Source organism: Sceloporus occidentalis, unplaced genomic scaffold (assembly GCF_023333645.1).
Source record: "Sceloporus occidentalis isolate IW3139 unplaced genomic scaffold, rSceOcc1.0.p SCAF_29, whole genome shotgun sequence".
Taxonomy (NCBI): domain Eukaryota; kingdom Metazoa; phylum Chordata; class Lepidosauria; order Squamata; family Phrynosomatidae; genus Sceloporus; species Sceloporus occidentalis.
Window position 1 is genome coordinate 177,009 of NW_028317009.1, and position 71,968 is coordinate 248,976.

Consider the following 71,968-nt stretch of genomic DNA (forward strand, 5'->3'; position numbering starts at 1 on the left):
GCAACCAATATTGTGGACCAATCAGCAAGACCATCCCACTGGTTGTTAAGATGATAAGTGAACTTTTAAGGTTTTTGCCCCAAATCCCTTTTTATGTATAAATTTGAATGTTCTGTGTGCGCAGCCCGTGCAGCAGCTGCTTTTGCATGTGTGAATGTATATTTCCGTAGCATCCTCTATACTGCCCGCACAGTGTGTAGATGGAGTGTGTTGTTGTTATCCGGCTGTGTTTGTTGTGTATTACAGGTAATCACTATTCACTTGTTGCTATTTTTTGTTGTTGTTTTGAAATATGAAAAGAAATGATCAAATCTGATTATAAACAAGCGTACTAACTCCTAATTGGACGGCACGCGTGTCAATCAACTAGTGGAGGCGGAACTCTTCGCATTCCCGTAGGTTCTCTGGGCCTCTCCCCTCTTTGGATTGCATCAGACAGACTCCGCGATCTGTCACAGCTCTGCGTGCCGATTGGAACACGTTGGAGCACGAGACCCTGCGCCAGCCAATCGGAGCGAGACACACGGTGTTTAGCAACACGAAGCCCTGGTATAAGAGCCGAAGCGTTCCAGTCGTGCGTGCATTTAGGCGAGGTTGCCGGAAGTGACTGATTTAGCTGCCGAGTGGCCGGAAGTGGCGTGTTTTGGTCCTGGAGTCATGGCGGACGGGGAAGTTACACTTTTAATACGAAGTCCCAGTCTGAAGCAGGAGGACAAAGAGATTCGGGTACTGAGGAGTTATACTGTGAGGGAGCTAAAGACTCGGCTGCGGCGGGAATTTCCCGGTGAACCGGTGAGTAACATATGTACCGCTAGGGGGCGCATTGGGGGTATCACTGGGATAAGTCCCATAATACTGACTCGCAATCCTATTTATTAAGGATTATATAAGAAATCACACTGCGTGTCATATAAATATATGCATATATAATATATATCTATATGAGGCTCTACCGCAGCTTGGGCCACATTGGGATTAGGGCTGCAATATCAGCTGTTTTTCCAGGACACATCTAGTTTTTACATGTTCCTGTCCAACACCCTCTATATGGGCCTTATGGTATGACCTTCAATATATATAAATAGTCTGCAACCTGTAAAAATGAGTTGTTCTTGGCATTTTGGCATGTAAGGCAAACATAATATATATATGTATGAAGAACACAGGTTACAGTGTATTCTGGAGACCCCCAGACGCGTTATATATATATATATATATATACATAAAATATACACATACAGAACCAAATCTAGGTATTTCGGGTCTGTATGGGAACGCCGTCACATGTCCAGGATCCAGCGGGTTAGGGCCTGCGACGTGCTGCTGCTGCTGTGTTCGGTGCTGAGCCCAGGTAGTATCTGTACGCGCAGACCATCAGGGCAGGTACATGAGTGGCATGTCTGCTTCAGTGTCGCAGACCGCTCTTTATACGCTAACCCCGTGTGTTTTGCCCCGGGAAGCAGAGTTTGGGTAACAGTGTAGTGTGGCGATGACTCCTGTGTGTTATTTTGCCCTCTGGCTCTCCTGTTTACGAGGGCGCTTCATGTGCTTAGAGCTGGGGATGTTATTCTGCGGACTGATGCTGTATCTTTCGGCCCCCTTTGGGTTTTACTTATGATGAGAATTAGCGCTCTCTGTGCTGGCCCACAAGTCCCAGCGGCATGTTTGTACAGTTAGGACATTTGGACTAGTTAATGAGAAAGTCAACACAGATTGTTCTCGTGCCAGGAAAGTTGTGCGGTTATAAATTAGCGTTACGTGTCACATTGTTGGCCCAGCTGTGGAAAGCCTCCCGTGATGCTCTGAGAACATTTGCATCGGGGCCGTAACTTGCTGCGGTAGACGGCTGTGATGTGCCTTTTTTTTGTAGATTCAAACTATAATACGAGATCGGAAATACTACATATATTGTGTGATGTACACACTGACACTTTACACACATACAATGTGTTCTTAGCAGGCAAGCAGTGCCTGCAGTGTGTTTGTTTCACACAATCATTCCTCTTATCTAGCACAGCGTGTTTACTTTATCCAAGGTCACTTACCTGAAATCGTATTCTTTTTCGTTCTTTAGAAGGAGGAAGAGCAGCGGCTGATCTATTCTGGAAAGCTTCTTCCCGACCACCTGAAGCTCGCCGGGTTTCTGTCCGCGGTACGTGTTTACAAACCGCTTTTCTTTCGCCCGATAACGAGTAGTGGGAAAACGTTTGATGTTTATGTAAATCATCTCTGCTTTCCAGGACGACAGACATGTGCTGCACCTTGTTTGTGCCACGCGGAGTCCACCCCAGACTCAGGTACGTCTATTCCTCCTCTTCTCTCTGCACCATATTCCCTGCTTCACATCTTTTTTGCACCCCCTTAAGCTCTTCCTCCTCGCCCAGAGGGGGTATTCATCCCACAATAGCGAGTAGTGAGAATCGCTACTTTTAGGTAATGTTTTACAATAATTAAATGTACCATAATTAACTTAATTTAGGCCATTATTGGGTCAGTCTCCTGCAGACATATCATGTGGTCTAAAATGTTGCGTCTTGGAAGAATACTTGTAAAACTCCTTGTCTCGTACAGTGTTTTGTTGCCTGACGCGTTTGGCTGTACCAGCGGATGTGTTGTGTTAAAGTATTTGGCAGTTTCTATTAAAAAACATTTACTTAAATATTTTTACTTAGGCTCAAGATAAGAAGCCGCAGCCAGGAAGCCCAGCTGGTACCAGTCAGATGTCCAGTCCCCCCACTGAAGGCCTAAGACAGAGGAACGTCCCCCAAAGTGTGTCGGCAGCAGCCCCCAGTGCCAGGTATGAGACCTACTCTGACGTACACAGGAGCATTAAGGTGCACAGCATATGAGACAGCATTGTGATGGAGGTGACTACTAACCAACAATGACTAAGTAGCCCATTTTGAACCAATGGCTCCGTTTTCACTATATTTATGTGGCATCATCCAGGGCCTTGTCCAGCTGTGAATGCCTCATTGAGTTAGAAACATAGACGGCAGATCAGACCCATTCGGTGGCATCTAGTCGGCTCATCTTTCCCGATGTAAAGCTCTGACGTTAATTAGTCCTTGATCTTGGCGAAGACCCAGAATATCTTTAGGCCTCTCCCATCACTATAGGGACAGCATAAATCGTCACATTGCTACTTTTTCGTCTATAGTATGTACTTTGCAGCGTAGGGTTTATTTGTAGAAGAGTTCATTTGACTCTTTGCTGTTGCAGCGCTGGGTGACCGAAGCCAAGTCTTTTTTCTCTTGTTCATAGTTCGTATGTCGCTTTGTTGTGACTTTGGATGTCTGTCTCTGTTCTTTTGAAGGCCACACACTGTGAATGCTGCGTTTTCTCCGTATGCCGTATACAGTCCCCAGCAGATGCTCTGGCTGCAGCAGATGTACGCACGCCAGTACTACATGCAATAGTGAGTTAACCCCTACACAATCCTATCATTCCTGTAAGCACAGTGTAAACATTTCTGAATGTAAACTAGAATTATTTTTATACGCTATACATTTATGTAAGCCAGAGTCCCGAATTTAGTGAAACGGCCAGGAATGGAAAAGAGAAACAGAGGCCACAAAGAACAGCGATTGCTCTGTGCTGTCTGGGGACACTTTCTCGGTCTCTCTTCTTCGTGGGCTGTTAAGACCCTTCAGCCTTCAATCACAGAAAGTAACCCCGGACCACACGGAAAAACTGTACAGTGTGTCCTGGAAGGAGCAGAAAAAAAGACTCCTACATCTCCTTACAGAAAACATTACATCGCCATCCTGAAACATTGCGCCTGATCACAGGGACTAGGTTTGGGGGGGGGGATCCATTCCTGAAGCATAAAAGTTCCTTTGGTGATTCTTGTTATACAGAATTCAGCGTTACATCACAAACTTTGCAGCCTTTGTTTACTTGTGGCTGCGTGAATTAAAATTCTGTACGTTTTTTTTTTTTCCCACCAGCTATGCCGCTGCAGCCGCCACGAACACATCTTCCCACTCCCATCACAGGCAGGAGATAGCGGTTGTGCCGGCCGCTGCCCCTGACCCTTTACCGCATCACTTCCCTGCGGACAACCAGCCACAAAATCCACAGGTCCAGCCACCGGTGAACCCAGCCGCCAATCCGAACATGCGTATGAATGCCCAGGGAGGACTGGTGGAGGAAGAGGACGACATAAACCGGGACTGGCTGGACTGGGTGTACACAGCGGCGCGATTCTCCATCTTTCTCAGCATTCTCTACTTCTATTCCAGTCTCAGCCGGTTCATGATGGTTCTGGGCGCCATGATTGTCATGTACCTGTAAGTTCTGGTCCTAAAATCTTTCTATAAATTCCTGTCTATTCAATTTTCTCTATTTAAAGACGCAGAAAGAACTAGGTCTGGATGTAAAGTTTTGGAATCTGAAATCTGTGGTCAAATTCTGAATCGAATCGGCTTCCATCACTGCAAAACTCACAACAAATATGGATGAAACCTCAGTGTTTTAAATCTATAGCTAGTTTGGCATAAATATAGTGGGACTTAAAATGTAGCATTAAGGAAAGCGACGGGCGAACGACACTAATCCACGCCATTGAAAAAGTTTATTCACTAAAGCAGGAGAGTTACCATTCCTACTCTATGACTTCACTACACGTTATTAAGGGCAAATACCATGGATCCTCTCCTGTAAGAAGAGTTTACTGGCCCGTGTAATGCAGAGGTAAATCTGTAACATGTCTGGAGTATCCTCCAGGAGATACAAAGTGAAGTCATTGAATTTAAACCTTAGCCTCCCGCAAACCCTCCGCTTAGCGAGTAAGCCCCTGGTCAGGCTAGCTGTTGAGAAAACTTTCCGTTTAATTTGCATGTTTACCTTCCAGCTGTCCTCTAAACCGGTTAGGCGGGTATTTCGTCAGCCAGCATTGCCATTTGATTACTTCCCCAGAGCCAAAGGACACCTAGCTAGAAAATAATTAAAAGCAAAAGAGCTTGTAGCAAATTAAACTATTCTGTTCTTTTACACATAAAGACGCCATTGTAAAGGCATGGTATGTAATCATATTGTGACAGTTTATTATGGTATTCTCTATTCAGGACAATAATTCAGTTATTTATTTTTTCAGGCACCACGCTGGTTGGTTTCCATTCAGGCAGAGACCCCCTCAGGACGTAAACCCCCTTCCACAAGCAGCGCCAAACCAACAAGATCAAAACAACAACCTGCAGGTAGGACCCGGGATCCTCCGGTGGGCCCATGGGCCGAGGCAGTTAAGATTCTGTGCCATTTCGTGTTGCAACTGGGAACTTGCGGCTCTCCTGCTACTCTAGTATTCCCATAATAAACAGCTTACCGAGTATCGTAGGGGTGATAGTCAAATAGGGGTTAGGGGTTAAGCTATGAAGGGGCTGTTTAATGGGCTTGTTCACGATCTTTCTTTCTTTCTTTCTTACAGGAAAATGATGATGCAGACGATGATTTTGTCGACAGGGCGCAAGCTGCCACTCTACAGACGCAGTCCTTTGTGACTACAGCGTGGATCTTTTTTAAAACCTTCTTTGCCTCTTTGATTCCAGAAGGCCCCCCAGCGGTGGTTCAGTGAGAGCCCCCAGATACAGATTGCAAGCCACATGCATATAGTCTTCCATGCTTACAAAGCCAAGACTCGGACTGTTTTCGGACCTGATGCTTTGTACGGCCGCAGGAAGCGCGTACCTTTTGTACCTGTCCAGAGCTGCGCGTGGAACGTACCGGTCGGAGCAGGCCAGCTCTGCTCGTGCCTTTTGATTCCTTGTGGAATGTCGGGGTAATTTTACACTAATTGTAGTGTTAATGTTTACAGGTGGTAAACATCTCTTATTGCATTTCAAACGGTTTTGCTTGGACTGCTAGTTGCTGAGAGCAGATATACTGCTGTAAATCTCCGTCGTAAATATTTTCCTATTTTATGCACAGATGCCCGCACTTTAGTCAATATTTTCAATAAACTGAAATGCATTTGATATCAGCGGCTTTTGTTTTGTGTTTGCTCTGTACAATAAAGCGCAGTTACCAGTTAAGATTGGCAGGCTGTCTCCATTAGGCTGTAGATGGATTAAAACTCCCACAATGCCAGGAAAAGCCTTGAGAGGATTCTTTTCCAGCAGCTTGATGGCGGCGGCCGGCAATGTGACGAACTTGGGGTTTGCGTTCTTGCTGCTTGATCGCAGTTGAATCCGAGGATGAACTTCCTCCGTGCCTCGGCAATGATTTTGTTTCGGCCAACAGTGCATGTAAACCACAAAAGCAGCCTTTATGTATTACCTGCGGTCTACTGATCAAGAATTCTCCATCAGCCTCGACACTCGAGCCATGCTTTCGAAGAATCTGAAATAATATTTCCTAGAAATAATCTTCGTAGGAAGGAACGCGTTCTGGTTTTGAACGGTTTTAATAAAATGCACCGCGCTTTGTGGATATCTGCAGAGATCGGCCTTGTTCCTTAATCCTAAAGCATTCGTTCAGCTTTCTGGAGCAGACTTCATGTATTTGGCTACCGAGACACATCTGCTTCTTGCCACGTGGGTAGAATGTCTTCATTCTCTGTGACAGACAGATGAGCCCAGCGTCTTAAAATGTTCACAAATTCTTTCCTTTGCCCCCGTATAAATCAAAAGGATCCTGCTACTGATAGGCCAAAACCCCCCATAACCGTAGGAACCCATTACACGTTTGATTCCCCGTAGAGATATAAAGCACGTGTAATGGAGTCCCTTTCGCAGTTTATACAGTTACACACCAAACGAAGGATCGCGTGTAAAAGTTCTTGAGTACATATCACGACTAGAGCAATAATACAGGCAAGCGATAGACTTCAGTCTTTAGTTTGTTTTTACTTTATCTCTTGGGCCTAATCAGATATGTCTGTTATTACAGAGCGTGACGGGGTTAAATATGCTGGTAGACATCGTGCGACGGGTATTTGCTTTGTAGCATTTATTCTGTTTGGTTTTTTTTGTAGTCACGCGGTGCAACAACCCAGAGCACATGCCGTGTTTTGGCAGCCAGGTGCTGACCTTATAATTATTTCAAAGAGATCAAAGTCTAAAACTAGAGTTCGGGGGCTCATCAGAGTACAAAACGAACATTACACTGAAAGGGGAGACGGAAAGATGCTCATACATCTACAGATATAAGAACTAAACGTGCTGCAGTTGCCATGGAAACAATGACAACTGCATTGCTTTTACCACTAGATTTTTTTTGTTGTTTTCCTATATATATAAAATGTAATGTATAACAAGTATGAATTATCTATATATAGCACTGTTTAAGAATATTACCAAGTAAATACCCCAAATAAAAATCAGCGCCTCATGGCACAGTATATGTTACCAAAATCTCATCATACTAAAAAGTTATGGTCGAGAGAGCAGGGTACACTCTTTCTTGGCAATGCACTGGCTTCCCCATCTAGTATGAAAAGGGTTAAAAAAAAAAAATGTCAAGGCTACTAGATACTGACCCTTAGAAACAAAGAAAAAGAAGAAAATCTGCAGAGTCGTCATCTTTTGTCTAGCGTAGAGTATAACAATGTTTATCTCAACTTACAATTCCTGGAAGGCAGCCACACACACAAAGATAAGCTGTACAAGTGACGGAAATCGGGCATTCTAATGGGAAAAAAAGAACATTTTGGGGAAGGGAAATCTGTGGTTTCCTGCACTAAGGTCGCCCTTAGCTGCGAGCGGTTACTAGAAATCAAGCATTTCTCTGCCAGCCGCCAGCAAGATGCGGATCGCGGTTATCTTCTGTGCTGCTCTGCTGAGGATTTCATCAGCCTGCGAGTTTAGTCCGTCATCCCCTCTGGAGACTGCGATAGTCTGCAGGGTGACGAAGCCGGCTGCCTTGGTGTGTAAGTGTCAGCTCTATTTCTCAGAATGTTAACACGTTGCAGCAGACTGTACGAGGCTGGAAACTTCCATGACGATGTCGCCGGTAAATGAGTAACCACCTGCTAACAAATTAATCAGATTCTGTAGTTGAATGAATGTGAGTGAATGAACCCTTTTGAAAACTTCACGTAAGTTTTTGTTTTATGGCATTCAATGCAAGTGGCACGGAAAACAAAATGCCAGAACTATCTGAGTGTCCTCCAAGGTACCTCAGCCGGCACCAATGCTGCGGGGTGTCTAGACAAGCTTAAACCCTGACTAGACCCTGTATCTTCATATGTAAATACCCCAGTCATTCAGATATACATTAAAGGGACAGTATAATGTCCCAAGCAGCCCCCACATATTAAAGTGTTATAGCACGTGCATGTGGGGGAGTCTTGTTAGACCCCCTGGAAATCTCGCACAGGCCAGTGCTGGTGGAGAGTGTGCGTCGCATGCACGCTAGCGTTCGTCCTAACATCTTCTGCGAGCCGAGGAGCTGAGGCCGGTAACACAGAGGATTATGAGAAATCCCTTCATGAATTTGCTCTGGAAAACTCAATGCTCGTTGTAAGATGATACAGAGATCAACGGATGGCTTACAAACTTGTAATGGTGTTTACAGATTATATATATATATATATATATATATATAAAGAGATCCAACCATTGCAACATCGTGTTCTTGGGGTCTGTGTGATTATTCTGAATGTAACTGCTTTTCACTGAACATCCCTCAATGTCCCTAAAGCGAGGTTAAGAGTGCTTTGCTGAGCATTGACCCGCATTCACTCGCTCCGATAACGCGCACTTCCTATTTCAGTGAACGAGCAAACGGCGCAGGTGATCCAGGCAGCTTTCCGGCACGCAACATATCCAGACATCAATGGAGAGAAAGCGGTCAGATTCCTGGGCAAAGTAACCTACGGTTTAACCAAGTAAGAACCTCCCTCGTCATCATAGCCATAATGGCGGCTTGGTGCGAGGTGTGATGTGAGATTTATTTGTGGGGAGAAACGATGATTTATCATTTTGGTGGATAAATAATATATATGTGAACAGTGTAATTACATCACAGGGTGAAGGGGACAGGTTGATTCGACTCTCACATCACTGTAATGTATAAGTACAATTAAATATATAAATACAATGGGGGGGGGTGAAGGGGAACATCCCTCACTCTCATCACACCGGAAATACCGGTGCCAAACCCCTGGAGATGCACTCTGGCCAGGTACTTTTTGTTTTGTACAATCTGTCTGTAAATCTGTCTGTAAAGAAGAACACTCACGATACCCAAGATGTAACTTACAAATTCTCCCCCTGAGCCGCAGTAACCGTACATTCTCACCGGCCACTTGTCTAAAATGCAGATTGTGGGCCAGGAGTCTGCCTCATGGAGGTTTTTATTTTAGGATATGCAGGAATCATACACATCATACAATGGGGGATGTCAGGAGGAGGGAGACACTCGGTGGATATAGTATTTGCACCTAAAGATGAACGGCGTATAATATCTGCCCTCCTCTTATTAGCATCCAGATCAGTAATCTATCGATCGAGAGCAGCCATGTGGAGCTGAGGGAAGATGACGCCGTTAACATCATGATCCGTAACGTGAGTGCGTCATTCAAAGGAACCCTGAGCTATGGATACGGAGCCTGGTTGTGAGTATACACCCCACAGTTCGAGGGAGTTTATAAATGACACATACAGCAGGGTGCCACTTATGCAAAGTCACAAAACATAGTTGATGTGATCAACAACTGAACCCAACAAGTAACTATGCTTCTCATAGGACAGAAGCGCTTGTCATCTGATTTCTGCATTAATTATAAAAAATGACTGCTAGCTAAACGTGTTCATATGTTGATTAAGCGTGTTAGTATGTTTCAGGCCAATCAGTCAAAAATCCTGCTTTCCATGTTTTTCAGTGTGAATGTCGGACAAACGATTGACTTTGAACTTTTTTCCTCGACTGATTTAGAAGTGAACACTAAACTGAGTAAGTACGGGAATGTTGTGACAGAAGGTCGTCTTCCGAGTCCTCGAAGCTCCAGAAATCTTCATCACTTTACATTGTTTCTTTAATGCTGGTCCAACAACCTGTATCAACTTTGACTAACGGCTTCTCTCTTAAGCTATTATGGCTTTATCCATACTTCTCTTTTTTATGGTGGCCACCACTGTGTCCCAAATCAGGTAATGGCTCAATGAAGCAGTTGGTCCACTACAGGCAATCACTTGCGGTTCTATATCGGTCCAAAATGTTCCTGATGTGACCGGAGAGATTTTAAGCCGGAACAATGCTATACGATTAGTTAGAAATGTTCCAGACTCTTGGGATGACTAACTCAAGAACTGACTATTCCACAGCTTGCGGAGGGAAGCGAGTGGCCGCCGACACGTCAGACTGTTACCTGACCTTCCATCAACTTCTACTGCACCTCCACGGAAACAAACAGTAAGAAGCCACATACATAAAATTGTCACTTATACGATTGTCTTACATCATTATGCTGAATCCTTCCTTCCCCGTCGGTGGCTGCCTTGGGGTATCTGGATGCACTGTGCGTTTCTACTATTCTGTTTTTTATTGAAAAACTGTTTCAGTGAATTAAAACGTCTATTTTTCCGTCCGCAGGCCCGGCTGGATAAAGCAGCTGTTCACAGATTTTATTTCATTTACTTTAAAACTTGTTCTTAAAAGCCAGGTAAGAATCATTGTACTTCTCGTTACCTATATATTTCAGGTATGGAACTCACGATTAAACCCCTTTTTAGCAGCAGTTTAGAGGGCAACACGTTGCCAATGACAATATCCAGAGATACTTTATCCAATGCGGCCCTGAGGCCACGACTAAAGCCCTCACATCCTTGGTCGCTGAATTCTTGCTTTTTTTACTGTTTTATTGTAGTGGAATATTAGGGGAAACATTTTGTTTTTAACAAAGCCTTTATGGAATGAAACAATGTATATAAAGGTTATTGGGGCACTTTATAAACCTCTGGAAAGGAGTAGAGATTAAGAAAACCAGGAGGTCTGGAGAACATCTCATACGGGACAATTATCTCTAATCACCTCTCCAATGTCATCTAAACTCTATGATCAACATGTATTTGGACAAATTATATTAGCCGATGTCATTTTCTTAATGTTTGTCTCTTCCCTTTGTAAATTGCAGATTTGTAAGGAAATTAATCATGTGGCCAATCTCCTTGCAGACTTTATCCAGGACAGAGCAGGTAAATTATTTTTTGCCGTGAGGTCTGGGCTTCCGTAGACGAATTCCCAACTATCCAAGAGGGCATCGTTTGGTTCCTTCGATCCAGTCCTCCTTTCTGCCTTACGATCAATTACCTGTTGGATATCTGTTGGCTTTTCATACACAGGAATAAGCTCTGATTTTTTTCTTGTAAAAGGGTCAAACCAACCAACTAAGTCATAGTTTAGTCTGCAGAAAATGATGCTCACAGATTGTCTATAACTTTGCTATTTCCAGAAAACTTCCTGAATGATGGTGATATCGGGGTGAACATCGACATCACATCTTTTCCTGTGATAAAATCTAATTATATGGAATCCCATCATAAGGTTAGTGCATGAATCGGGATGGAACCTCTACAGCTGCTGTAAAGCCAACCACCATCCTCTGAAATACCCTGCCTAAAGTAGGGGGGCGAACAGCTGCCCCCTTGCCTACCTGTACCATCATGCCACACAAAAAGCTGCATGTATAGAGAGGTTAGGGGCCAAAACTGGACAGAAGAGGAATTGGTTAACAAAAAAACCTCCACACACAAGCCGATTCAGCTGGAACTGGTCACAAGCCTTTGTGTTAAGCCTCAGTTGTAGATTATGTTGTAACAACGTATTCCAGACATTACTTCTGCTGTAGCTGTTTAGGGAGGGAAAGGTGTGGCGGGGGAACGTTGCACTATTCTACTTTTATCCCTAATGTAGTTACGTTCCTAAAACATTTATGGTTAGGTATGGAAAGTGATCACTTGATAGGTGTGACCTTGATGCTCATGGCACCCACTGGGTATAATGGAAGCTGTGGTCCTGTAACAGCTAAATGTTCAGATGTTACTCAGTACCGCTCTACTTGAACTATGAATTTCGGGATTAAACGTGTAGACCTTTCTCTGTCCCCCAGGGCCTTCTTCTCTATAAAAACGTCACAGTACCATATAATGGCTCTACGTTTTCCCCTTCACTGCTAACGGATCACAAGATGCTCTACTTCTGGTTTTCCGAGGATGTCCTGAACGCGCTGGCATTGGCCTCGTTTTTGGACCATCGCTTGGAGCTTTTACTCCCAGGAGCTGAACTTCAGGTAACGACATTTATTTCTGAGACACTGAAGCCAACTAATGTTTACAGCGAACACATTTCACCAGGAAAGTGTAACATGATGTGACCATCATCATCATCATCATCTGTTATCCTTTTAACTTAATGGGGAATATCAAGTTGGGCAGAGAAATATAATTACTAAACTTACAGTGTGTTTCTTTTAGGAGATCCTGAAGGTTGATGACACCGAATCCCATCAGGAAATCGTACAAGAGGTAACCTCAAAAAGCCACAGCAAATTCCCTGCAATGGCGAGAGCGTCTTCATCATGCCTTACAGCAGGTTTGAGGCGTAGATGCTATTTCTTACCCGACTTTTGCTTGTGTTGTAAGATCTTGGAAGAATTGTCAACCAATGACTGCCGCACAAAAATTAGGAGCCTCACACCTCCTGAGATCAGAATCAATCCAACGGGAACAATTGTTAAATCATCCGTAGCTGTCCAACTTCAGTCATCGTCGGATGGGAAGCCTCCCACCGACAAGTTATATTTTGAAACAGTAAGTGGCAGCGATAGTGAAGAAAAAAAGATTAAAACTGTACGCAAATAATAAATACACATCTTTTAAAGGGCATTCATAGCCTTTTTAGTAAAGTATTACTGCATTAACATGTTTTTTGGTGAGAAATGCTTTTTTTGTCCATTAAACTACATGGCCAGTCAGGAATAATGGAAGTATGAATGGGAGCCGCAGAAAGGCTGGGGCAACTTCAACTGTTTAATAATAATGAAATAAAATAAAGCATTATACATGTATAATTCAAATAATCCTTTGATTCTAGGATGTTACAGTCACAGTCCAGGCGTCCTACGCAGACAAGAAACTGATGCTGCACCTTTCCGATTCTGTGTGAGTTGTTTTTGTTGATCATAAAACCCCATTCAGTTCTACGTGTGATGTGACAAGAAAGGGGCATTCTGTGTGCTCACAAGCCTGTCTTTCTCACCCAGAGTTCACATCAAGAATACCACTAGCTCCTTACAGACATCTTCGGTAGGTAATCGCAGAGCGGACGGCACTGTGAGTGGGTTGAAATAATCCAATTGTGTAAATGACTATTTTTTTCTGTTCTCAGATTAAGGAAACAATGAGGCATTTTCTCCATAAAACAGTGTCTTCGTTTGGAATCCCGATGATTATGAAACGTAAGTTGCGATGTATAATGTCTATAATGTCTGTTAAAAACTAGAAGGTGATTTATCAAAACTACTGATAATATCCCTTTGAAATAAAATGGAATAAATAGGGAACAATCGCCCTATGAGAAACACCCGGTGCAGAGTACAGTTACCTGTACAGAGAACTCACAAATAAATGTATCCGTAAATCTCACATAATCGGTACTAATAAAAAGATAACATCACAGGCTTTATCAGCAGCATTTCAAGATTTACTCACAGCCTACAAACATACAAAGTGCTACGTTGTGTCTCTAAACAATTATATTGTTACTATACGGTATTGTAAGTAAATATTTACTATTTGCTCAAATCTGCTTTATCCTCCCTCTGTGTAATAAAGGCAGATAAAATATCGCATACCTGCTCGCTCATTGATTCTGATCCGGTGAGAAATGCATGGATTCTGCACAATGCTGGGGCCAGCTTAGCTAAATAGTGAAAAACGAAACATTAGTGTTAGTGGTTTCAAGTAGGATTGTTCTGTGTCGAAAATGGTAAGAGTGTTTCATCCGCTGGTTTTTAGTTGCCTGGGAGGTTCCAGGGTTTCTTGTTCTTCCCTTGTTTAATGAACATAAAGTCTGGGTTCTTCTCTCTTTAGGTCTAGAACCTACTTTGACATCGCTGATGAACAGTAAAGGACTTGCTTTGTTTGATATTATAGAGCCTGAGATAATTCCAAATGAGGTAAAAGGGCCAAATTCATTCTGTTACACATTGAACGGCAGACTCGGTTACGTGGAGCGGGGTGGGGGGTGTCTAATTTTATTCTAAAAGCTTGTCTGGGTATTGGTACTGAGGAGAATGTGTGTACGGCTGTGGTCTTATCACCCATAGCAATCAGCAGGGGTGTCCTCAGGATAGCTATGCTGATAAGAGCACTTTTACTATGTTATGCCAAATCGCTCATTATAAATCGTGCGAATATCCTATGTTTGTAACAATGCTTTTTTTAGTAGAATCATAATCATTTTTAATGTACGGTGGCCATACTTGGGAACCCTGGATGATTTTTGGTACATGTGGGACCATGGAAATACGACCCAGTACTTACAATGCAAACGGATACAAGAGTAGTGAAGACTTTAGAAAGAAATGATATGGGGAATCTAATGGTTTCTTGTTATATATACATATAGGGTTACTTGACAGTCCAGCTGGATTTTGGATTTCCTCATCATCTGCTTGTGGACTTTCTTAAGAAATCTCTCTAGCAATCTTTGGAATTAACCGATCCCGAGAACCAGAATCACATCGATTGTCAGTTTAAAGACAGCATGTTTTTACCTGTCCATCTTAAATTGTTTCCGTTAAAATGTGTTTAATCAGCTGAACAGTAAAACATTTGTCTGCTGTGTCTATTTGCTTTCGATGCTTCATAACTGTTCGGTGCTATCCTTTTAGGTCACAAAACAACAATTTCCACATAAAAAACACACGCAAAACAACAATTTCATTGGAGAATCCTCCACTAACATAAAATGTATTGCTAGTATATACAAATGCACAGCGCTAACGCCATCAGGGTGTCCATTAAATCCTTATTGTTTCAAAATATGGCCTGCAGATCAGTTTAACCTATAAGCCCATTGGCGCTATATAAAAGATAATAATAATAATAATAATAATGTCCAAGAACAGGACCCTGGCACACATCATTACCCGGCCCAATCTGAATAACACAATAACAATAACACATTACAAGTTGAACACAAATTGGGAAACAAATGATGAGAAATAATAGACTAACAGATAATTGGGAGAGGATTACCGTTACCACGTTCTCGATGCTTGCTGTGAATCAGAACTGGATGATTCTTATTCACCATGTGTCTTCTCCAGCGGCAAAATCAAGACACCTACAAGTACAGAGACCATTAAAAGCCTCATCACCTTACCATGCAACCACAGTTCAATAAATACAGAGCAGAAATTGAATAAATACATATTACCAGGGACAGAATGGGTTGCATATTGTATAATATTATATATACATGTTACTGCTATTAATACATTCTAAAGACCTTGCCTCGTTTTGTTTTTTAATGTTACAATGTATTCTTCACCACTGAACCGACTTTTACAAAATAAATATAATGACGAGCAACAATACATCTCTTTTCTACCTACTTTCATTAAGGAGCAGTCATATAATATCCATGATCGGTGACACAACTAGTGCCTTGTAGTTTCTTGAAGCTGTAATGGGTTCCTTTAGCCACGAGATGGAGACGAAGCTTATGTTGGGAGATCCTGAAAGAAATCTGTAGGAAGAGAACGCAGTCGGTGGTCGGATAATGATACACAGTAACAATGAAAACGTGTGAAGAATCGCAAAGCTCAATCAATGATATTATGGGGGTTTCATAACAGAGACAATAGGATCCCTCTCAAATGTAAAAGCGGTCCCGGTAACCCCAGCTACACAGGATCTAAATGTAGTTTTACACCCAAATGTGAAATGCTGCTTCCGCCCAAGCCCATTAATCAAAGAGGAGAACATTAAACCTTATTAGACACACAACAGAGCTAAAGCAAACTTGGGAAGATGCAAGGTTTCAGTGAGCAAAGGCAACTCATACCCCCTAGAATGTCGTCTCCGTGATACACATAACCGTATAGCACATCCGTACACTGGATACATGATAACTCAGGGGTAGACTGGTTGTGGTGGCCAGATGACAAAATATGGCATGGTGCCTTGGAACTTGCTCCATCGGTTGATAAAACATGCTTCTTTTCACACGCATGCTGTTAAAAGTTAAAACCTATGTCCAACCCATGCCGCAGATATGCTGAGGAAATTGATCTGCGTGGCAAATCCTTGGTACTTTCAGATACTTAAATGGGGCGGAATCAGTGACTTTATAATCACCAATCTTCTGTCACAGAATGTTTAAAAGCAATAAACCCTCATTACATATGTAAAAACTTAAAAAAAAGTAATTTTTCTTATAGATAAATCTTGGCATGGTAACGATCACTGTGACTCTTTCAGAGAACCAAAGGAGATGCTAAAAATCACAGAATTTTAACAAAACTAGGCATAATGCCAAAGCGCTCTGAAGATTACAAGCATGGGTTGGTTCAGACATAAGCTGGTTAAGGACGGTGAGGGAATGTGTGAGAGAAACCTAAATATGTTCTACAAGATTTACAATTTCCAATCAGAATATAATGATCTGGCTGCGAAACAGAGAAATGAGCCAAGTACACACATCCATCACTTGCACGCATCAATGGGCACGTGTATAGATCACGTATACTACTGTTTAAAAGACGGGGTCACTTAGAAATGTTGTCCATTAAAATAGCATGAAATGGATCAGAGATACAGCGCAGACGGGGTTAATGTTGTCAATGACTAGTTTTTAATAGAATATCTTCATAGACGTAAAGATGCCCATCACTCCTTCATCACTCCATCACTCCTGTGTTCCAATGTTACGTTGTGTCCGCTAATCCGAGTTTACATTTAAAATTTTAATTGGTCGTTAGAAAACCCTAAAGTCCTTTGTTTTCCAGCTCAAACTTTTGAAAGGTTGTGTGTGTTTGTAACAGGAGTGGGGATGATGATAAGAAACAGCAAGGGAGCGGGTTACGTGGTTTAGGACTGTCAGAGTGGTTAGAATTTGGTCTCTTGCTCGGGCCAGAATCTGCATTAAGGTGTGATGAGTGTATAAGGTGGGTTGTAGGGAAAGACACTGATGTCCTAGACATGTTCTCCAATCCGAACATGGACGGCAGCCTGCAGAGAATAAGCGCGCTTTAGTCGGTAGTAAGGTAAATCAGCTCTTCTTCCAGGAGAAGCTTTCTGGGGTGAACCAAAATGTTGAGCTCTCCTGCATGCTGAAGTTAGTGAATACTGCCCACTGTTCCCGCTGCCAGGAGCTCTCTCCCTTCTCTCCCTTCTCTCCCTTCTCTCCCTTCTCTCCCTTCTCTCCCTTCTCTCCCTTCTCTCCCTTCTCTCCCTCCAGCACGAGATGATGTCCTCTCCACTCCTGTCTGGAGTGTCACACTTGCTTTCTGTTTTTGGTTCCTTTCACTTTCGATTTCCAGTAATACGCCTGCTTCTAACTATCAGATGCCTGTATTCTGTTCTGTGCCATCGGCTGATTTCACAAAAACAAATGGGGCCGCAGGTTCTGGGCCATCACGGCTGAATTGTATTCAGGTGTGTCTCCTGAACCACACAGTATTTAGCCTGGCGTGAACAGGAACAGTGAGTACGGATCCATTTACTGTTAGAGGAATGTTATGGTATTCGGTGCTGGGAGGTATCCTGTATAATATTCCCTCTGCGGCATGTAATATAAAGCACCAATATTTAGTTTAATATAACGCTGCGCCGGGCCATGCTGACACCTTCATCATTAGTGCAGCCAGTCCCACTATGAACCATTCTATACATAATGTTTGTCTTAGTCTGTCTAGTTTTGTCACACCTTTTGAATGTATTCATAGCACGAAGCGTTGAATAAATTAACGGCGCGATATAAAGTATAGTTATAATGTTGTGCTGCATTCAGCGCCATTCTACTGTGCATTTTATCTATACCCCTGGGTAGTCAGGACCCAAATCCCTCTGTTCCTCGGAATTTATTTTAGCTCGTGTGAGAGGATCATAGAGCTCCATGGCAATAAAATTACCGAAATTCCAATAAAATCAAGGAAAATTATTAGTTTTGCAAACCGAATGTTTTTTTTTTTTAATATAGGGAAGTGGATATTAGTGTCAATTTTGTGGGGGATTTGGGGGCGATTTAGAGAAATGAGTATTAGGTAGGCAGGAAAAAATCCCCAAATATTTTTTTTTTGTTTTGTTTATATATTTTAATCTGGGATTTTTGGGAAGCTTTTTTGGAACATCTTAGTTGAGCGTAGGTAATTGGTTTAGTGGATTTATTGGAAAAAAAAACCCTAATTTAATCATGGTTGTTGAAAAGTATTTTTTGCCTGTAATGTTAGTTTATTGGGGCGGTTTGGGGTGTAGTTTAGCCGGTTTAGTGGTATGTGATCTAAACAAACTATATCTAAAATCTGCAGCATGAAAAACCTGATGTTCACCTTATATTTCCCTTGTAATAACAAACATAGTAAATTCTACTGTAAATCAGGTGCTTTTCCAAACAGTAAATGAAAATATTGCGGGGTAATATCCTTTAACCACTCGAGCTGGATATAAAATACTTATTGTATCTCATATGTTATAGTTTAATTAAAAACTGACTGTAAGTTAACTTAGATGTAAAAGTTCCGCAACTTGACTATCCTACCTTCTATTACTAGAAGAGGGAAACCTTCTAACAGGTACGGAAGGGGACCATAAAACACTTTTTTGGTAAAATGACAGATAGGTTCTAATCCATACATTTTTGCAACAGAACTGCTCCTTTTTTTATGAGAGTCAGCTCATTTCTACAAGTTTCCTTGGTTGTTGATGCCATAGTTCTGCTTAAATGCATCGGTGTGCAACACATTAGGTAACGATAAATAAACATATTATAAATATGCTTACAATCATAGAATCTGGCAGCAGCTAGGAACCATTTTGCCCATCTAGTTTTTCCCGGCATTTCCACATTTATAACTTATACATATGTCACCATATTACCATGGAAATGGCCAGTATAGAACTGGGGGGTTTTGGTTGTTTTGTTGGTTGTTTTGACATCAATCTACAATTTGTGGGAGCAAGTTCAGAGCCGCCTTTCGATAAGGGTATTTCCAATATAAAGTTGCTTTCGTTTTAAGCAGCAAACTGAAGACACCCAAATGCTTCATAAGTGCGGAAAAAAGTTTGCAGTTGATATGTAAGTAACCTGTTTTCCCGTTTTATCATTTTTATATTAGATCGTTAGAAATGCTTTATTTCTCAAACAAATGCGAACAGGGGAACAACACAGTGAGGACAATTCCATGTGATTTACAGCAAATAAAAAAAATAGGTATTATAAGAAGGAGTTCTAAATTGAAAGATATTGAAAAGTTCTGCATGTAACATAATGCAAGCAAAATGTCAGCATGAAATGTTTGTGATATACTTGCTTATTGAGTTTTTATTGGGTATAAAGGCTGGGTATATACGTTTTATATTTGACCTTTTCTCTGAGGGTATAATAATTTATTTAATATATATTAATTAAATATATATATATATTATATGGACAAAATATGTTTACACCAACAGGGACTTTTATGACATTGCATTCTAAATACATAGACATTAATATGTAGTTGGTCCCCCTTTGTAGGTATAACGGCTTTCAGTCTTCCGGGAAGGCTTTCCACAGGATTTTGGGGAGCTTCTGTGGGAATTGTTGCCCATTCATCCAGTAGAGCGTTTGAGGTCAGGCATTGATGTTGGACGAGAAGGTCTGGCTCACAATCTCCGTTCCAGTTCATCCATAAGGTGTTTGATGGGGTTGAGATCAGGGCTCTGCGTCAAGTTCCTCCACACACCAAACCCATCCAACCATGTCTTTATGGACCTTGCTTTGTACGCTGGGACCCAGTCACACTGGACTAGAAAAGGGCCTTCCCCAAACTGTTCCCACAAAGTTAGAAGCATCGCATTGTCCAAAATGTCTTGGAATGTCACGTTCATCAGCTGTGTTGCTAAGAACACTAAACATTTGAAGTAATTTTGAATAGTTGACTTATTATTCCAGGCAATTTGCTAATTACTTCTGTTTTACAGCATTAGCATGGAAGATGCAAACTCACAAGATGAAATAGGAAGCATCTTGCCACAGTTGGTGGACGTCTTCTTCGATAATGTGGACTGGTTTCTCAGTAAAGTCCCACTCTTTATTCCTGATGTGGATCTCAGACAGATTTCTCTGAAATTAAATGACAAAGGAACACTCTCCGCACTTCTCCAGGAGCTAATGGAGTCCCACGCCAAGGAATGGAGGGCTTTCATTCAGTATGTGTGCATGGAAGGAGAGCTGCCTATGGACTTGGAGACACAACTACTGAGTACGGTCGGACAAGGTAAGCTAAACCAACATGGCTGCAATGCATTCATATTTGTACAATATTTTTATACACATTGCCACTTCTTTGTTCAATCATACTTTCACTCATTTCTGTTTCAGTTACTGGTTGAGCATACATAAGCCACTTGTGCTCATGCAAACAAGCCTTAGATCTTGCTCTTCCAGTGCAATTTAGATATTTGTTAAAATGAAGAAGCAAGGCTCTCTTGAAAAAAAATGCTAGTAAGATTTCAATTAAAAAGAAAGATGTTCCTACACATTTATCATAAATAATACATTCTAACAGGTTATATATTAAAATATGTTATGATTATTTAATGTTGGAACCCGAGAAGAGCATCCATCTTAACACAACATGTAGATAATGATCCAGTTACATTTTTTGGCTGGAACTGATGTTTGTTTCTGCTTTTTGTGCTTGTATTTTAATTTTCTGTATCGGTTACATTGTGTGTTTGAAGGTTGGCTGCCACTTGCATTTAGTTTTAGTTTTGTTTTTGGGAACGTGCTAACAATGTAGCCAAACCGACACAGGTAAATGTGTATAACGGTAAATAAACCTTCTTCCTTCATAGTTGGGACATCTTCCCCTCCGGCACTCACAATTAATATAACTAAACTCTAGTTGAGGACATGGTCACCTGCACATCAGTAAACGTTTTAAAATGTAACTTGTATGATTCAATTACATAGTTACATACTTACACATGGGACATAAAACATTTCTGTCATACAGATCCCAGATAAAGGCAGTGTCCTTAGTGGTAATTGATCTATTTAAGTGTAGGGGTAAATTACTTATAAAATTAGATTTAGCCACCTTGAGCCGAGAAGGACTGGAGATTCACTAAAAGGCATGAAACCACAAATAGTATTTAATCTATAATGAGACATGCATATATTTTGTGCTATAGGTACAGATTGAGATAACTCTGGAGAATTCAAAAGCTTCCTAATAAAATAAACTGGTTGTAATGTGATATTTTTTTTTTTTTTAACACAGATCCTGCTGAAACCTACAAGGAGCAGATTGTTCACACACTGTTAAACAAATATGGCTTTGGTATCAAAGAAGACGCCAACCAACAATTAAAGCAGATGTTTGTGGAGCCATTGATCCAACAAGTCAAGGTACACACTAAGGTGTCAAAGCCAAAGGGTGACCCAAGCACCTCTTCGGCTATAGAAGAAACCCCAGGCACAATGAAAATATCTCAGCTGTTTGAACGTGCCAGTTTCTCTGGAACGCATGCTATTTTATTAGTCGGCATGCCGGGTACAGGGAAAACACTGCTGATGCACAGGATATGCTATGAATGGGCAAGTGGGGGATTCCAACAATTTACGATGACCTTTCTCTTTGAGTTTCGACAGCTAAACTTAATCAGTAGAAGTGTCACACTTAGGGAACTTCTCTTCAACTTGTTTCTCAGGCCGGATATAGATCAAGAGAAAGTATATCAATACATCACCGAGAATCCTCAGAATGTTCTTATTATATTTGATGGGCTTGATGAGTTCGCTGGGAAGATTTCCAGCAGTTCTAATAAGAGGAACATTGATCCCATGCAAGATGTTCCTATATCAGAGATGTTCCAGAATCTACTTGATGGAACAGTACTATGTGGATGCACAGTTGTGGTCACTTGTAGATCTAAAATCCTCACCAACCAGCTCCTTAGTTTGGCAAAGTGTGTAGCAGAAGTCTTGGGCTTTAATGAAGATATGGTTGAGAAATACGTGAGCTTGTATTTTCACAAAGATGAACTCAGAGACCAAGCCTTGTTTCATTTAAGGGAAAACCATACTCTCAGGCGCATGTGCTTCGTACCTGCTTTATGTCACATCGTGTGCATATGTCTGGAATATATGCTACATGTGTCATCGATGAAAATGCAGCTACCGCAAACGATAACGCAGTTTTACGTGAAAATGCTGAATATTTTCATTTGGAAACCGCAAATGTATTTGCCTAACGAAGCAATGGGACTGAAAAAATTTAGGCCTGAAATCTGTGAGTTATGTCAGCTGGCTCTCAGAGGACTCGATGAAAACAAGACTGTGTTTTATGTTGAAGATATTTCGGAGGACTTAAAGGGGTTTGCTCTAGGCCACGGGCTTCTCTCTAGGTTTGATGTAAAAAAGATGGACAGCAGCAGAGACACTGGATATTCTTTTGTACACTTGAGTTCTCAGGAATTTTTCGCTTCCTTATATCTAATGATAAGTAAGACTGTGACACAAAGTTCGCTCAAACAAAAGCTCTCCCTGAAATCAAAATGGAATATAAAGTATAAAACGAAAGACGACTTCACTGACAATTTCCATATATTTCTGTCAGGGTTGTCTTCCAAAGAGTGTCGGGCGTTTCTCAATGAGCTAGCAGAACACGGCGAAGTGTTGGTTCAGAAGAAACAGGAGACCATCATAGAATGTTTGGTCAAGTTTGCAGACTCTCAGCTAACAGGTCCTAAATTAATAGAGTTATGTCACTGCGTCTATGAAACCCAAGATCTGGATTTGGTACGACTCATTGGAGCGCAACTCAAATTCAAATACGACTTTAAAAATTTCAGGATTTATCCGGTTGACATGACTGCCTTAAGTCTTGTGGTCAATCACGGACCATGCCTGGTTAGCTTGGATTTTGCAGGGTGCCCTATGGAAGCGGATTGCATCGCCGTCTTGGAAAAATGTGATACCATTGAAAGTTTGAGGTACTAAAACTTTTGAAACAATGTATAGTTTAAAAGTGGGACACAGATAAATAGACAGCAGATATAACAGGTAAAGGAAAACGAGGGATTATATGTAAATGCCAAGTCTAACATTCTACACAGATTTGAGGCAGGAGTTCCAAGACCAAGAAGGTGATGACCTCTGTGTCTTCACCAATAATGTCTGGCTGTATTAAATGTTGATGTCATTTTAATGCTTTCTACTAACACTTATTAAGTATGGAGACCATCCATAAATAATGCTTCAATACCATATATCTTGCTTCTCAGCTTCAGAAACAGAAAATATGGAGATGAATTTGTTAAATCACTTTCAAAGTGTTTACCTGCCATGAAATTCCTGAAGAAGCTCAGGTGGGTGTTACCAGCTTCATCTATCATTTAGTGTAACTAAAAGGGGCTACAGAGACAAGGCGCCATAAGCATGCTATCTCATGGATCGCCTTTTGTTGTATTTATTGTAAATTCTATCAAAGGAAAGTTCCTCCATCTTTAACCTACAGAATTTTGTCGAATCTCTCAAATGTCCTCTACATGCAGCGATGCATTTTTATATTCCCACTTGTTTATTTTCAGGTTGGCTGCTGGAAGAATCACGGACGGTGCAGCTACCGCCTTGAAACAGTCTCTCCTCTGTTGTAAGCGGCTACAGGAAATTAAGTAATTACATTTCCCATTTCTAATTGACTTGTTTTTCGCCAAACGGATTACCTTGTTAAATGTCCCACACGTTTATTATCTCTTAACTTTAAACAGCTGGTGTTTTGTGTTGGTGTAGCCTTGGAGCGTATTTTAACAGAATGTCTGAAAATAACTTTGGAGGTCACGTCAGAGCGTACTGCGCATGTGGGAGTATGTTCTACCTCTGCTGTCACCCGCGAGATGTGTGTGACGTCACATGAATTAAAGGGGTCAGGTTTGCAGCGTCATGTCCATAATAATGAATTTTGCTTAAACATCATAATCTATAGACACATTTCCTGCTGTTTTGATCTACATCATCAGTTTGTATGGCTGTACAGCCTCCTTGATACCCTCATACCCAGCAAACATTGTGAGCACCTAGAAAAGAGGAACATCAGGGCGGTAAACAGAGACAGGGGTATTTGGGTCCAAAAGAAGGAGACTTGGGTGGGGGGGGGTAAAATGTTTCTTCCCCAGCCCTAGTGTTAGAAGCTATTACTGGTGCAATCATACTGCTCTAAAGCATGGTATCAAAAAACAGAAGGGAAAAAAAAGATTACTTTCACGCTATCAGATTATAGTAGTCCAGTGATGATTGAAACATTTGGTTACTTTACATAGATATAGAGGTAGTAAAAAAAAAACCCTCAAAAGCACCACCTAACATGGTGTAGAAATGGAGAGCTGCATTTCTTTTGAAAGAGCCATTCTGGTGCAAAGTTTTAAAGGTGTTCTTATCCCCGCAGTGACATGGTCCTGCTGATCACACCATTCAATGACTTTATATAATGGCAAAACCACTTTTAAAATGTTGTCAGCTGTTCATCTTGACGTGTTCCTCGGGAAACAGCCACATGCAAGAGACAATAATAAGAGACGATGCAAGAGAACTGAAATTGGAATCCTATCATAATACTTTTTGAAATGTACACAACATTTTTTTAAGTTGCTACATCTTATCTGTATTTCATTGATATGTAATTGGGGTATTTTTTCACAGTTTGCAAGATAACCATCTAAAAGCTAAGGAAATGCTCATATTTCTAGTAGTGTTTGAGAAGATGGAGCAGCTGAAGCAAATTGAGTAAGTTTTCAATGACTTGCTATTCATGAGATCCTTGCTGGGTGAAGCCATAGTGGGCCATGGGGTTTGTAGTGTCCCAGCCCTCTACTACATGACCTTGTTTGCTAACATAGGAAAGGGCATCATGTTAGTGGCCCGTACTTGCTCAGCCCCTTGGACAGCTGGCTTGTTCCTCCATGGTTTAGTAAAATGTGGATTTTGAAGGATGTGCATCTGTGCCCATACAGAGCTCTATACCTGTGACTGTTGGCCGTCTCACCCTAGAAGCTTTGGCTCCACTTTGGATATAAAAAATGGATTGAATTTTGTGAAGCAGCTTTGAGTAAATGACTGTAATTAAGTACATGTTCTTATCCAATTAATAAGTGTCTCATTGTCTACTGTTTAACAGCCTGAGCAACAATGAGCTTAATGCGAAAAGCATCCTCACTTTGTCAAAAGCGGCTTCCAAGTGCTCGAGAATAACTGAAGTTCAAATGAGGTAAATGCCAGGAATTTTGTGTTAATGTACAGCATTGGGTGAGCACACTGACAACACCAACATATTACTAGTGTCTTGTGGGAACTTTGCATGGGTCTGAAGTGGATACAAGCAGGGAAGAATGATAAAAAAAATAATTTATATAATTGTTTATTTTTCTCAAACCCAGCATAAAATGTGCTGTGTTTATTCTGTCTGATCCATTAAATAAGTTTTTTTTTTTTTTTTTGTAGCGTTGAACCCACAATAGCAATCTTCAAATCAGATCTCTCCTCACCGACGAGGTAAAGTAATACATGAAATGCTCTGAGGTTAAAGTAGCAATGTTTCACAGAGACCCAGTGGGTGGAAATGTTGACTTGAATATGGGGTGGAGAAGGTTTTTTTTTGTTCCTGTTATATATACACGTATGTTACTGTCCAGACGGAATCTGTTACTTTGCCCCCCAATCCTCCCTCTCAAAGCAAGTTGAGCTTTTTACCCCCATGATGATTTGGTAAGTCATGCCTTACAGCACGGGTAGCCAAGTAGTTGGATCGCGAAAGAACTGAATATCAAACATATCTATTTACTTGGATAAGTGCATGTAACTCCTGCTGGCACACGACTTTGGTTTGGAAATAGAATTTTAAATATATTTTTATTTTGTAATTCTAGCCCACCAACTATGAAGAAATTCAAGAGTGAAGAGATCAATGGAGACAGAAGGAGAAGATTAAGGTAAAATAACTCAAAACGGTACCAGTTTATTAATAGCTTGAGCAACTTCAGTGATGAATACAGTGAGAAAGCAACTTGATGGCGCTAACTTTTCTTAACGATCAGTTAATATGAAAAAGGATAAAATACACAGGTCAAAAAACCGGTGACCCAAAGAACTGACACATGAGTAGGACTGTGTATTAATCCTTTAGTAATCACTCCATACATCCAGAAGAGCTGTCACAACAGTTGTGGTTTCAACTCACTCATTCACTATTCATTCTAAGGGGCCAACACTGGCAGGTTTCTCCAGAAAAAGGCTGACCTGACCCTGTATAACGCATAAGCCTTTACTACAGCAGAAGCTGAGACACAATTATCCTGACAACGCTCCCTATAGTAAACAGACCTTATAGTTAGACATAATAATTCCAAACGGCCTTAAAATGTTTCAAAACCCACCTGCAAACTCTGTTTATCTGATGGATAGAAAGGATTTATTGATTATTCTATAGAAATCAATAGATAACAATAAAGATGAATCTTAGATGGTTTATGACAGCCAAATGAGTTTTTATTTTATTTTTTTCTTTAACTGTGAGTATTTTACCGTTTTGTAGTCTTGTGAACTGCCACCTGACCCCGGAACACGTGCCTCCACTTGTTGAGATACTTATGGACTGCTCACATCTTTCTGATGTTAAGTATGTATTTTAAATAAACGCTCTGATGAAATCAATGATTTAATCCATTTGTTGTCAGTATCCTCTGACACTGCTACAAAAAATGATAGTTTGGATGTGTATGTAATATGTTTTCTTTTATTGCAGTTTGTCGGAAAATTATTTATCAAACGCTGGGATCCGACAAATTGCCCAAATCCTTCCTAAACTAAGATGCCTGCGTTCCATTAAGTAAGTATCCGGAATCCCACACTATGAGTATGAGTGTGCAGTTCATCAGGGGTTTTGAGTTGCATTGGGGAACCTGTCGGCGTGTGTACGCGACATGTATTTTAAATGTAATTATTAGTGGTTTCTGCTATTCCAAAGCGCGCAAAAACATGTGTAAAGAAGAAAAACTAACGTATATGTGAAGGCAGATGTGTCACACCAGTGTCAAAGGTGATCTAAAACAGCCTCAAGCATTTATATATAGATACGAGTTGGGTTAGTAAAACTAGCAGTGTGTGCATATAAATGGCCTCACCCTTGATATATAAAATCATTACGGGCAATTCATGGTTGCTCAAAGTTGACCATATGTTTCTATCCTCCTGACTCACTAGCACTTCTACAGTAAAGGCCTGCATCACATTTTCTTTTTACCCTTTTTAATCTTCTTTTGAAACCTAGAAGGAAATCTTTATATTCATACATGTCAGTGGTTTACCCTATAGTAACATGAGACGATAAATTAACTGCCCTGGCTGCTGTCTCAGTAAATTACACCAAACACTCAAAGTTTGAACTACTCATCTAAAATACTGAAATACCACATTTAAATCTCTAAATAATATACTTTTCTTGTAGCTTAAGTGGGAATGACATGTCCATGTGTGGAGTTATTTACCTGGCCGAGTGCTTATCTACAGTGGAGAATATGACCGATCTCACCATTAGGTATGATTCTCATGTCAGCAACTTTGTAGAAACACTCAAAAAACACCTTTACGCTCCTCACCAATTTCTCTGGTCTGATTGCAGCTTTTCGGGAAGGCAGGTGGTTTGGATGAAACTTCAGAAGAGCTACAGGTACTGCTCTCTATTACCATCATTTGTGCAATCAGAGCAGAATTTGCAGATCTGACATGTGTTTACGTTAAAATGACACATACGTATTTTGTGATCAAAAGTTGGTTTGAGCCAAAGTGTCATTTCAGGCAGCAGATAGGATGCATCAGTTGCTGAGATACAAACTAGGTATAATAAACAGGTACATTCTGTATAGAATAAAAACAAGGGGGTTTGATCACACAGCTCTTAAGTACAACTTCTATAAAAGATGCTTATCCTCGCCTTAAAATGATATTTTCCTTTAACTGTATCTATGGCAGCTGAGAATTCCCTCTTACTTGCCTACTCTACAGGGAGAAAGGTTTACTGACCAGTGCTGAAGATTGGACGACCTCCACAGGGACATCAAAAAACTTCAGGTGGGGATTAGTATGATTGGAAAGGGCGTTTAGCCCACGGTCTGTATTGATTTGGAGGAACAGTGATATTTTTCAGAACACCCAAACAGCAGCCATTCTTTGGCCTCTTTTACCCAGTGTTCCTATGACTTTTTCTCAGACTTCGCTTCTAATTACATATCAATACTCCATTAGCTGGGAGTCCTGTAGTTCTAGGTCATCCTGGTGCCCCAATTTTCCTCTGGATGTCCGCTCAATTTCTATTTTTAAAAAAGTCAAATGAAATAATAAAAAGCTAGCAGACAAACGTGTCTGGGGCACACTGCCAAATTTTAGCATTATCTGTATGTTGTATTCTTGTTCTGCCTGTCTATGCCTCTGCTGACCAACCATCACAAAAATACATGATGTTGGCTTTCTGTCTAAAGTAACTGGGATAAAACCCCTACCACACTTAGTGAACAAAAGGTTCGTTGAGCTTTGCGGCCAAGCCAGGTTGTCTTGTTTCAAAGTTTTACTTTCTCCCACTTTTGGGGGCTCCAGTAAACACCATGATCAGGTCTCCTTTCCATTCTTGCAAATACCCCTTGTGTTCTCCTCTGAGTTCATATTCCACTTCCCCTGGCGTCTGTATTCCCATAATTCATCTTCTTTAGATTTACTGCCGTTCTTGTTCCTCATGTTCCTCTAGTCTCACCTCGTGTCGTATGACCACTCAGAAGATGCAGCAGATTCTTCAAGCTCTTGGACGGTGCACTGACATCACAAGTATCAAGTATGTACCTGTTTCTATTGCGAAAGGCTTCATTCCATAACCAAAACAGCTTTTGATGAGCTAGAAATCCCATTTATTTGCCAAGCCTTGAAACATCATAACATTTGTAACCAATTATCATCTCTAAATCAGATCAGATTTTGCTGCTTGTTTACTACATTTATCTAGGATGTCTCTTGTATGTCTTTAAAAGTAATTAGAGAAGAGGATATTATATTATCAATGCTGCTGTGTCCTGCCAAGGTGATTAAATAAAATGGGACTCCGTTCGTAGTTTAGTTTTAGTGCATTGCTTTCTACCATTTCAGGAGATAATATTTCTTCTCCAATTGTTATGTTTTCATCTAGCAAGGCTGAACCTGCATTTATTGTGAGAACCATAGGAAACAAAGTATCAGCAGAGATTGCTGGATCTTCATAAGTAGATTATTGGACGCATAGGTAGATCTCTAACTGTTCTCAAAGAAACAGGTGCTGTTTGGGTATAGCAAGAAAAACAGTTCAATGGAAAGCTATATGTTGGCTTCTCCTAGACTACCCGTTGAGGAAGCTAAGGTGTAGGATGTCCTGAGGATGATGGTTTATCTTGAAATGTCTACATGTAAGACTCTGACTTGTGTGAGTACATTGCTTAATAGTAATCTTCTCTCTGCAGTTTATCTGGCAATGGATTGAGCTACCAGAATATCGAAAACTTGTTGAAATACTTGCCACAGTTTCCCAATCTGACTTTTCTAAAGTAAGTATTTTATTATCACAATAACTTGGGGGTGTTATGGGGGCAGAGGAAGAGGGACCTCTGTCCTTGAATGTACAGTCCAAATATAGGTTTAACGCGTGGATTTCCAGAGGTTCTTTTTCATTATAGTTTATTTTCAGCCTAATATTTAAAAGTGTTTTATTTTTGTGAATCAAAGCAGTAATAAAAAGGAGACTCTACATAGGGGGTAACCCCATTGTTGGAGAAGTAAAGTACTACACAATATAAAAATGCTACTTTGTATTAGAAGTCATATAAAAGAAAAAAATAAGAATGTGAAATAAGTGGGTTGAAGTCATTCCTACACTTGAAAAGATTGACTCCTTAAAAACAAGAGCCGATTCAATAAATAAACCTTGGTCAGAGACATCAGATTAAATTCAGACTTGGTGTTGTAGAGGGAGGATAATAATAATAAAATACTATTGTAAATACTATCCAATCTCTATACAAAGAATCGTACGTAATATGCCTTTAAATATGAAAATATGGGGAAATAGATTACGATCAATATTCCACTAAAGGGTCAATAATATAAATCAAAATACCACAGCAACCACATTTATTTAATGCAGGTAAGCATAAGTTATAATATATAATAAAGTGTGGCCATAGTATTGAATTTATATTACCAGACTCATCACAACATAAAGCAAAATAGCCATGTGGGCTGGATCACCGTAACTATCATTCATTCAGTGCACTTATATATAAGCTACCATGTAAAATATACTTCAATACTGGGAAATTATCATTTAATTTGTCAGTGTGTGTTTATTTACCACTTATATCCACTGGATCCATAGTGGGGAGTTAGGACCTTTGTTACTTTGTAATTTCAGAATATAAAATGTAATACCGAGGTACCTACCGAAGCCCATTAACATTTTCTGAAGGGCTTCTGGTTTACCAGAATAGGAATTCAATACGGTTAATAGAGGGTTAATTTCCACAGCAGACATTCAATATGGGGAATAGAGGGTTAGTGCCCTGGGAATTAACCCTCTATTAACCACCTGTCATGTGTGCCAATGAGAGTAACTTTTACAAACCACCCCCATAGCTCTCACGGCTTAAATTTCCTGCTAATGCAGCGGCTCTGGCCACGTCCTGTAAGGAAGCTGGCGCGAGGCTGGAGAAGTTTGTGATGTAAAATCTTCCTAATTAGAGTTTTCACTTAATTTAACTGTTTGCAAATAACTAATGCAGCTGGCAGTGTAGCAGGGAACGGACAGGCTAGAATGCGGCACTGACCGCCAGGGCTTAGCGTTACCAAATCTAGAAACCTGTATGTGTAGGCGCCATTACTCTTGGTTCTCCTGACCTGAGTTCAGTGTGACCGGGTGTGTGTGTGTGGCATATGAGTGAGATATTCACTGCATACTCTCCTTAATGGAGGATCTGGACAGCAGCAGCAGTTACATGGTGTGCGAATCCGCTGTTCTAAATGAATGCTGGCGTATACTTTACATGGTAGCCTATATATAAGCTCAGCATTGAATGAATGGTGGTTGCAGTAAGCCATTCCCAAAGGCTTTTTCATTTAATATTCACTGATTGCGACAGTTATGTTGCGTGGAGTCTGCTGATGTAAATGAATTCAATACCATAGCTACATTTTATTATATAGTATAGCTTATACGCATTGGCTAAATGTTGGTTGATGCGCATCGACTCACAAGGCTATTCCTTTATATTTAAATAATACTTTAGTTATTGAGTGTTTAGTGGCATAAATATGACAGCAGTGGTATGTAGACAGTAATATTGCATCTAATTTACATAATTGCATATGACATCATATAATCTGAGTATTGTGGGTGTGTGGCCTAGCAGTATCTGCACATGTACAATACACTTGTACCAGCAATGTTGGGCTGGTCTCCTGATTATCCCCCGTTGCATGGAGGTACCAATTTCTGTGTATTTGCTGAAGTTGACCAAACAATATGCAGCCCCTGCCTTAAAATCCGTTTACATGCAGGACGGCTGTTTAGATAATGCATGTTACATGAATGATTGCGTGAAGCTCATGCGGTCAGGGAAGATTTTTTGAATAGAGGTTGGATATTTGCGATAGTATTTTATTCTTATTTTCTGCCCTTTACAACACTATGGCCCATTTTGAGCTATAAGATGTGTCTCTGACCAAAGCTTATTTATTGAATCGCCTCTCGTTTTTAAGGAGTTAAATCACATTTTTGCTTAATGTGTGGTATATAGACAGTTGTGTGCCCTAATTTGTTCAATTGCATACAATTGTATATAATCTTGAGTATTTTTATCCTGACTTTTGTTGTTTCTGTAAAAAATTATAGTTGTGTCCCTCTGCCCTTGGTGCAGCTGTGATTTAGCTACACAAAGGGATTGTCTTGGTAAAAAAAGACCCTTAAATTTTTATTTTTCTAGTTTCAGTAACAGTGACACTTCTCCAAACTGTGCTTTATTACTGGCTAAGTCAGTCAATGTCTGTGAACGCATAAAGGAAGTTGACATCAGGTACATTATCAACTGGTTATTTTTATTTTTTCTTTCCCGTCCCATTTTAATGTGTTCTTCTGTCTATAATTTATAAAAGTACTCCCCAATCGTCTATCCTGCTGCAACATCCCGCTGCTTTAGCCTCTTCTCTCTCGTTTCCCTCTCATTTAGTATCCCTTTTAGCTTTTCTCTGCTGTTTTCTTCCTAACCGTGCTTCTCCCTATTATTCTCCCCTCTCCATCTAATCCCACTACTGCCACCAATCTGCTGATAGCTTGGCTAGAAGAGAAGTCTATGTTTTGCCCACATCCCCAAATAAAGCACATGTGACTTAAAATATTGATGTATCTATACTTAGTATTTCTGTATCCTTTATGTGTTTTGTGAAAACATGTATTCCTATCTGGTTTTAAGGTCCAGTAAACACATGTGCCTTCATTTACAAAAACAACAAAAGGCTAAAGAAGTTATCATCAGGTATGCAACAAAAAATCACATATATACAAACACACAGTACTAAGACATCAGAGGTGCCCTCTTTGGTTTTGAGAACCTCTGTGGCTTGATATGTTTCTCTATGACTGCAGGTCCACTAAACGCTACCAGACACCTGTTTGGCTTATCTTTGGACTTCAGGAAGAAGGTGATATGATCACCTCTTCCATGAACAATTTGATATAATCGCTTAGAATTCTGGAGTAAAGCAACAAATACTGAGCTATCACCGTGTTCTCCAATGGAATGTTTTTCAGTTTCTCTGCACTTCTATGAGAAGCAATGTTCCTTGTGATTGCTCCACAGTGAGAAATGTATCATCTCCTGTATTTTCCTTATACCTCTGTGAAGGGGCCGTAGACACAACCTTCTAATAAGATTCCTGGTAACAGTCCTGTTCTTCAATATAGGTTAAACCACTGCAAAATTGGCAAGAACGATGTGAGCCAGTTGGTGACTGTATTCCAGAGGATACCAAACCTGATAGAAGTCAGGTGTGTATTTGTTTCATACTAAGCACAATCCAATGGGATAAACAAAAGCCATAGTATGGCTTCTAAAAACCAAGCCTGTATATTCCATAATCAAATTTCCTAAGAATAACGCTAAGCATTGACATTGTTCATGAAATCCGTGCCATTATGGATGGGCAGAATCATGCCATCGCGTCTGCTTATATCAGGATCGCATCTGCCGATATAGCAACAGTCGCAAAATTCTAAATCAGTCATGGGTTATAGAACTAGAACTATGTTCTCTAAAACCATAATAAAAACAGCTGTTTTGTGTTTTGTTCAGCATGTGCATGAATGAACTATCAGAGGAGGGTATCCTCAATCTCCTCACTGCTCTGAGCTCCTGCAGAAATGCTACGGAGGTGACTGCTCGGTAAGGTAGATGGAGGTCAAAAAACTTGGTGTCCCCCCCCCCCCCACACACACACACACTCACACTCATTTACCATGCAAATTATATTGTCTGTCTATAGATATAAACACTGGATATTTCCCATGATGAGGAAATCTAAGTATCTTCTCCATATTCCAGATGAGTTACATAGAAGATACATTATGGAAAAGCAAACAAAGAATAACATGTTGCTCTTTCAAAAATATTCGTTTTTACTAATCTTCTACCCGATTAATAATTTATATTTTGACCCAATATTTGTATAATAAATTAACAGTGGAAGAACTTTAAGTTAAAAAATGAGGGAATAGAAACACATAATTTGACTGGAAATAAGAACCATTCGGCCCGTCTAGTCTGCCCATTTTTCCTGGTGCAGAGACTCTAATCTTAATCAGTCGTTGGTCTTGTCTAAGATTCAGAATCCATATGTCTATCCCATGCATATTTATATCACGTTACTTTATTAGCCTGGACCATTTCTGATAGGAGGTTGTTCAATTTATCCACCACCCTGATAGCACTGGTTAATAAGCAGATAACATTTACTTAAACTTTATGAGAAACACTATTTTTATGGGAATAACCATTGTTCTTTCGCTCTTTTGGCCTAATTACAGCCAAGCAAAATGTGTATCTTATATGAGAGGATTTGTTTATTTATTTTTGCCAGTTTACACCCCAGAGAAAACATTCATATTATATTTTCACCTGGTGGGGACATGTTGCAAAGCATAAGGTAAGGCCACTAAACTATTACTGTCATACATGCAATAACAAGTACAAATACTGTATAATTTATAACCATGCACATATATCTTTATGGTCCATGATTGTCCCTATTGTTAGTACTGAAATAGTTATTTGCCAAGAACAGTTTTGTATAAACTCTTCCCAGTCTGTTACAAGAAATACATTTTTTGAACCTTTTCTACGTATAGCACATGGAAGGCCAAAAAAAGCCATTGTTATGAAAATGCGGCCCCTAGGTGAGCATATATTTAGTCCAGTCAAAAATGGCAATAACACCCCCATGATCTAAAATCATCCTCCTGTAACTCATCCAGCTTCTCCATCCCAAACAGGACATACCAATTGTTTTCGGGGCGCCACCAGCTCAACGCCACAAATGAAATCCTTCCGGGAAGGGTTAATGGTTGCGTAGATAATTAAGGACTGAAAACAGACAAGATTTGGTTAATGAAATAAATGCATCCAAAGGGAAACCAGAAAATCAAACATGAAAATCATGCTAAATGTGAACATTCCTTTTATATTGTAAGATGCTGACGCTAAAGATGCCGTAGAATTGCAAAGATTGTAATGTAATCTCAGTAATTTAACAGTGCATTAGGATGGCCAACCATGCTCTTCAATCTGGTGACAATAATGTAGTTTAGTTGTGCTTGGAAAGTACCGCTTCACACTCTGAGTTCAATCGAGGGCCCAGCTTCTTTCAACTTCAATTCCTAGCATCCCCAGACAGCACGTGGCCCGAGGCAGAACACGGTAGCTTTACCCAAACTCGCAAGATATCCGTTTGATATTCTTCTGTGTATTTTGGGGGTTTTCTGTCATGGTTTAGGGACTTGTGGCAAATATGTTCCAGCACAAGGTGGCAGTACGGGGCAACTAATGACTTTCACAGCAATTCAACAGGCTCCCAGCCTTTCCCCACTTCCTCTGTTGAGACGCAGTTGCTGGATTACAGCTCCCAGCATCAGGAAAAACAAATACCAAGACACACTATTAGTATTGTAGTTCTCTAATAGCAGAACATACCCCCTACCCTCCTGACAGAATAATCTAGATATATATATATATATATATATATATGTTTTCCCCTTTTATTACTGTGCGTGCTCTGTAATTATGTGCAGGAATGTTAAATGTGATGGCCACTTATATAATTTGCCTGTAATAGTATGTAGAAAATGTAGAAAAAACGTCTGAAAACTAGAGATCATCTCCCGGATAATAACAGATACTCGGTATGGTGTTATTGGTCATTGTTTTTAAGTGGTCTGCATCCCAACAATCCTAATTCCCAAGAGATAAATCTCACTTTTTAGTGAGAAAAGAAACATACGCATTATGTTAATACTTTGGGGGCTTTCGGCTTGCCTACTGACACTGCTCATGCCTACTCACCGATGTATTAAGAGGGGTCGCTGAGGACACATGCACGGAGACATACATCCAGGGGAGGCATGGACACTTAAAAGTCACAAATGGCAATTTCCAAAGCTTTCATCTAAAAAAAGTTAATTCCTGTTCTCTAATCCCAGCTCTTGAATGATTTGTTTTAGGTTGGCGGAGTATAACTTCCAATCTGAGCAGTATAAGAAGCTCCTTTCTATCCTGGAAGATTGCTCCAATTTAACCCATTTCAAGTGAGTGTCTCGTTCACGTTGCCCGTCACAACGTGAGTTAGAGGTTCTCCTAAACATGCACGCATTTCTGCACTTGCAAAAAGTTTAAAGGGGGAAGTGCAATTATATTAAATAAATTGCTTCTTACACCAAACACTTATAAAAATTCAAGACAACTTGCAAAATATTTTTGAAACTTGTTTCTGAACGTTTTAGTCACGCACAGTGTACACTACCGTATACACAAACCCAGTTCTTATTAAACAATGGAATACCTGTATCCTAACCCAACACGAGGACCATCTGCGTAAAGCCGTATGGGGAAAAACACTTAACAAGGACATTGATAGCTGCGCCATAAATCATGCAACACGCTGGCTTATGAGCTGTGGGTGACATTAAAATATTATAATAATAAAACCACTATACACTAGTTACACAATGTTACTTTAGGTCCCAAGTAAAATATACTTCTACCGTGCTGTCCATGTAACCTTCTTTCCACCAGTTATTTTTTCTTTTTTAATTACAATCATAACAGGTACAGCAAAACCGCTCTTTTTACACTTAATTGCTCATTCTATAGCCAGCACTGCCAAAAACTGGCATTGTAAAATCACTAACTATTGGGAGCAGAATTCTATGCAATGTACTATCTGAAATATTTGCCCTTTGTCGGAACAACAAAGTGTGTACTGAAAACTCGTGTCTACGCAGATCGCAGAACAATGAAAAATTCCTTGAGGTTCTGGGTGATTTCCTTACAGTCCTGTCAAGAAAATCCTGTATGCTTACCATAAGGCAAGTCAAAACTATTAAAAAAATAATCGGGTCCTACATTTAGGGAAATAATGAATTCCAGATGGGAAAAAACTAAATGTTCAGATACTAAAAGAAATACATTTGGGCAAATAGAATATTTCCCACGAGAAACCCCTTTTAACAAGGTGGAATTCCGCATAGATATCTTTCTAAAGAACAGAAGATTCCTTCAGACATATTGGCCACAGCGGGGCTCTTTGCAAAGGCTGCCTGGACCTTTGATGACCTTCTTGACTGCTGCACATTCCTGGCAGTGTTTACTGTCCCTTTAAACAGGACTTAGAAGCCACCAATGCTAATTTCAGTAGCCTTATGTTTGAGAACCAGACAGTGTTTCTAGGCTCCCTGGATAGCGGGGACGTGTTGACATTGTTGCCTCGTGGTCCCTGTAATACCAAAACGCTTTGTGGAGATGTTTTCACAAACACATCTTCGTTGGGTCGTTCAGAATGTGTATTGATAGAGGAGATGTTAAATGGCAAGCTGGTGACCCCTGCTCTAAGAACATATTTATTGTTTGCAGTAACGATGGACAATTTATGGAAGATGAGCACGTTTTTCTACTTATGCACACACACCCGGAAATCCTTGCAAGCATTGGAGCCATACGGTGAGCTTTGCTATATCAGAGAAAGTCCTACTGTCCTGTGCTGTGCCGTCCAGCCATTTAAGTTGTTATCTGTCGGATACATTCTACAGCTCATTTACAATAATTTGTTTTTAAGAAGATAACATGTGTTTATACAAAGATACAATTTTACAGTTTGATGTCTAATCTCAGTAAAGCCCTGGCCTTAGTCACAAATTCTAAAAGAAGTGTCTCATTTTGGCCATTTGATATGTTTGGAGATGAGTTCTCAGACTGTACAGGGTTAGTTTCCTCTCCTATGAGCACAGGTGTCACTTTAATTAACATCATCTGAGACAGACACTGATTGGTCGACCTGCGCTCATCTGAGGACATCCTGAAACCCTCCACCGAGCAGCCCTGCGGTATGTAAGGCATATAACAGATTCCTTTCTGTGAATGTATGAATCAAACATACTGGTTAGAACGTCCCGTGTACCGGTCAACAACCTCCAACACGTATGTGGCTTAGGGAAAAACGGCCATGCTCTTGTCCCTTATTCTGGAGGGACTGATGCCGGGGAAAGTAAGCCCTGTGGAAGCAAACTGAACGGTGAAATGATTCCAAGCAGCTATGTACATAATATGAGATGTTTCCTGGCAGAAACGAGTGGTCTGTTGGCATGGAGCAGATTATGTGGCTGAATCATCAAATTAGTCTTAGTCACCTCCAGTAGTTTAATGGTGTAATCAACTGGTATTCTTTTTAAAGATTCATCAGCAGCACATGACTCATTTCTATAGCCCTACATAATAAACGACAGGAAAGGCAAAACCAATGCTAACCTGTGCGGTGCATCTTATGCCATACCTTACAAGTGTCCTGGTTTATGTGGGACAGTCCTGGTTTTCGGGACGGTCCTGGTTTTGCAGGCAGTGGGGATCATGGACCGGTTGTGGACATCCTCTGATCTCCTCTAACTGTCCCAGCAAGCTCAATGTAATAAATGGCCTCTGACCCCATCCCTCCTGGCTCTGGCCACACACCCGAGACAGATGCTCCAATTAGGACACCTGAAACTATGAGCTTATGTTATAGTTGGCATTCAAAAATGAAAGCCTAGAATGAGCACCCACCCCAGGAGTAATATATTCAATATTTGTATGGTGTATTCATTTCCATGAACAAATTCCCTGTGTATTAGTCAAGGTGCTGACCACTTTTTTTGGTTGTTTGCTTGAACTCAGCTTATTTTTTTGAACAATTAGAGGAAAGTTCTGTTTTGCACTTTAATTATAGTAAAATGGACACAGAACCCTTTCATCCAGTTATTTCATTAACAATTTAAAATGTGGGTGTGGATATCCCATTTTGTAAAAGCCAGTTATCCCGAATGGTTAATGTACTTCAAAACTATTTAAAATATGCTTGAATGTTTTGTTGATTTATTTTTGGGTTCAGATATGAGGTTTTACAATTTTCTGGCAGTGTTCCAAACAATACACGGAATAATACATTCTCTGTCGGTCGTTTACAGCCATCTGCGTAATATCCAACTGCTAGCCTAAAGCTTGATGGGAAGGCAGAATAATAACTTTTGCTCCTGGTGCCTTGGGGCAAAAGGGCGGAGCTGGAAGTAGGCGGAGTTATGGTGGACTGCATGACTCTGCCTACTTTAGACCCCGCCTTCTGCCCCGGGTCACCTGTACTGGAGCTCACTTACCTGCGTTTAGGCTGTTGGGCTAAAACACAATGCCGCCTGTGCAGTGTAATGCTCTGTGCTTAGGCTGTATTCTTATGTAAGGACAGGACCTCAAAAAGAACTGTCATGGGGAATTTGGGACTGTTGGCAACTATGCGATAGTTTCATCCCAAACGCTGGAGATTTATTCTAGAGGTTATTATGGGATGCACTACTTGTTATATCCCATTTACCCCCTATACAGCGCTGCACGATATTATGGGGCATATTAACAGATATAATAATGCAAATATTTTAACTGGAAACTGAACAGACCCAAAATTCGAGACACTTAAGAGATCATATAGATTCTGCCCTGCACAGCGCCAAAGTTCCAGTTGCATGTAGTAAGTTGCTGATAGATGTGTGATTTGTATTTTTAAGTGTTCTGTACTTATTTTGCACCTAGGGTTTATAAAAACAAAGTAATACTCTACTTAAAAGACTGTACCGAGCGAATCCACACAAGGTAAAATGTTTTATTTTTGTAAAAAAAATCAGGTGGGGCTGGGGGGGTGAATTGCAGAGATTAAAAAAAAAAAAAACAATATGTGATGGTCTGGCCCATAAGGGGACATGTTTTTGGCCACAGGTGACAAATTGTTTTAAAATATTCATTTTTGCTGAGCTGGGCATTTTGTGAAATTCCTGTAAATTTCTGCATTTCTGCTTTATTTTTTCAGAACTGATATAAGATTTCAAGGATTACAATCTTTGAGGTAAATGCTTGTTTTTATGTCTCTGTTAAGAAGACACCATGTGTGCCCCAGATTATGTAGCTCGTTAAATGGTTTAACAGACCAAGACGTCTTTTTGTTCTGTACGGTCCCAAAACTTTTGCAAAATGGGATTTACATTTTGGATTCTTCAGGTTTAACCACTGTGGACTTCAGGATAAAACCCATTTTCTAAACACATTGATGACGGAGTGTACAAACCTCACAGAACTGAAGTAAGTGGGATGTAAAGCTTTTTTTCATGTCTACATAAAAGCCAGTTTCCCATGACTCTCAATTGCTGCTAGGAACAATGGGAACCAATAGAGCATCGCCATGGAAACGTGGCTGCGCACTTTCTACAATAAGAGCATAGCTGATCCCTGGCTATAGAGCGGCCTGTCTGCTGATTGGCCGCATCACCCATGATGTTGACCTTTAACTCTAACGGGTGAAATGAAACACATGGGTCAATAAAGGAATAAGCCTTGGACATCCCTTCCGGATATTTACAAAATACACATCTGTTATGGTCACCTGCTATGATACAGGCACACCATATGGACAAAAGTATTGGGACACCTGACCATTACACCAACAGGGACTTTTATGACATTGCATTCTAAATACATAGACATTAATATGAAGTCGGTCCCCCCCTTTGCAGCTATAACAGCTTCCACTCTTCTGGGAAGGCTTTCCACAGGATTGCGGAGTGTTTCTGTGGGATTTTTTCCCCTTTCTATGTTCTGGTACAGTAAACTTGGAAGTTGATATAAATGCATTCCAAGGATTAAAGAGACCATTGCACTTTATTATTCTATCACAGCTTATCTCACAACTTCCTGGGTGATGACAGAATCAGTGTTATTGCAGATTCGCTGCCTTCACTTGTCTTCCTGAAGACTTTGGAGTGAGTATTTAATATATTTTGCTATTCTAACACTCAGTACAATACAACTGTTCTGTTCTGTTTCAAAGTTTTAGCATCTCATATAAGAAAATAAATTACACTGCATCACATACCCAGTTCTTAGAATATAATGATCGGTATCATGTCCCCATCCCTATTCATTATTCCTCCAAATACTCACGAACCCAGCACCCAGCATTGCCTCTTAGTGAATTATTGCATAACTGTATATAAAATTGTTTTCCTTGCAGAATAGAACAAGTGAACATGTCGCAGTTCGGCATGGCACAGATCGCAAAGAATCTTCAACGTTGCAAAGCCATCCAAAATATCAAGTGAGTTATCCACATGAGTTATAGTGGCCATGGCTCAAGAAAAGTGCCTGACCGCTGATCTAGAACAATGAGCTCCCATGGAAGAGGCTTGGTCCTATTTCTGATAAATAATGTTCCCGGTCTGCTCTCTTGTTTTTCTAGTCTGTCAAATAATGAGATTGGTGAAGGAGGAGCATTAATGTTGGCAAACCTATTGGCAGAAAAGAGGCATCTCCAAATATTAAAGTAAGTTTTCTTCCGTAACACTCAATGTACGTGTATATGTATGTAAACACATACATTATGGAATATAATATATCTTTTTATCACCAAATTCTTTGAACTCATAGAATGGGTGAGTCACAGCATGGAACAAAAGGTAATAAAACCAATAGTTTGTATCGGTAACACCTGCATTTATTTATTTTTCCAAAATAGATTACAGAAAGCTAAACTGTTACATCTTGAGGATGTTTTCATGAATATGTATAGAGATGTGAAATCACAATTATATGTGGTAGATTCATTAAATGCCCCTTTTATTAAGAGTAGAGTGCAGAAAATGTACAGCACTCTTATCAAAATAATCTAATGGACAAGATATACATAAAAAAAACTAAGATGTTTCTCACTTTCTAGTGTGTCCCATTGCTTCTCGGCAACATGTGAAGGCGGGGGACGTTTTATGCGGGAGCTTTCGAAGTGCACAGAATTACAAGAGATTTAGTAAGAAAATACTTGATTGTCCTGCATATCTACAGTGTGGTGTTTGCCTACTGACTGTAACCAGCAAAAAGAAAAAAGAACCGTGAATCTTCTAATCTGTGTGACAAAGAACATAAACCCATTAATGCCAAGGTTGCCCCCATAATGATCCAAGGATTTTGCAACCTAGACATCCTTCCAACACGGCTAAACACTGGTGTATTGAGTATTGTTAGCACTCTTGCATTCGAGAGGGATGCTCTGATACAGACATGCAGCTGTTAGACTAGACCTGCCATGAATAAAGCTAAAGCCTGTATAACACTATACTCTTTCACCCCCAGTATAAATTCTATATGTCTGGACGATTCTTCACTTCATATATTGTGCCAAGGATTCCCGCAGATGAAGTCCTTACAGAAGCTAATGTAAGACAATACCGCTATACATTCAAGTCTATTGTAATATAGATGGCCAGTGGATACAATTATGTGACACCTTAAAACAACATAAAAAAGGTGTCTACCTTTCTAGAGCTTCTTAAATTTACATCAGAACTTTGGCCCACATTTGTGTGGTCGGCGGTACTCGCCACTATATTTGTTAATGTATAATAATAATTCCTAAATTTGTGAGCTTAAGATGCAGTTTTCCTTAAGTAGGAATCAACCTGGTGAGGGATCCTGGTGACTTTAGTATTCAAGTTCTCTTGTTGGACCTTTTTTATGCTTTAAATTGTATTTTGTAGATAGTATCCCAAATCTGATTTCTCTTTCCAGATTAAGCAACAATAATATCACCTACCAGGGTATTTTGAGTCTGGCAGAACATTTTAGCACTGTTACCAGCATTGTGACCATTGAGTAAGTTCCCTTACTGTTCCTTTAAATTCCCAGCAATGTGGGATGGATATGTTATTTATTTATATATATATATATATATATATATATATATATATATATATATTATAACCTTATTTTCTGTTTTGATATCATAGCCTCTCTCATACTCACATTGGCCCATCGGGAGGAATAAATCTTGCTGATGCTCTAAGAAAGTGTGAGCTCATGGAGGAGTTGATGTAAGTATTCTGTCGATAGCAGAAGAAATGCACAATGATTACGTTGCTTTGGCAGAAACCTCTTTGGGCTTCTGTAAGCATTGGTTTCCAGTTGCTCCTAATCTTATACAACTCTGCAAGTATCCATGAGCTAATTGCATAGCAAATAAAAATGTGCATCGCACGTGCAGAATATACACGACTGCACATAACTCAATAGCATTGTTGTTGAAATATTTTTTCCAATGTTTTTGTTTCAGTTTAGCAGGAAATAATTTAGGAGATGACACTTTTGTTCAACTAGGAGAAGTTCTACCGCATATGAAGAAACTGAAGTGTATTGAGTAAGTATAGTTTAGATTAATGGCTTTGTCCTTGGAGAACTCCACATTCTAATGCTGGGTGACCGGCCTGCATATTTTCATGTACTTAATATGACACGAAACGATTGAGAGCAACCACCGTGCCAATGTGTAAATGCACAAAGGAAAACAATATGTAGACCCTTTGTGTCTGCGTACAGTGCTAGGATGAGTGTGAGCTGTTGGTAGGGTGTTGGTGCACAGTGCTTGAATGTGTGAGTGTTTGGTGTGTCAGTGTACAGTGGTTGAATGTGAGTGTTTGGTGTGTCAGTGTACAGTGTTTGAATGTGTTTGGTGTACAATGTATGGTATGACATCCAGGGGGCAGGGGATTTCTGTACAGAATAGGGGCAAAGCAATTATTTCCTGTGCCTGAGTGTGATGCTTCTGTGTACATGTAAAAGAATGGCGGTGCAAGAGAATATTGAACCAGTGAAACTCGGGTGGGATTTAGATTTTCAGGAGGGACACATATAAATAGAATTGTAAATCCCAAATCATGAAGAACACGACACAAAAATAACATTTAGGCAATCATAACAATGTAATTTTGTGTACTGAGTTTCCAGGGCTGGCAGTGACCCTTTGTGATACTTTGCCACTGCTGGGCCGCCTATGCATCCCACACATTTCCTAGCTGATTATCCCCGTCAGCTGCTGTTTATTTAGCAGGTTTGTCGTCCTAGGGCATCTGATGACATCAGCACTGTGGAGTATATACAGGCAAGCGCTGACAGGTTGCCATAGCAACTTCCTTTTTAGCAGCAAGTGAAAAGAACATTTTATTTTGTTCGCTGATCATGCCAGAGCTAATATTCTCTCTGCTGACCCATGCGACTGCCAGACTGCGTCCAGCTCCAGACTGTCAGATCCCTCGGCACAACCAAATGTGCCATGTTTATCAGTTCTACAAAGATGGCCCTGTGCGTCTTTGATATACAGAACCTGTGGAACGTGTGTTCCGTCTGGAGATCAGAGAGTGTATCTATATTGGAACACTGTGTATTATAATCGGAGCACAGTGCATATGTTTTACAGAGCAGAGTAGATCTATAATTTACACAAAGTAGTCTGTTCTTCTAGGGTTGTTTACTTTGACTATAGGATCTTCATTAATGATAATATAAATTTATTAAATGCCTGTTAAAATACCTTTATTGTAGTATAGAGGGTCAGGGGCTTAGATGTAATGTAATGAAGTTCTTTTTTTACTGAGGGTGGTAAATAAATGGAACAGTCACGTGGAAGGAGTGGTAGGGGCTAATACAGCAAGGTAATGTAAAAATGCATGACGTATCATAAAGCTATCCTGAATCTAAGACGAGACAAAGGGCTCATTAAGGTTTGAGTCTTTAATGCAGGAAAGTGGGCAGACTAGATGGGCAGAGTCTGGCTTGTGAAGAAATAATGTGACTTCTTGCCATGAGCATTGCATTTCTGTGCCTAGCCTACAGTCCTGTCATGTGGGATCCAGTGGCGGAAGTGGAGTGGCACAAGCGCTGGCCTCGTGTCAACAGATTGAAGTCATCAGGTAAATGTTTACTGGGCTTTGTGGTACTGATCAAAGTCTAGCTCCGGGTCCATCTCTTCTCCTGTAGCTCAAATTTAACCCCTTCCAAAGAACAACACAAGTGGTATTAGCCTGGCCTACAAGACTCTTGATAGGCTGTAAAACCAGCCAATTGCAAACAAGCCAGTCAGTTACAATCTTGCAAACCATTCCAGCATTCTGAAAAAAATGACAGCTTCAAGGAGCTTGTAGGGTCTTATTCAAGCAAACTCATACTTTGTGTCTTCTTAGGTCACTATAAGTGCAGCTTATATGAAAATGCATGTGTGACGTTGAAGGGACATTGTGCCAACTAGTAAACAATGTTGTCTTTGTTGTGCATTCCCTTTGCAGTTTGTCAGACAACACTTTAGATGAAAGCTGTTTGCTGACGCTTTCAGAAGGCCTGCCTCAATTTCAACTTCTGAAGCAGCTTCAGTGGGTAAACTTGTGTTTGATAATAATGCTTTGAAAATACAGCGTATTTAGTTCTATCTTCTACCTAGAGAGGGATTTATTCACTAAGCCTGCAATTAAATTGACCTCTATGCACAACCAGGAGCAGCCTAACTTCTCATTATTTTAATTCAAATCATACTATCACAATCCACAAGGCAGTCCATGCCGATGCAGAACAGAGATCACGGTAAACTTTATAGCACCGTATATGCTGATCGTAGTTCCCATAACGTAAATCACTGTAAAGGGGCAAGCATGAGTCCTAGTGTTACAGGCCAACTTCATCTTTATCTAGTCTTGCATCGTAGCTCAGCACAGCGTTCGCTTATTATGCCTTTATAACACTGCTTCAATGAATTAATCAAATTTTGTTCCCTGCGACTTCCCTCCCCAGTTTAAAATGTTGTGGAATCTCAGACAGTATTTGCATATCTCTGGCAGCAGCGATTGGATTGTGCCAAAGCCTGGAAGAACTCATGTATGTACGCATTTATATGGTAATATCAAAGAAATATCTCCTGTCCATGACGAATATATAGATGAAAACGGCAGCTAATGATAGTTTAACATCTATAAGTCATTTATCTATTAGCTTGTTGATATAATGTACAAATGAGGGTGCCAGGAGTGTGGTCGGAGTATCTGGACACTGGTTAACAAAGCTAAAATACCACTTAATTCCCAGTTCGTAGGCCACTTCTCTACCCCTAAACCTTCCAACGGCTGCCTTAACCAATCGGCTTCCTCCAAAAGTGACCAGAACGTTTAAAGGCGAGGGTCAATCGCGCAAATCTGTTCCTGCTGACAAATTAAGATTTGCATCGCTTTATCCAGTTTATAATGATCATTTAATGCTGGTTGAATTATAAAATGTAACAATCTCGTCAATGCCACAATTCCACAATGTATTTCTGAAACGCATGTTTACACTTGTACCCTTTTAATGGCTTGAATTAAGATATAGAAATGTTCGGGGCATATGTATAACATTACGTGTTCTTTCAGATTATCCTGGAACAACATAGGTGATGAAGGGGCTAGCACTCTGGCCTTTGGATTAAAACAAATGCGTAAACTTCAGAGACTGGAGTAAGTAACAGATGAAATATGTTTAATGATGCAGTATCTACAGCATACAGTATAAAAAGACTGCCCTTGAAATAATTTTGTTTTCTCTCATATTTGTTCCTAAAGTCTAGAGAAAAATGTTATTCAAGCACGAGGAGCAGAAGCCATAGTCCAAGAGTTGGCCATCTGTTTTTGGATAAAAATTGTCTGGTAAGCGAAGAACGCTCCTGTTTATTGGCACCGCTTGACCATCGATAATGTTTGTCCACCAGCCATTACTCTTGATACTGAGATATATTGCCACCTTTCCAGCTGTCTGCTTCTTGTCCCCACATTTATCACAGGTATGTTTTTCTTTTCAGTTTATGGGGTAATCAGATCACAAAGGATATTGAAAATATGCTGCAAGAACAGGATCCAAGAGTACACTTCTCCTTTTTTAGATAACTAATGCAAAAAGGAGCTGCAAGAAGAATTTGACTGTAAAGTCAACGTTACCCCATGCGAGCTCCCACTAGCTTCATAAGGATTCAGATGAGAATTTGGTCAAACATGGTCAAAGATGAACTGGCCGGAAACATCCCCCCAAGACTAGTATTGTGATATTTTCACAGGGAACAATCAACAGGGATTGAACTTGCAAACAAAAGTCAGGCGTTCCCTCGGAAAATGGTAACTTTACAGAGTGTAAAGTTATAAAATGCCGAGCCAAAGCACCAATGCATCCAACCGCACGAGTGTTCAAAATTGGAATACATGTTATGCTACTATTGCTAAACTGTACAAAGTATGTATTACTTGAACGATTATTACTTGAGTATGTGTTCAAACTTTCTAAAGTACACTAAAAATCATTTGAACTATTGTAAATGTATGCATAGTTTGTATTTTCATGAAGCACTGGTTTAAAGTATTTTTTATTGGGTGATATTATGGTATTATGCTATAAAAAAAAAAAAAAAAAAAAAAAAACCACCAGTGGAGATTTCCAGAATCCCATTACTTAGAAATGGGCAGCCCTGTGTAATAATGACAGAACCCCTTGATGATGGGATTGTGGAAGCCTGCATCTTAGGAGGTCCTGATAAAACTTTGTAAACCCGTGTAAGTGTTTATATGTATTTTTTTTTTTTATACCTGTGGAGCCTTTTATTTTATTGGTTATGTGCTACTGACTACTAGTTATAAAACATTTTCCTGGGTCCTGAGATGTACTAATGAACGAGGTCTGTCCGTTTCCACCTTGGTTCACCCAAGTTTCTCCCTTCAGAGACAAATATTTCTAGTTATGACTTGTATATTGAGATGGCAGAGATGCATCTTCTCTGAAACCCCTGCTAATGTTGTCCTTTTATTCCTTCTAGGCCATGTCACCTTAGCTATTTGCTATGCGATGAGATGGTTAGGAATATCATATGACATTGCAATGTTCCATTATACCGGCTTTAATTTTAACGTTCCATGTTAAATTCACGACTGGGGTTAATATTTTATTTGGTTTCAAAGAAAACATTTCATGACCTCATCTGTCTCTTCTTCAGACTGAATGCAATTGATCATTAAGGAATCATCATCACTACTGTTGAATTCAACAATAAACTTTGATTATGCGTTCAGTGCATTAAATGTGTGTGTGTGTGTGGGGGGGGGATCATTGGGGGAGATATTTAGGGACCTCCGTGTCAAAATGAGAGAATCCCAATATTAGTGGTCTCAAAGAATTATCTAATTTAAGTCAAACGGCTAGCATTTGTAGGGATCTGAAAAAAGTATGAGTTATGCTGTTATATTCTTTAAAATTTCCTCATCCTTGATTTCTACATGTGGCACATCTGTGTCCTCCAGCCTAAGCTCGGGTTCCCCAGGGCCAGTGTGGCCCCTCCAATAACATACAGGGCAGATGATGTAGAAGGTAAATGTAGCCTCAGACTGCTCTTTTTATGTGATTTAAGCTTTCTAATCGCAATGTAATTAAAGAGTTTTAGCAAGAAAGCTGCTAAAGCCAATCCTCAACCACTTCTAGTCCTGTATCATGCAGCAGAAGAGGAAGGAGGATGGGGTAATTCAACGTATTTCTGTACCTTTTTTTTTTTTTTTGTCTGAGAACCTTAAATTAGCCAACCCACAGTTCATGGGAGAAATATATATATTTTATATATTGTTCAATGCTCACGATCCTCATAGGATAAAGACTTAGCGAAAGCAGAGTATATCTAACTCTTTTAGTAGCAGCAAGTTCTAGTCTGGTAGCCAAGACAGGCACGTAAGTAATGTAAAAACGCGAAGATTAAACGCAGCAGTCTGCTGAGACATTAACCACCAATCCAGCCATAGATTTCCTAATCCAGAGTAGCCGTAATTACATTCTGATCCCAACAAGAAACATATTTACAGATCCTTCTTTTAACTTTAATCTGTTTAGTATTTCAGATAATCGTGCGGTACGTGCACAATTAAAATGAAAACTGGACGTTAAATAAAACATTACAAATCCCTGAATGCTGAGATTGAAACCTAAGGTAACGTGTTCAAGGACGTTGGACAAACCAGTTTTACAGTAAGGGTAAAACTTGACTAAATTGTCTAACATTTATTTTTTTACAACATGGGATTAATAGTAGAAGGTCAGTGTGACCTCAAAGAAGCTGCATAGAAGAAAGAGATGGTATTCAGGACTTTTAATGTTTACACTCGGAGGGGTCATACAGACAGTCAACAACTCAACCAATAGATCCTATAGTCTCACCATTTGCAGGATCTAATGGGCACTGGTCAGGGGTTAAGAGGGTGAAGCCTTTCAACCTCTGTCTGAGCTTCTAAACAAAAGGGGGCACCATTCCTATTGTTCATATAGCAGTATAGTATCGGAGCACCCATTCTTACTTTCTCCATTAAATTAGTTATCGCCTTGAATTAGATTAATGTACCTTTCTTTGTCGAACCGGCTTCTTTTTGGCAGCCTTTGTAAGGGTCAGGAGTAGATTTCAGTGCAGGGAACTTAGTTCTGCTACCTTTTTCTCAGATCTTAACTTTCCAGCTATAAAATATGTTTTAAAGGCATTCCACATTTTTGCTAAACAAATAGCTTTGCAGTCATTAGTTTAACTTAATCCTTTTTATTAGACCAACACAGAAAAATATGTAAAGTTAAGAGCTTCTATAACTTTTTTTTCCTTCCGTATTAAACTGAAAGCACAAATTATATACAGCATTAATAAATAAATATAGGCATGCCAAAAATGAAACATAGGTAGTACCCCTATAGGTTTTATATATATATATATTATATATTATGGTGGCTGTGATATTTTTACATATGAGAGGGTAACTAGGGAAGAGGGATTGTATTTTTAACCCCAGCTCTGTTTCCAAGGCCTCCTAAGTGAGAATTTGAGGTCCAAGTACACAATGGCCCCATATTCACTATGGCATCATCTCTTCCTCTTACATATTAAGTCATGGTAATTACAACATTCTCTGCGATGAAACAGATAATTTCTAAACATGGTTATAAAGAGTTAAGGCAAGTTTTAATCTCAGGCTCAATCATTTGTCCCCACAAGGTCAGTCTTTACATGTTTTTACATACTTTTTATTTCAAAGATATTAGCTGCTTATCATTAACAGATTCGTACTAATGGGCTCTTCGGTTGAAATCTTTGCTTCTGTCCTTGTCTTGTTAACACATTTCTGACCTGGCGGTACTGAACGTTTCATCATTGCTCATCAAAATAGACATATTTTTATATCTGACCTCAAACGTACAGATCTTTCTGCTTGCCATATGGGCTTGTTTTTTGTTTTTTTTTTGCTCCCTGAAGCCAACATTATAGAGTCTAAGCTGTGCTTAACCAGCCTATCCAAAATCTAAAGGGCCCTATATGATGCATAATTCAAGGGGTAGGTAGACTTTGATTTAACTATGCATTATTGATAACACCCTTGTCACACCTACCTTTCATGGAGAGTTGCTAAAAGTTTGAAAATATTGTATTTCTCTAGGAGAAATATAGAAATCTGCTTAATTGTGCACTTTTACTTGACAATTAAAGATTTAAACTGCTGCTGAAGCTCTTGTAGAGCAGAACTATCCATCATCACTGGTACCTGAAGACACGATATTTACTTGTCACTGACAACTTGATATTCCAAGAGGTTCCGCAAAGGCGTCCGGTTACAAAGTTTGGACCCTAATGTTGAGCAAACCATCAAAACCATTTGGTCACCAAACTGCCCCCATAGCAGAAGTTAATCTTGCTAAAGGGTTTTACACATAGCTGTAGATATAAACACAATTTGATTGGGGAAAAAGAATGTTTTGAACAAACCAAAAGCCACATTTTTAAATCTGCTCTTCAGAAGAAATACCATTTGTTTCTGTCACTTTGAAGATATATTTGTTGCACATACACAAAAGAAATGCTAATATATATATATCAGAATCAATGGTAACTTGCTTGTTAAGCGAGAGATTAAATTTGTTACTTGGAAATAATGATGCATATCCTTACTTTTAATGGTAGCCAAATGCTGATCCTGACAGCTCCCCCTCAACGAAAAAATTGCATTTAATTGGCTTTCAGTGAATGTCAGAATCGGAGACAGATTTTGTAGCAGCGCTGGCATGTTATCTGTAAAAATAAACAGGAGGGATAATGAGTGAGAAGCATGCCTACAGAAACTCTCCTGAAGGAAGACAATTCCTTGCCCGCTTGTACAGGGCTTGGGAGGTGGTCAACGCCTTACAAACATTTTAACAGAGCAAACAAGTCAACTTCTTCCGCTCTGTGTTTATTCATTAATAAAACAAATCATTAATGAATTGCAGTGAAATGAAGAATTTAAATATACACATCAGCCCCAATGGGGGATCCGTTGCTAAAATTAAAGGATAGTCATTTGTGCCCAATGGATTTTGCCCATGGCAGTGATGCTCTTGAAAGGTCAACAGGCAGCGTAGAGAATGAATTGTTAGGAAAGAGTGATAAATGGATCAAAAGGTGAAATAAAAAGAGGGAAAGATAAAACATATATAATTATGGCTTTGTCACCATCCACGGCCCTCTTAGGAGACACCCATTCTACTTATCACTTAAACCACTACAAAGGAACGGTGGTGAAAGCACAATGTTATTCATGCTGCATGGGCAACACAATGCATATGGATGCACAGCACACTCTCTGGCACGGAAAGGTTTAAAAGAATGTTTTTTTAATAGAATGCGCTGTAAGTTATCTCCCAGAGCAGCTAATGAATCAATTTGTCTATCACAGTCATTCAGGGAGCAGCTGTACTATTCAACTGGAGTCATAGAAATAGTTTCATTATATTATTCAGCCTGACAAGCAAATACCACGTCCTATATGGTGGGGAAAGAACAAAAATCATGGTAGAAAAATTACAACAAAATAAATAAATAAATAAATAAAGGAAAAGAAGGCACAAAACAGATCGTGGTGTAGTTCTTAAAACATGTGGATCTATGCCAAGCCTGATCAATTTATTAATGTGTTTTATGGTCTTCTGAGGTTAGCACCGATTACTTTAGAGATTAAAAGGGACATAAATAAATGGAAGGGTGTACATGTAACATACATTCCTCCCCTCATCTATATCCTACCTATTCACATACTTCCCCTACAGATGTAGACTGTAAGCTCGTTTGAGCAGGGCCCTCCTTACCTGCTGTTTCTGTAAGTCAAATTGTTATGTTATATACTACAATACTACATGTCCTGTCCATTGTACACGGCTACCGAATATGATGGCGCTATATAAAACAATAAATAATAATAATGTATATACTGAGGTGTTTATATATGGTACCCCAAGCTCCTCTTGCTTCAAAAACATAATTGAATAGCATTTAACAAAAATGTCCGCTGTCATTCCATGAGTTAGGACTTTTCAGAGACCACGCATTGCAACAGAAGGCATAGATAATGCAAAAAAGCGTATAGGTATGAGTCACACAGGGTTAAATACATTAAATGCCACAACCTGTATGTATATATATATATATATATATATATATATATATATATAGACTGCTATTATAAGCAGACAGACTGCAACAGTATCAATCAGAGAATCTCACTCCACTAAATAAGTTCCAGAAAGTAAGCAGCTCTACACACATGGCAGGCATTGCTTCCCTTGGAGTTACCATTCAGTATCTGTTTTTGTTTGTTAATATGATAATATTTAGCTTGTTATTAACTAGAAAGATACTTTTAGTTGCTGTTAGAGGCGCACCAATTACACACTGAGGCATGTGTGTCCATATTTGTTATGGCTTTGTTTCCAACACGAATGCCAAATTACTAATTCATTCCAGGCTGTACTCCTAATCGATGCATTTCCGGTTGTACACTGCGATGATACTTATGGCAAACTGCGAGGGCCAACTTTTCCACAGGGCAAAAAGGGACAGTGGCCCGTGGCCCCATGTACTTAAAGGGCCAGTCACCCAGATCAAAAGCACTTGCGAGCTTCAATATCAGTGATCCCCAAAGCCCACCCTGATGAACCCTATTAGCATTAGAGAAGGTCCTGACGTTCGATTACTTATACACGGGCATGTTTATCTGTACACCAACAATATTACGCAACAGCAGGAAAAACAACGAACAACTACATATTACACATAAGTCATATGATGTAATTCAATCATACTTGAACATGTCTAAATTCCACTTTTATGCAATAGATTTTATAGTAGTCAGGTTATCAGGAAAGTTCACTAAACCCTTACATTTACTCCCTGCCTACCTTCTCAACTATTTACTGCCCTTACCCTTACAACACTGCTAATGCCAAATAACCACCATGCCGAGAATGGCACACTGGAGATGGACGAGGCTCCTGAATGCCTCCTGAATTGACCTTATCTTACTGAGAGGGCGGTAGATAAATGGAACAGCCACCCAGCAGAAGTGGTAGTGGCTAATACAGCAAGGGAATTTAAACATGCATGAAACAGACATATGGCTCCTGAATCTAAGATGGGACCAAGGACTGATTAAGGTTTGAGTCTTTACCTAAGGTTCAAAGGGGCAGACTAGACGGGCTGAATGGGTCTACTGTCAAGTTCTATGAGTCTCTTTTTGATGATCCATCATGTTCCATATATCTATTTTTTTTATTATGTACACAAATCTTGAATTTAGTTTCATTTTAAAGCTCTTCTATTCTATTGTATTTCATGGTTAAAGCAGAATAAGATCCATGGTTTGTGGCTACGAATAGTGACAAAGCCGCACAAGTAAACAGAACAATCTGGGTGTGTGCGGAAACATTAACTATTAACTATTCCCACGAGCCGGAAATAATAATATTATTCACAGTAAGTGTATAAAGGCTGTTATTTATACAGGGAGCCAAGCTCGTCTTGGAAGAGAAACCCATTGGGTTGGTCATTAATGTTGAAATAGTGCAGTTCAACACATGGCAGCACTTTACCTGTGCTGGCCTGTAATATCTCATTGTACAGCTCTGCGGAATATGATGGCGCTATATAAATCACATAAAAATGTGTCCTGGGAAACACGGCCAATGTGCTCCGTAATGCAAGCTCCTGATGCTCTGAAGGTGCCGGGTGGATTCCGGACAAATAAAGCAAGGCTCTATGGTCTAGACGCAGGTAACTGAGTTCATATAAGATGTGGCCACCCAAAGGCTTTCTATACAAGCCACGTTCCTCGTCAAAGGAATCTTTTAAACGTAATCCAAAAGGCTATAAAAAAAAGCAAATATGCTTTAAAAGCAAGTATGTTCTAATGCTCTTATCATATATATATATATATATATATCAATCAGTTTAATAGCCTTACTTATAACTGGTATAGGAGATGGTTTGCTCAGCCGATGCTCCAGAATCTGTATCTCTGGTCATTGATCTACACACTATAAGTGACAGAAATGCATTATATTATAATCTTCCATGCCACTGTCAGATCTCCCTCGACACATTTTCTAATGTAAAATAAAGCCTGCCATTAAAAAAAATCTATATGTCTTAAATCCTTTGAGTCATCCTGATATATTACATATAATAATGTGCACACTTTGCGATAGATTTGCTATAAATGGCTCCTCGTCTCGTGCTACGTGCAAAACATATCCCCTTTTTCATTGGCTTCTCATTAACCCATTCATGACAAGGGTATTGCCCACCCTAAGGGTAATAGATTTTTTTGCTATTTTATCCCTATGTTAAATTAGATTATATATTTTTTTTTTATACGCAGGGCAGATAGGGCAGCCGTGACCAGCAGCATGTCCATGGAGGTCTCATGAGGCTCCTGGAAAATGTTCACACAAGCCAGGGCTGGAGATGGCTCTTGGCTAGTATCTGAGACATGAGGGAGCTGATGGATCCCCTATGTATTTACATGCAAAAATATGTAGGGTACAACATGACACGCAGCTATTACTTATGTTAAAGGGCACATAATAGCCACAGTGACCTTAAAATGTACTATCCAGACACACATATTTTGTTTATGCTTTTATGCTATTGTGTAATTACTTATTGTTGTGTTACCTGTTTATTATTATGCTATTGTTTGTGTATATCAACATGTTGTGATATTTTTATTACTATGTAACTATTTATTTTAACCCCGGCACCCATCAGAGTTTAATACCCAAAATATATCATGATTCAGTCAGTTCGGTGGCATCTATGAGTAGAATTCCGTGCGTATGATTATTAAATACAAAATGTATAGGTTAAAATTTACCCTGTACAAAGCAGGGGGTTTTACCTCAGACATGGCAGTTATATGTGGTGGTGACCTAGTGAACTCGTAATAAACCAGGTATTCACTGAGTAAACCCGAGGAGAGAAAAAAAAAAGGCGGGAATTCATCTGATTGGCTGCTCTGTGTGGCACCAATTGCAATTAGTCTCACCTGTATAATTCCAGTCAGGTTTACACTCATGTATACTAAATCAAATTAAATATAAAAAGTGTTCTGGTCGATTTCAATGCGCGGGGACATTTTATAGGTTTCTATGGTGATAGGACTACTTCTTACTCTTTAATCCAGAATAAAACCCTTTAAATACATAATCCTTTATGAGCTATATTTACAAATTATAAAGCATATAGTTATAAATGTGGAGCGATTACCATAGCAACTGACGGAACATTCCTGCCCATATGTCCCTTTTTTGCTCTTAAATATGGCCCTCTTTTACAGTTTTGGTTGATATATTAGAAGTATTGGACTCGTATTTCTGTATTTTGATATATATATAAAGCAGAATTATTCTCTAACTACCTAATATTCACCGGTTTCCAGACATATTAGGGACTTGAGCCATGGCTCTGGGGCATAAAAGCTGCTCTGGGCATCTTTTACATGTAAATATATTTATGTAGCGATTAAACTTGCAGGATGGCTGACCCAACTGGAGAACAAATATGGCGGCGCTATAGTTTAAAGGAAAACCCTAATATCTAGAGGCAGAGGGGGGATATACGGGCTTTTGTGTATAGGCCTAAAACCTGATCTCACTTTTTCCACACACATACACAAAGCTTGAAAGGTAACGGTTTATTTTAAGACTTTTAGGATACCTGTGAGGCGATAACTAGTTGCGCTTTCTTATCATATAGAACCAGGCTGGAAGGTCAACAAAGAGTTACTTTTGAGGTACTTTTTGCTTTGTTTGCAAATAAACACTTTTGTGATGTAACATTTTTTGCAGAAACTCTTCCAGTCCTGACTAAACCTGCTTCTTCATGCAGGATATCCAAAAGGTAGTAATGCCGATTTTCTCTATTCCACCTATGTGGGATGTTAAAAGGGGTTAAATGTGCGGTCCTCAATACATTTCTAATTAAAGGAGATAATATAATGTCCCCGGCAGCCTTACCAAAAAAGGACGCATATTAAAGTTTTTTATGAGCACTTAAAAAAAGGTATTTTTGTTTAAGTAAATAAGGTACTTGGCCAATGGTAGAAAGCACTCATTTTTAAATCCATGGGGGCGCTTTCTGTGCATGCGCACAAATCTGCCCCTTCCAGTGGGGGTAAAGGGGCAAAATGCATAAGGAGTGATCCTGTAGAATCCCCTCGTGCATTCACAAGGGGGGCACCATGGTAATTTAAAGGCCCCTCTCGGCTATCATATGCTGTAAAATGCACATGACGTCTGAAGCGTCCCTTTAACTTATTGAAATCAATGGGGGCGCAATGGGGTATCTGCCTAATAAGAACAAGAACTTTCATCTCTATCTAATCAACGAATCCCTCTCGTCTTGTAGCATCTCGTTTGCAGTGACTGACACTTTGGGACATGTAGAAAATACTATGATATGATCATCATAAATAAGCAGACATTTACTAGATTTTTTTTTTATATAAAAATCAAGCAATTTCCTAGAAGATGTTACAGGAAGAACTCTAAGGCCGTTCATCTTGTTATTTGACTTTCATGGTATTTTTCAGCCCACAGCAAACAGATGGGATGGTTATTCTGCCACAAACTGGAACTAGATGCAGGAACTGGAAGCCAACACTGATTTATAATAATTTAATGCAATTACCCATTTGGAGTTTGAAAGAAATCATTTGATAAACAGAACAAATGGGTCAGCGAGTATTTAATAAATACAAATCTAGATGCCTGGGAATTTTACAGCAAACAATGTGGGCACCCCAACCGCTCCCATCGCCACCAGCATCTTCCAGACCTATAACAGTTCATATACCTCCCAAATATCCCTGAAAAGAAGAGATAGTATGTGTTAGTATGTGTGACCATGGATGTGTAAGTGTGTGTGTTAGTTAGTTAGTATGTGCGTGTGTGTTGGCGTGAGTGTAAGTCCGTGTGCCAGTGAATATGTGCGTTACTGGGGAAGAGGCAAGGAAAATATGGGGGGATGCCAAGTATAATAATGAATTAGAGGAGAGACAGAGAGAAAAGAGAGAGATGATGACATGGAGGAGAGATGTAGTCAAAGAGATAAACAGAAAGAAGACAGATTAAGATAAAGTAGAGGTGAGAAACAAGGAAAAGGGGGAGAGATAATAAGAAGGAAGAGGGATAATGAGAAGTGGGGGGATAGGGAGATAAAGGAGAGATAACGTGAAATAGGAGGAGAGATAAAGAGAAGAGATTAGATAAATAAAAAGAGGAGATATCATGAGAAAGGGAGGATCAAAGAAAAGGGGAAGAGATAAAAGAGAAATTAAGAGGTAAGGAGAAAAGTGAGAGAGAAAGAGGAGCAGGGATAAAGAGAGAGGAAAAAGAGAGAAAGAGGATGACCGGTTAAGAGAACAAAGAGATAAAAAGAAAGTAAATAGATAATCAGAAAGTGAATAGATATAAAGGAGAGATAATGAGAAGAGGGATCAAAGAGAATGGGGAGAGATTAAGAGAAAAATGAGGAGAGATAAAAGGCAAAGGGAGAGCTGAGATAAAGAGAAGTACAAGTGATAATGGAGAATGGGAGAATCAAAGAGAAGATGAGATATAAAAAGAAAGAGGCCAAAATCAAGAAATAAGATAGGAGAGATCTGTTTCATATAAAGAAAACATCTGCTTTTCAGAGCAGGGATGCCCAATTCCAGAACTTGTGGGTTGCTGCACATAGGCCATGATTTCTTTGTACCCTGATCAGCTATATATAATGATTGTCTGCTGTTAGCACACCTTCCCATTAGACCACTAAAATGCTACCGAACCACATCTAAAGTGAATTCATGTTACTACCACAACCCATATGGAAACACCACTGGTGGAGCCAACCTTGGAGAAAGAGTTGTTGGGCTTTTAATGGCTTTATTAATTATAATAAAGCCATTTGTTTAATATATACATACTTATTGACCTGATCCTTTTTATTTTTGTAAATATTTATAGTTTGCATGTTGCTATTATTTACCAATAAAGTAAGGTTACTTATAGTGGACATAATTGGTATTTTTTCTGCCTTTAGAATAAATTACAGGTAAGAAATACCTGGTCAGCTGTGCCAATTACTGGCAGAACAGACCATAGAGATGTATCATAGAGTTGTCCATCCCTGCTCTCTATGGTGCTTGTTGATAGACACAGTCCTACACCAAGACCTCCAACTCTCTAGTACAGGGCAGGATTCGGAAAATGGTTTTATCTTTTTAACACCCAAGGATAACAGAAAATGGTAAGTGTATATTAAATGACAGGGGCATTATTTATCAAAAAAAACCCAGGCAATGACATCAATCATCCTATAAAATGAGCTTTCATCTCATTAAGCCATTTCACTGCTACAAAGAACTGTAAAAAGCAAGGAACGCATTAAGGATGACACAGTCTATTAACTATTTAATGGCACGATTGTTGAATATTAGTAGCATAATGCATAAGGCAATCTCAAACCCAGAACCAATAAGAGATGAAATATCAGGAAGTATCCCTGGAAATCTGTGCGACTTGGCAGGTATGTATTAAAAGGATGCAGGCTACAGCACTATTCTTCCAAAATACACGGATAACAGTGAAATTATAGCTATTTTCCTCAAATTACAGATCACGTGTGTCATGCATACCTGCCAAATGCCCTGAATGCCAATGAACAGTCCCTGCAATGCAGGGCGGGTGTATAATCTACTTTATGAGGTTATTGGTATTGGTCGAGGCACCTCCAAGCCATTTTACAGGTGGCCTCATCTGTCACTTCAAACTACCTATGTTAGGAATTTGGGGCGAGGCCAAGCCATTTCAGTAACATAAATGTATTTATTTCCAGTTGAAAGAAATATTGTTGTGACTTGTGTTGATACAAGTGTGTGTGCGGCTACAGTTTATTAACACATCCCTTAGAGTTTTAGTGCTATGGAGCACACCTGATGTTCTGAGGACTTTACAAAGAGGAGGAAACCTAGATTCTGGAATTTAGAACCCTGTAAATGATTTGGCGATGACAGTGTCAGGACTGCCACCATTCATTGATTGGTAGATAAAAACTGCGGACATGAAGAAAGCTTCAAGGTCTCTTCATCGGATAGATGTATCTTCAGTAGCCGCTGGTTCACTGATGATGCTGAGGTCTACAGCCGTGTCTCCTGAGCTCAGATACCTCTATCATACATGTATTATATTCTCAGAGGGATGACTAATGCGGGATCTATGGTGGGTCCTGAGGGGTCTCTGAAATGAGATCACAGATTGTATCTTCAGATTTCCTGCTGTAGACACCTCAGACTGATGGCGAGACCCCACCTCATATGTGTACGCTCTAGACCCGGGCTGCACAACTCCAGTCCATGGGGGCTGCAAACAGGCCAGGGATTCTGTGTATCCCTATAGTAACATCTAATTAATCCTAATCAATGCCTTCATTTGCCAGGCTGACCCCCTAGACCACTACCCACCATGCGCTGCTCTTGCCTTTTGACTCATACACTTCTTATGACATCATCAGCATTATACTGAGGACATCATTTATTGTGCGGGTTAATGGTCAGCGATATCCTTTAATTAATTTAATGAATGTAATTAAAATATGCCAGCGTTATGATTCTTCCATTAGTGGCCATATACCAGGCCGGGACCGGCCATCTGGCACACGATTCAAACGCCTGGTGGGCCGCTGGCCAACAGTAACCCCATATTCTCCAGGTCTGCGAGGGCCGCTCAACATCGCCAGTCCAGCCCTGCCTGCATTCTAGTTAAGAAGCCTCTGAAGTACCAGCCGAAGCCTTCAGAGGTTTCCTGCGTTGTTCCTGTACAGCAGTATCCGAAGCAATTGTATGCCCCATTGTACACCGCTGCAGAATATGATGGTGCTATGTAGACCATAAAAAATAATGTCTGACTGAACCCTTTAGCCTTTGCAGTGTCCGGCCACCCCTAGGGGCACATAGCCTTCAGTTTAGCCCCATGAGTAGATGGCATGGCTGGGTAAATAAAAGAGGGCAGAGCAGTGTTGGACCCTTGGGAGTAGCAGACCCCACAATGTGTTCTGACTTCACATAGAGAATTGGTGGAGAGAGCTTGAGTGCAAACAGGGGGGGTATTATGGTAGGGGCGGAATAACAGAAACAAATGAATTGCGGGGAGAGTTAAATGGGGTAGGAAGCAAGAGGGCAGGGCTCTGTTACTAGTAACAGCTTCTTACTGTAAGTCTTCCCACCCAGAAGGGAGGAGACAGCTTCACAAGCTGAGAGAGTGCAGGATAGGGGCAGAGACAGCAACACACGAACTGAGACAGTCCACAAGAGAGAGAACTGGATGAACAGGATCTCCCTGCCAGACAGTAGGTGTTAGATTGAGAGACAGTCCAGTGACAGACAGGGCAGGTCACTGGGCTAGAGACAGCTCTCAGTGAGAGTCAGCAGAGAGTTCCTGGAGAGACAGCCCACAGTGACACATGGCAGAGAGACATGAAGAAAGAGGGAAACGGCTCTGTTACTGCTAATGATTAGCGGGAGCTCCGTACTAACGGGAACCGGCTGGGAGAGCGATCACAACAGGCTACAAGTGATCCCTGACAGCTGCTAGATCGCTGTGACAGATCACCCGGAGCGATCCCCGCAGAGATCACACAGAAGACCTCACGCAGACCCAGGTCGCGGACAGATCACCGGGGCTCTCGCTGCACACACCCCGCTGACGGGCTCCAGCTCGGGGCGGTGTCACATGGAAGTGGTCCCCGGATCGAGTGCCTTCAGTTAGAGCGGAGCGGACCGGCCAGCCACCACCGTGAGTACTGACGGCGACTGCGGGGAGCTGCGTGCTGTACTTGGGCTGCCCCTGTGGTGAGCTCTGTGCTATACTTGAGTTGCTCCTGTAGTGAGCTCTGTTGCTGTTCATGTGCCCCCCCCCTGTAGTGAGCTCTGTGCTGTACTTGTGCTCCCCCTATAGTGAGCTCTGTGCTGTACTTGTGCTCCCCCTATAGTGAGCTCTGTGCTGTACTTGTGCTGCCTCTATAGTGAGCTCTGTGCTGTATTTGTGGTGCCCCTGTAGTTTGCTCTGTGCTGTGCTTTTGCTGCCTTTGTAGTGGCCTCTGTGCTGTACTTGTACAGCTCCAGTAGTGAGCTCTGCACTACCCCTGTAGTGATCACTGCGCTGTACTTGCACTGCCCCAGTAGCGAGCTCTGTGCTGCTTCTGCATTGACACCTGTGCAGTTTGTGTGCTGCTCCCGCAGTAACTCTCCTGTTCCCTGCATATTATTTGCCTGCAGTGGTCTCTGTGCTGCGCCTTCTATCCATACAGCGATCTAACTTTTATATATATATATGTATATGTTATAACTTGAGCCTTGTTGCTTGAAACTCCAAACCTAGTGACGCTCGGTATACATCCGACGCAACGCCAGGTGTATCAGCCTTAAAACAGCAATGCTCTGCCCCGCTCTGCAATGCTCTGCCCCGCTCTGCAATGCTCTGCACACAACTCTATTGTACAAATTGTCACATCAGATGTGTCTTGGTAATGATTCACTTCATCCTCGAGCACCCATCCAGCGCTCCGGGGAAGTTGGCACGTCGCTCCCATAGTTTTGGAGTAAATCCATCAAATGCTCTATTATGCTCCAAAAACCTGTCCCGTTTTGACGCAGATGTCACCCTTTGAGGGAAATCAATGTGAATACACTTGGTGGAAAGATCTTTTCCCTCCCAGTGCCATGTTGGTGAGCCAAGGATGCCTGATACACAGCCCACTAATGCTACGGTTTATAATAGTCAGCTACACATACCATAGCCATGTACAAACATCTTAATAGCTTTCATAGGGAGGCCGATGCCCTGATCTGGGAGCGATCAGAGGAGCCATATATGGTGTGTGGAGTTACTGCTATAGCTTGGCAGTGTGTGGATCTCCAGCTGTTAGTGTACTACAACTCCCAGAACCCTCAGCCGGACTGTGGATCTTTGCAGTTCACAGATAGCTGGAGTTGCACCTACAGACAACCCAGGATTTCAGGATAATGCCTGTTACGATACCTAACGTGGATTGTTTGATCACGCCTAAATTCTGGCTGGGATTTGTATGTGTGGACTGACGTGGACCGTTGGCAAAGCTGATCACGTGTGTTTGCGCCAGTTACAGTGGATTTCTGTACTGGTAAACTGGTTTGTATACTAGCTCTCTCCACCAAATGTATCGGTTTGTCTTAGTCTGTCAATTCTTGTCTTGTCATATCCCTTGAATTTATGTATTGTATTAAGCGCTGCGTAAACTGTTGGCGCTATATAAATAAAGGATAATAATAATAATAATAGCCTGTAGAGCCACTACTAGTGTGACCTTAGACTGGCACCACGAAGGTCTAAGGGATGATGTGGCCCTCAGAGGGTAAAAGAGACTCGTGTGTTTTGGGGCCATTTGTGTCCAATCATACGTATGTGAACACCGGCTTAGGGTTCCTCCCGGGTCAATGTATGGAAGGGAGCGGCAACGGTTTGGAACCTGTGATGTGATAGATTAGTAACTATACTTTACCCAGAATAACTACAATTTCCAGACGAGGTTGGTCACACCTCCTCAAAGATGGGTTAAACACAGCGCTGTATACTATAACAAAATGACCCCCCCCCCTGGGTTTTATTATGCCAATACATCTCATTTTGGTGCATACCTGGGGGTCACCATTGTATGATTTTGTTTGGTCATATTCCCTATCCACACCAGTTGTATAGTTTATGCACAAGTCCTATTCTCCATAGGCTTGCATTGGACAGAGGGTCCATCTGGGTAGTTAAGACTGAGGTATTCTATTGTTTACCAATTGTGTGATGAGGACTTGGTATATTTGCCTGCTAGATTGGGCTAAGATAACACAGACATAACACGTACATACACTAAGTATACAGCTGTCAAAAAACATCCTTGACTTATTGGATAAGTCCGATAAAAAAATTCCATTAAGGAACCTCATATTGCCTTAAAATTACATTTCCCCAGTGAGAATTTTTTTTGGATCAGGGCAAAATAAAATAAACCGTGGCAGTGTGAAAAAAGACTGCGTGAAACATACTTTAATGCTTTTATAACATGCTCAGGACACGTAGCGAAGGTGCCAAGTGGTTTTTGGCTCCCGTTAGGAAAATGTTCCACGGTTACCTTTCTTCCCAAATTGTGGAAATTCGTTAAAGTATTGATCTAGCAGGAAATTAAGTAGGCTTTAGGATTCCAGTAAATCAATAATATTGATCTCAGCCTTCGCCTGTGAACACCTTCAGTTTCAGACGTCGCAACAGTCGGATGGGACTTGTTAACTTTATTGTCCAGGACATTTTCTTTAATACGGAGGATAAATTACACATCTCACAAACCTGCTGCCTAAAACCCCTGCCTGCCATAAGTCAGAGCGATGATTATTATTTCAGAGGAGAAACGTTAGGAGACGAGGCTATAGTCTATATAGCTGGAGGGTCAGAGGCTTAGATGTCACGCAGGGAGGTTTGATTTTAGCAAGAGGGTGGTAGAGAAATAGAACAGCCTCCCAGCAGAGGTGGTAGAGTCTAATACAGTGAGGGATTTCAAGCATGCGTTGGATAGGCATATGGCTCCTGAATCTTAGACAACACCAAGGACTGATTAAGGTTTGAGTGTTTACATCAGGAAAAATTATCTGCTGTAAAATTCCATGCACTCTATGTAGAGCCATGTGTACTATTACCGGTATATTAATGAATTTGCAAAAAAAGTGTAAAGGTGCAATATTGGTGAAAAATGCCGCCTCTGCCTAGGGCCATTACTAATCTTTCGTCAGCTCCGACAGTCTTTGTCTGGAAGATTACAGGCTCACTAAGGTGCAGATTGCATTCAATTTTATCCCCTTTGTTTAACATAAAGAGCTTGCAATCCCTTATGTGGGTGAAGACTCTCGCCTATGGTTTGCTTGGCATCCTATAAGCACTAAAGATGGCCCTTTAACCATTTTGCTCAGCTCCCGTTTAAGGGTTAATTTCAGGACACTACAATCTGTGCAATGTAGGCAAGTAGCAGCAGGAATTTGGATTGCTTGCTATGTAAACAGAAGATTGTGCTCTCTCTCTCTCCCTCTCTCTCTCTTTCTCTCTCTCTCTCTTTCTCTCTCTCTCTCTTTCTCTCTCTCTCTCTTTCTCTCTCTCTTTACAAACAGTGATATTTTGGGGCTTGTCAGTGGCATTATGCAATGCCCAGAGACAGCCCTGAATGGGTCTTCTAATTGCTGATATATCAGTTTTTCTTGTCTGTTTACGATATGAAATTACAGATTGCTAATGGAATCTATTTATCAGAAACGCAAAATGACTTTGTAATGACACATTTATGAACATTGCAGGCGAAGATCAGCTGTCTCTGTTTTTAATCCTCTTAATCATCATCATACTTCTTGTTGTTATCAAGCAAATAATGCTTTAAAAAGTTTTGCTCGTTTTCAGTTGGGAAACAAAAAAAAAATAAATCACAATTCGGGGATTTAGACATTTACATTGTTACAAGGCATAAAGGTATCGTTTCAGGTTTTGTAATTATGTTTGTGTGAAGTGTTTCTAGAATTTCCAATTCCAAATATTTCACAAAATAATTAATATACTGATTAAAAAAGGGACATTTTTATTTCTCTTCATCACTGGATGCAAGTGGTAAAAAATTCCAATCTTGGAGCTTTTACATTGAGACATTTTGGGTTTTTACACCCCTAAAGCAATGAGCATATTTCATACACTAAGGAAGTTTTGCTTGCCTAAGAAATTCAGGTTTTCAAAATATTCATATTAAAAAAAATATAAAATAACATTTCTGAAAATGTTTGCCCATTTTCCAGATTTGTTTAGTAAAGATTTAGTAGGAAAAAAAGGTCAACCTGTATAATGAGTAGGGGAGAGAATGCGATCCCTGCAGTTGATCTTCATCTTTCATGTGGGTCATGCAAACGACCGAGGAGATGCCGATTTGGACAGAGATCACAAATAGCAATACGGTCCATGTTTCAAACCACAGTACGATTACACAGGATCTCCACCCTCGCATTATACACCATTAGCTTCCATCTAGCAGATGCACAAACAGAGAAACTATTGGAGAAGCTCGCTACGGTAGAGGTGATGGAGAAGATTTGGGGTACATTAATGGGATCTAATCAGAACTGGCTAGTAACTCCGATTATTCTCGCTTTAATTATTCATCATGTTAACAACTTGTATAACAGAGTCTGAGGTCATTAGTGACATCACTGGTCATGATAATGACATGTTGGGGATTTTTATGAAACTGACTTTTTATTATTATTATTTTGTATGCAATTACTGTTCCTGGTAGTTCTTTATACTGTATTTTAGCAGATAATTGTTTTTTTTGTGCTTCTACCTCCCGAATCACAAAAACCCAGACACGTACACTTCCATTACGCACACAATTGTGCATCTTCCCACTGATGACATCACCAAGGCTGTGATGTCATGGCCTCTAGTACCCTACTACCTCCACACGTATCGGTTGCCTAGGAACCACAGCTCAGTTTCTATGGCCACCTTGCCTGTACTTATCCACCAGTGTGTTCAACGTGGAATAAATGTTGGTGTCTAATAGCAACCCATTGTATCGCCTGTAAATGAATGGATAAGTAACATATGTTCATTAGCTCGTAGTAACAAATTACCATCACAGCCTCTATGTGAACCTCGGATTCTTAGGAAATAAGTAAATAAATGCATTTGTGTTTAGAATTAATCCTTCCTGTAAATTCTACTTACTGGGACAATAGTTCATTGTGGGAATTCCCTTGGTGGAAAATGAGCTTTATAACCAGATTATTGAACACATTCCCAGTTCATGTGTCGTTGACTATACTAACATTTCTGAAATGACTCTTTTCCCAGAGGGTAGCCGCCAGATAATAGCCTCGCATCCTTCCGTTTGATTTATTGGCTAAAGATAGCCTGGTCCAGAGATTTTAGGAGGTCATCCATACATTCAATGTACATTTTGTTCCCAGCGTGATAGAAGACCGGCAGATAAAGAGGGAATGTTGTGGAATACGGAACCTTTGATTTTCTGTCGTATTGAAGATATCTAGAACCAGCTTCTATAGTTTTCACCAAGCACCATGTTGGTCTTCAGGTTTAATCTTGATAGATCCATCCCAAATGTTGTGGGCCATATGCCATTAGAGAAAAAAAATGTTATCACATTGAAAATGTATGCAATCTTAACAGTTTCCCTCCCTGATGATGTCATTCAGTAACTCAAGTTGGATTCCTTATTCAGTCCTTCGGACAGCATTAAGCTTCTGTATTTCCTATTACCTATTTTGTCCACATTGTATTTGGGTTTCTGCGTTATGGTATATCTTGCTTAAGTGTCTACCAGTGATACAAATGCTGAGGCTGTAAAATGCGTTGGCTATCTGGTCTTCATAGTTTGGCAAGAGATGACAGCTGTCGTTCTGGAGTCTTTGTGAGGTTCTCCACATCCGCAGCCACAATTCTAGCTAGAACCCTTGGAACAGTAATTGGAATGCGTAGTTAAGGGACGGCACCCTGTATACCTACCATGGTATTATTTAGATAGTGTAGATCATAAACTTGAGCGATACTTTTGTGTATTGGCCAATTCTAGTTTTGTCATATCCTTCCAATGTATGGACTGTAAGAAGCGCTGTGTACATTACCAGAGCTATATAAGTAAAAGATAGTAATAATTAACAGTAAGATAACCTAGAATTCGCTGGTTAGGGGCTTTAATAAGGGTTAAAATACCAAAAACTGGGTTTATGTTGTTTTAACTATTTCTGTATGCTGTTTCTGTTGCTGCATACGTTGCTATAAACACTGATCCGCATGAAGTCCCTTTAACTGGTATATTAAGGCTGTGCATTGAATGGCTAAAAATAAACCCAAATCTGCCGAGATGGCCAGCAATGTCTCGTGCGGTAAAGCGGAGTTATTTTCCTCGTCTCCTGAGGATGGGATGATTGCTCTGATTGTGTGAGCGGAGACTGATGTCTGACATGGTTTCAGCACACAGGGGTCTCTGTTATGAGTGAACGCTCCTGCTGTGATGTCTCTCTTAAGGAGAAAGGTTGGACGTGAACATCGGGGAGGTGTATTCACAGGAAGGTTAGTTACATTTATTGCAGCAGGGTCTGAATTGACCCTTCATAATGCATAGTTAAATAAGAGAGGTGGCTCTCAAGAAACACGTGGACTATATTATGTCACAAATGGCAAATGCCTGGTGGGCCACTCTAAGCTTACCAGATCTGCTGCTCCATCACCACATCGAGTCAGGCGGCTGCCGGCCTTAAAGTGCCAGGGCCAGTCAGGGGAAATCCAAAGGACCTCCTCAAATGGGCCTTCAAAAGTGGGAGTTTGGGGCAGGACTACCCCACGAAAACTAGGCCTGTTGAGAGGTATGAAAGTGCCTGGATTTGTTTTTCTGTTGTCAAGTATTCGTACACTAAGTAATTTAATTTGTTTACCAACTTGTGAATCTTTGTTACATATTGACATATTTGATGATGTCATATCCAAGATGTGGTCTCAGTAGTCCCTGCTAAAACGAAAGGCTAAGATTACCATTTCATCCCGAGTCTAAATATTCCTGTTCATACTCATACTGCATTTATTTAGTATTATTGTGTTTAATGCAAAAAAAAACCCAGCAGATTTGGTTTTCCTTTACAAAAATAAAGAAATTGGAATTCAGTATCTAATTAATTTTTCTAAGTCATATCTGGAAAAATATAAGCATGAAGAAGCTAAATATATACGATATATACTCAAACACAAATGCGTATCAAGTGACATGGAATATGACGCGCAGTTGCTATGGTAACACTTTAGAAGCTTCCCACCATGACCGCACTTAATGTTTTTTTTTTTTTTTATCACATTAACATATCTTACATTATACTGACCCCATTTAACCAGTATTGTAGTGTTGTTTTCTAAACCATATTTACAAATTATATATTCTTAGACACATTAACGCCACATCATATAAGTAAAAATATTGTGTGTGTGTGTATATATATATATATATATATATATATATATATATATATATATATTTATTTTTTATTAGAAAGAGCGTCTTTATTGAAATATGCCATTGTACAGCGCTGTGGAATATGAGGGTACTATATAAAACAATAACTCATAATACATTTTCTACTTATTTTTATTTTATGAATTTATGAATAAAAAAATGCACCGTTATTGAAACCCCTTGATTCCACATGGCATTATATCAAACCTTTTAATTGCCAGCGATACATGCAATAGGAGGAAAACAATTGCGTTCTGACATTTTTAAGCAGGGCTTGTCATGATGTGTGTGTTTATCTAAGAATCGCATTCATGCTGTCTGAAGTCTCTATTCAGAAGAAATTGCAAGGTTGTCATGGTAACCAATACATGACCTGTCCGGGTACCAGAGAGTGGGCTATACCTGCTCCTGGAATAAAATACCCCACACGTATCCACTACGCTGTGACGGCTGTCACATATCACTGACGCTTACCTGGTCTATTGCTTTATTGAACCATGTTAACATTACCATTTCAATTCCTAATATACAAATAGTACCATTAATAAGTATTATTTCATTATACATCGTACTGGGCTCTAGTTTAAAAGCTATTGTGAAATTTTATTTTTTTTGTTCTTTGTAAATTCCCCGTTGCCTCCTACCACATATCAAAAAGCTTCAACCGGTACAGGTGAATGAATGAATGAATGATGTATTGAGGTAGACCCCATGGGTTGTATAGGCGGAGAGGGGAATATTGTGGGAGGGAGGGGTGATGTTAAAAAGAATTTTATATATATATATATAATTATTATTGTTGGTTTATATAGCACCATCATATTCAGTAGTACTGTACAATGGGTAGACGGGACATAACAAGTAGTATAACATCTATAATAAGTTGAACAACAGGTGAGAAGGGCCCTGCTCAAAAAATATTACAAATATATATCTATATATATATATATAAACACCTTCTGTGTATATCATGGGCCAAACATGTTAAATTCTGATGTGTATAGGTCATTCACGCTGCTCCACAGTAGCCATGGGTATATATAAAAACTTGATTGTGGTGCAGAGTTTGAAAAGTGGCTTTATCGCCATAGCGACCAGTAGAATGTTACTGCAGATTGCACCGTCCCATTGTTTTGTTATAGCGAGGAAATTACTTTCAAACTCTGTACCAAAATATTTTTAGACATAATCACAACGGGGTGTCTATAATGAAGCTGTTTATAAATAGAATGTTTAAATGAATGAGTTTGTTTATGCTTTGATTTGGTAAACAGCCATCAGACGCTCATAATGTGACATAAAAAGGCTAGTTGTTGATTGGTTCAGGTAGCCTTTGTAAGAGTAGGCTGGGGATCTGAAACCAGGACAAGAAATCCATGGGCATGCTAGTTCTGCTGCCTTTTTATACAGGTCTTGGTGTCCGTCATGCTAAATAGTCCTTTTTTAACCAAAACAATTACTGTGGCTAACAAAAGCCGCAAGCTATACGTAGTTTTAATAATGAAATCCGATCAGGTCCTGCAACGTGCGGCCGCTGGCTGGATACGCATGGCCACATAACATGCAGCCGAACATCATTCGGCTGCCGCTGGCCCAAAAGTGCCAGGGCCACTTAGTCCTCCCCAGTCCAGCCCTGTGTGGAATTCATATACATCTTTTTTTTTTTTTTTAGCTCTTTTGCACAGTCAATCCAAAATTACAGGTGACGTTCTGCTTAGACAAAGCAGTAGTTGCATTCCCTTAAGCAAATAAACCTTAACAGATCTGTTATTCTATTCTTTTAAGATTTTATGTTTAGTTTCTATGGCAACAACTTAATCAGTGCCTGCTCTTGTGTCACATGATAATTAAGTGTTCCCAGCAAAAATTATGAACAAAGCTACATTTTACCGGGAATTACTTCTGGGAAAGCTGTGGGCATTAAATAATGCGGGCAAATTTGTATCTAGTGCTGCACCAAAGTGTTAAAATAAGTGGAACAGCCTCTTTAATAATCAAATCATTGCAGTCAAATTCGGGCACTTCTCAAGGGGGTTTACGTTATAATTAGGAGTCCTAAAAATAAAGGTTTGGTAAAAAGGCGTTAATTATCCCCAAGAAACACCAAAGCTGTATTCCAGCTACAAAATTACATATTATTGCAGTCTGGAGTCATGTTTCCATTGCATCATGTTCCCTGTATGTATGATGTGTGAAAAGTCCAAGTACAAGCAGTGTGTTGTCTGTTTCACGGGGAGGATGTGTTCCGTGTTTAGGAACCAAAGGTCCTCTGAGCTGGATGGTGAGTACACGCAAAGCCAAGTATTTTAGGGCTGATTCTGCTAAGCTGTGCTTTACCCCCACAGGGCTCGTTGGCGGAACTGAAGACAAAAATCTTGCCAGGCTCAGAGGCATTAGATCATAAGCAAACGTTAACAAATAGGACAGCTAAGCTGCGCCAAGAAGTCTAGAGCTCATCCCTTTATTCTACTCGGATTTAATGAAATCAGGACCTCTCAATCGGTTATATATTAAAACATGATGCAATGTTCGGTCATATCGCCATAGCAACCGGTGGACTGTTCCTGCTGATCGTGCCATTCCATTGATAAAACTACTTTCAGTCTTTGTACCAAAATATTTTTATACTTAATCCCAACTGTGTATAGAAACTGGAATCAATTTGTTTATAAATGAGTATCTTTAATTGAAGTTGTTTATGCTCTAAATTGATTCCCGATTGGATAAATGGCCATTAAATGGTCATAATGTGACATAAAAAGTCTTGTTTAATCCCCAACTCCTTGCCGCGCTTTTTTGTCATCGTTGGCTGGAAGGAAGGAAACCTCAAGTAAAAGTACATTAAATGCAATTTTCCCCCAGGCTTACTTTCAAAAACTAGTACTTTTTCCATTTTGCAGAACAGCTGTGAAAAAAAGTCATTTATGTTGTATTAAAACATGTAATCCTAAAATGAAATGCGCACAAATCTGCCCTTTCTATACAGTACATTGCAGCCTCGTTTTTCTGTCTAAGCCAAGAGTGGTTTCTGTAAATATTATTCCGATATTGATGTAGCTCTATAGTATGTGAAATTATTACTTTTTTTATACCAAAGCCCAAACCACCACCTGAACACGGTGATCGCAGGAATATATCAAACAACATATAATCACATAAATGATTAAAGGCGCCAGAACCTTTAAAGGGATCAGCGGTTATGTGAAGGTGTTACTTTTGATAAACCCAACGTTGCGATCCATACAAACCTCCATTTGTGTGACGCTCTGGACTTCCAAAGGGGGGCCCAATCAGTTGTGTGGCACCCAAAGGGTTACACTTTAGGTTCTTAAGGGTTGCTTTGTTTTTGGTAAGAGGGGTTTCCGTGTTGTTGGGTTCTAAGTGGTAGATATGGGGATATAGTTCATTTCAAAGTGTTTCCTTTAATACGTTGCTGTAGAAAGTTTCTAATGCCAGATCAGAAATGTGTGGTCTGCCAAGGGGGCATTAAGCTAATGACTACAGAGAGAAGGGCACATGAATGGTGTTGTATGTTCCTAATAGGTAACCTGCTAAATTAATAAACTCGAGTGGAGCGCCCCTGGAGCTTTACTATATAATCTGGTGGTGGAGGTACATCCAGCTACTGTAGCCAGGGGCCAACCCCAGAGGGTCTTAG

At 40.1% G+C, this 71,968-nt stretch overlaps 3 protein-coding genes across 3 annotated transcripts; all 3 read left to right on the forward strand.

Annotated features, from left to right (window-relative positions):
- The first annotated feature begins 657 nt into the window (after positions 1-657).
- On the forward strand, positions 658-5,575 carry LOC149299061 (homocysteine-responsive endoplasmic reticulum-resident ubiquitin-like domain member 1 protein). The gene is made up of 8 exons (XM_089486567.1): positions 658-792; positions 2,075-2,152; positions 2,241-2,297; positions 2,673-2,797; positions 3,317-3,418; positions 3,951-4,292; positions 5,099-5,201; positions 5,429-5,575. The coding sequence occupies exons 1-8, from the start codon at positions 658-660 to the stop codon at positions 5,573-5,575; spliced, it is 1,089 nt and encodes a 362-aa protein (XP_089342693.1).
- Positions 5,576-7,743: 2,168 nt separating this feature from the next.
- On the forward strand, positions 7,744-14,643 carry LOC149299062 (cholesteryl ester transfer protein-like). Its single transcript, XM_089486568.1, has 16 exons — positions 7,744-7,867; positions 8,713-8,827; positions 9,425-9,556; positions 9,824-9,894; positions 10,266-10,353; positions 10,534-10,603; positions 11,075-11,135; positions 11,393-11,484; positions 12,050-12,229; positions 12,414-12,464; positions 12,582-12,749; positions 13,033-13,100; positions 13,202-13,244; positions 13,327-13,396; positions 14,031-14,116; positions 14,569-14,643. Exons 1-16 carry the CDS (start codon positions 7,744-7,746, stop codon positions 14,641-14,643), a joined length of 1,494 nt encoding a protein of 497 aa, XP_089342694.1.
- A 5,493-nt stretch (positions 14,644-20,136) lies between these two features.
- Positions 20,137-47,703, forward strand: LOC149299063 (protein NLRC5-like). The gene is made up of 23 exons (XM_089486569.1): positions 20,137-20,425; positions 21,434-23,147; positions 23,439-23,522; positions 24,853-24,936; positions 25,328-25,417; positions 25,651-25,701; positions 26,076-26,138; positions 26,951-27,034; positions 27,653-27,742; positions 28,946-29,029; positions 29,685-29,768; positions 32,199-32,288; positions 33,176-33,259; positions 33,564-33,653; positions 35,984-36,067; positions 39,588-39,647; positions 41,059-41,142; positions 41,284-41,367; positions 42,606-42,689; positions 43,147-43,230; positions 44,696-44,779; positions 45,152-45,239; positions 47,689-47,703. Exons 1-23 carry the CDS (start codon positions 20,137-20,139, stop codon positions 47,701-47,703), a joined length of 3,648 nt encoding a protein of 1,215 aa, XP_089342695.1.
- Positions 47,704-71,968: the final 24,265 nt, after the last annotated feature.

Excerpts from the sequence above, each read along its gene's own strand:
- LOC149299063 (XM_089486569.1), top strand. The coding sequence starts at position 20,137 with ATGGAAGATGCAAACTCACAAGATGAAATAGGAAGCATCTTGCCACAG. Across the intron at positions 23,523-24,852 it reads AAATTCCTGAAGAAGCTCAG|TTTGCAAGATAACCATCTAA; the intron begins GTGGGTGTTACC and ends ATTTTTTCACAG. Across the intron at positions 36,068-39,587 it reads TCCAATTTAACCCATTTCAA|GGTTTATAAAAACAAAGTAA; the intron begins GTGAGTGTCTCG and ends TTTTGCACCTAG.
- LOC149299061 (XM_089486567.1), top strand. The coding sequence starts at position 658 with ATGGCGGACGGGGAAGTTACACTTTTAATACGAAGTCCCAGTCTGAAG. Across the intron at positions 2,153-2,240 it reads TCGCCGGGTTTCTGTCCGCG|GACGACAGACATGTGCTGCA; the intron begins GTACGTGTTTAC and ends TCTGCTTTCCAG. Across the intron at positions 2,798-3,316 it reads GCAGCAGCCCCCAGTGCCAG|GCCACACACTGTGAATGCTG; the intron begins GTATGAGACCTA and ends GTTCTTTTGAAG.
- LOC149299062 (XM_089486568.1), top strand. The coding sequence starts at position 7,744 with ATGCGGATCGCGGTTATCTTCTGTGCTGCTCTGCTGAGGATTTCATCA. Across the intron at positions 13,245-13,326 it reads GCTCCTTACAGACATCTTCG|ATTAAGGAAACAATGAGGCA; the intron begins GTAGGTAATCGC and ends TTCTGTTCTCAG. Across the intron at positions 13,397-14,030 it reads AATCCCGATGATTATGAAAC|GTCTAGAACCTACTTTGACA; the intron begins GTAAGTTGCGAT and ends TTCTCTCTTTAG.